The sequence below is a fragment of the Phoenix dactylifera genome, unplaced genomic scaffold, assembly GCF_009389715.1.
Source record: "Phoenix dactylifera cultivar Barhee BC4 unplaced genomic scaffold, palm_55x_up_171113_PBpolish2nd_filt_p 001830F, whole genome shotgun sequence".
Taxonomy (NCBI): domain Eukaryota; kingdom Viridiplantae; phylum Streptophyta; class Magnoliopsida; order Arecales; family Arecaceae; genus Phoenix; species Phoenix dactylifera.
In genome coordinates, this window is record NW_024069122.1 from 1 (window position 1) to 68111 (window position 68111).

At 42.2% G+C, this 68111-nt stretch overlaps 1 non-coding gene across 1 annotated transcript; it reads left to right on the forward strand.

The window, feature by feature from the left end:
• Positions 1 to 31439: 31439 nt before the first annotated feature.
• Positions 31440 to 31548, forward strand: LOC120109115. The gene has a single exon (XR_005510150.1). It is a non-coding gene; the product is annotated as a small nucleolar RNA R71 (small nucleolar RNA).
• The last annotated feature ends 36563 nt before the right edge of the window (positions 31549 to 68111 follow it).

Genomic DNA, 68111 nt, shown 5'->3' on the forward strand with positions numbered 1-68111 from the left:
GAAATCGGATCGCCAGTTGCTGCTGGTGAGGAGTGTTAGTTGAGCGGCCGCGATACGCGGGTTCTTCGAGGAGGATGCGGCCTGGGCGCGAGCGGAGACACGTGGACCTAGGGGTATACGTCACCCGGATCGTCCTGCACAAAGAATGCGATTTAAGGAGAATGACGCTTAGGAAATCGCGGGGAGATACGCCTCGGGAGCCGGAACGGCTCCGGATTCAGTGCGCCCGCATTTATTGGAGCCACCCGTATCGGAACTACCAGGGGGCCGCAGCTTGGCTATAAATACAGGTGCAGGTACGATGGAATTTGCCAAGCCGGAGCTGCAGGTTGCCATGGATCGCGGACCTCCTCCTTGGCATATGACTGAGAGACTCCTGTCGAAGGAAAGGGGAGGCGCTCCCCTTACAACTTCAGCCAACTAGCCGTTTCATCTGGGGATCAACAAGGAGGGTCTCCCCGGCGGAACTCCGCTCTAGGCGTTTCATCCGGGATCACACCTCCCCTCCTTGAAGTTCAGCCTCCCGGTTGAGCTCTGCGCCGGACGCTCAATCCGGGACCGCGCCTCCATATACTCTTCCCCCTTGAATCCCTTCTCTTCCCTACCACTGGGGAAGATGGGAATATCCTTTGGAGGCGGCGTTCCCCTGGGGGCAGCGGGAGCTTCTTCTGCGGCGGCTCCTCCTCTTTTGGTGAGGTGCTGGATGGCGCCTCCGGTTAGAAGCACCCACTTCTGGTGGGACTGCAGCCGCCCTGGGTTGAGGGTTTGGGTCCCCACCTCTTCTTTACTTTCTTTACTCCCTAATTCCCCTCTGGGAATTCCTTGTAATCACACGAGCACGCCATTGTAACCAGAAATTATTGAAATGAAAAGTATTGCACCTTTTTAAATTGTCTTTCTGGCCTTGTTGTTCTACTGGTAATACATCCGCAGGTTAGCGGAATTCCAGCCCCTTGGAATTTCTCGGCCATCTAGGGCTTCCAACTGGTAGGAGCCAGGTCGGTTTACCCAACGAACTTTATACGGGCCTTCCCAATTTGGCGCTAGCTTTCCACCTTCCGTAGGTTGAGATGCCTTAGCTCGCCTCAGCACCAAATCTCCAATTCTGAAAAGCTTCGGTCGGACTTTGGAGTTGTAATATCGGGCCACCCTCTGCTGATACATTGCCATCCGAACCTGAGCCATTTCCCTTGCCTCTTCCAAGAGATCCAAGTTCCCTCGGAGTTGCTCTGAATTGGCCTCGGGTCGGTGCGCGGCCACCCGAGGCGAGGGGAGTCCGAGCTCCACGGGGGCAACGGCTTCCGTGCCATAGGTTAGGCTGAAAGGCGTCTCTCCAGTAGGAGTCCGTTGTGTGGTCCGATACGCCCAAAGGACATTCTCGAGTTCCTCGACCCAAGCTTGCCCCGTCCGGCCGATCCGCGCTTTGATACCTTGGAGGATTGTCCGATTTGTGACCCCGGCCTCGCCGTTGGTTTGGGGATGCGACACGGATGTGAACCGATGCTCGATCCCGAATTCCTCGCAGAAGTCCCGGAAGTGCTTGTTATCAAACTGTCGACCGTTATCCGAGATGAGGACCCGAGGTACTCCAAATCGGACAATGATGTTCTTCTTTACGAACTTCCGGACTTGCGCCTCCGTGATGGTGGCCAGTGGCTCTGCCTCCACCCACTTGGTGAAGTAGTCGATGGCGACAATCAAAAATTTCCGCTGGGCCGAAGCGACGGGGAATGGTCCGAGGATATCCATTCCCCACTGTGCGAAGGGCCAGGGCGCGGTGATTGGCGCCAAGGGGACAGAGGGGACTCTCTGGACGTTGGCGTGGCGCTGGCAGGCGTCGCATTTCCGCACGTGGTCCTTCGAGTCCTCCAACAAGGTCGGCCAATAGTAGCCTTGCCTCATGATCTTATGCGCCAAGGACCTAGCCCCCAAGTGCGATCCGCAGATGCCTTCGTGGACTTCGCCGAGGGCGTAGGCCGCTTCCGCGGGGCGGAGGCACCTTAAGAGGGGGGCGGTAAACGAGGTCCGATACAGCCTCCCTTCATAAAGTACGTAGTGGGCGGACTTCTTTACAAGCCGCCGGGCCTGATCTTCGTCTTCAGGGAGGATTCCTTCGGCGAGGTAGGCGACGAGCGGGTCCATCCAAGACGGCTCCGGATCAATTGCCATCACCGCTCCAGCCCCGTCAATGCTCGGGGCATCCAGGGTCTCCAGGTAGATTGCCCTCGACAAGTTGTGCGCGTCTGCGTCCACTAGGCGGGACAACCTGTCGGCCCTGGCATTTTCGCTCCTCGGGACCTGCTGAATGTCAACACTGCCGAGGTCGGGAATGAGTGTTTGCACCTTCCGGACGTAGCTCTGCATGGTCGGGCTCCGCGCCTCGAACTCCCCTCGAACCTGCCCGACCACCAGCTGGGAGTCGGTGAAGACTTTCAGACGCCGGATGCCGAGCTCCTTGGCGAGTTTGAGTCCCGCGACTAGGGCCTCGTACTCCGCCTCATTGTTGGTCACTGGAAATCCGAACCTCAAGGCATACTCGGCTATCACTCCATCGGGATTGGTGAGGACCAGCCCAGCCCCTCCACCTTCAGGGTTCGACGACCCGTCAATGTGGAGCGTCCAGATCGGGAGATCGAGGCTGGGTGTCTCCGGCGGCTTAGGTTCCGCCTCCTGCACAGTGCACTCAGCGAGAAAGTCCGCGAGCACCTGGGCCTTGATGGCTGGTCGGGGCTGGTAGCGGATGTCGAACTCACCAAGTTCTACTGCCCCACTTCACCAGCCATCCCGCATTCTCTGGATTGCTGAGAATCTGCCGCAGTGGTTGATCGGTCAAAAGGGTGACAGAATGAGCCTGGAAATAGGGGCGAAGCCTCCTGGTCGCAGTCAGCAGCGCGAAGGCGATCTTCTCAGCCTTCGTGTACCGCGTCTCGGCATCCCGGAGGACTCGGCTGATGTAGTACACAGGCTTCTGAAGTCTTGCCTCTTCCCGAACCAGTACTGCGCTGACTGCGGTTGGGGAGACCGCCAGGTAAAGGTAGAGCATCTCCCCCTCTTGCGGCTTGGACAGCAGGGGAGGAGACGCCATGTACTCCTTGAGCTGGTCGAACGCCGCATGACATTCGGCCGTCCAGAGGAAGTCTTTTGGGCGCTTCAACACCTTGAAGAATGGTTGGCAGCGTTCGGCCGACTTTGCCACAAATCGTCCGAGCGCGGCAACCCTTCCAGCGAGCTCCTGAACCTCCTTCACTTTGGTCGGAGGGGACATATCTTGGATGGCTTTGATCTTGTCCGGGTTGGCCTCGATCCCCCGTTGGTTGACAATGAAACCGAGGAACCTCCCGGCCGAAGCACCAAAAGCGCACTTCGCTGGGTTTAGCTTCATGCGAAACTTTCGCAAGGTGGTGAAAGTCTCCTCCAGATCTGCAATGTGCTGGTCTGCATGGCGGCTTTTTACCAGCATATCGTCCACGTACACCTCCATATTCCGGCCGATCTGCTCCTTGAAGATTTTATTGACGAGGCGCTGGTAAGTGGCGCCAGCGTTCTTCAGACCGAAGGGCATTACCTTGTAACAGTACAGCCCCCGGTCTGTTATGAAGGCAGTTTTCTCCTCGTCCTGTGGAGCCATCATTATTTGGTTGTAGCCGGAGAAGGCGTCCATAAAAGACAGTAGCTGATATCCGGAAGTCGCGTCGACCAGTTGGTCTATCCGTGGAAGCGGAAAGCTATCCTTGGGGCACGCCTTGTTCAGGTCGGTGTAGTCGACGCACATCCTCCACTTCCCGCTCGCCTTCCGGACAAGTACGACGTTTGCCAGCCACTCGGGGTAGCTCACCTCTCTTATGAAACCTGCCTCCAAGAGTTTGTCTACCTTCTGGTCGACCACCCGGATCCGATCCGGGGCACAGTGTCTCTTCTTTTGCTTTACTGGTCGGTGGGTCGGGTCGACGTTGAGGGCGTGAGAAACGACCTCCGGGTCGATCCCAGGTACATCGGCCGCCGACCAGGCAAACACATCTGCATTGGCTCGGAGGAATTCCACTAACCGGAGCCGAGCTTCCAAGTCGAGGTTGGCACCGACCCGGACCGTGCGGTCCGGGCGGCCTTCTTCGAGGGGAACTTCGATTACGCCCTCGGCCGGCTCCCCGTGCCGCAAGGCCACTTCGTCTCTGGCGTCAAGTGACTCGACGCTTAGGGCCTCCATGGGCTTCTTCCCTTTGAGAGTTGCTAGGAAACACTGCCGTGCGGTCGGCTGGTCACCTCGGACCTCTCCAATCCCGGCCGCTGTGGGGAACCGCATGAGCAAATGGTAGGTAGAAACCACCGCGCGAAGGGCGTTCAGTCCGGGTCGTCCGAGGATAGCGTTGTAGGCCGAGGGGACACGGACGACCAAGAACCCGAGCCGCACCGTGGCTTCTGCGGGTGCAATGCCCGCAGTCACAGGCAGCTCGATGACACCTTCGGCCGAGATAGCGTCTCCAGTGAATCCTATGAGGGGGGTGGATGTTTTGTGCAACAATTGTCGGGAAAAGCCCATCTTTTGGAAGGCCTCGTAATACAAAATATCAGCTGAGCTTCCACTATCCACAAGAACACGCCTTACATCATAGTCCGCCATAGTGAGAGACATCACCATGGCGTCATCGTGGGGAGTCTGAACCCCCTTTACATCTTCATCACAAAAAGTGATTACATTTCCGACCCGCTGCCTCTTCGCGACGGCCACTCCTGATACTTCCGCCGAGCCCCCTGCGTTCCTCACGGGCCGAGAGCAGCCCCCAGTGATGGTGTGGATCACTCCCGCAACGGGTCGATTCTGCTCCCGAGGCTCCTGAGGGGCCGGGTCGGCTGGACGCGGGTCTGCGGGGGGACGTCGGTCGTTTACATATCGACCGAGACGCCCTCGGCGAATGAGAGCCTCGATCTCGTCCCGAAGCTGGAAGCAGTCTTCGGTATCGTGGCCGTGGTCTCGGTGGTACTCACAGTACGCCCGAGAAGGCTTCCTCCCAGGGATCTTCTTCATCTGCCTCGGGACCGGGAGGTCCTCCCGCCCCTTGACCTCCATGAGGATCTGGGCCCGGGGGGCCAGGAGTGGGGTGTACCGGTTGAAGCGTCGGTGCGGAGAACGAGGGCGTGTGGCGCCGTGGTTCCTTGCTGGTGACGGGCTTCTGCGCCGGCGTTGAGGCGTCGGGCTCCTCCTCTGGGGTGCCTCTTTTCGCCTTTTCTTCCCGGGCTTTAGAGGGGCCTCGGCGGCCTCCTTGTTCCGGTGGGAGGCTGCCTCCTCGGCGTCTGCATACTGGTTTGCCCGAGACAACAGCTCCGGGAAGCTCCGCGGCAGGCGTTTGTCCAGGGAGAAGGTGAGTCTGCCCTTCCGGAAGCCTCGCTTCAGGGCTGAGAGAGCCACCTCCTGGCTCAAATTCCGGACCTCCAGTGTTGCCTTGTTGAAGCGGGTGAGATAATCCCGCAGGCTCTCTCCCTCGTTCTGCCGGACATCGAAGAGGGAGTCGGAGACCAGTCTTCGCCGGCTACTGACGGCGAAATGGCTGATGAAGAGACGGGTGAACTGGTGGAAGGACTGGATGGAATTAGCCTCCAGGCCGGCGAACCACGCCCTTGCCGGGCCGCGGAGGGTCGCCGGGAAAGCCTTGCAGAGGAGAGGATCCGATGCTCCATGGAGGAGCATAAGAGTCCTGAAACTCTCCACGTGGTCCCGTGGGTCCGCCGCCCCGTCGTAGGGTTCGATCGCCGGCATTTTGAACCCCGGCGGGTTTAGGGTTCGCAGGATCCTTGAGGCAAGCGCCGGCTGGGAGGAGATTTCCAAGTCGGCGAAGGGATCTTTGGAGTGGCCCTTCAGGACCTGGAGCTGTCTGTGGAGATCGTCCACCCGCCGGTCCAGGGAGCGCGACCGGTGGGTGGGAGACAAGGAGCGGCGCGAGGGGGACCGACTGGAGTGCGGGCCCCTCGAGGACTGGGGTGTCTGAGAACGCGCCCGGGTCCGCCTCTCGTACCCCGCGCAGCTCCGATGAGAAGGTCCTGGCAGAATGGACCGCACTCGAGAATCCTCCCCGCGCCGGCGCTCCTCTCCATGGGAGAGGAAGGAGCGCGGGTTGTGAGGAAGAGGCGAGTGCTCGGGGAGCAGTGGCTCCTGAGCCCGCTGCGGCACCCGAGAGATCACACCCTGCAGATTCTGCACTGCCTCCGCGAGGGTGCGAACCTGCTGGGCTAGCTGGTCGAACTGAGCAGGTTCGACCGTCTGAATGGGAGGAGAAGCGGTGGAATGCTGCTGAGAGTGTGTTGGGGACGCAGCAGCCTCCCGGCCAGAGGCGCGAGAGGCTCCGCGACCGGAAGCATTGGAAGCTCCGCGACCACCTCGCCGTGCCATTACGATCGTTCTGAGATTCGGCCCTCCTTCTAGCGCCAACTGTTGCTGGTGGTCCAAACCGAGAACGATTGACACGACGGTGTGAACGGGGTTCCGCCTGAGTTGTCTTGGTTGGTGCTGGTTGCGCTCCACCTTCCGCCAAGGAACCTGCAAACAAGCCTTGCACCACCACCAGGGTGGTGATGGCCCTCCGACGGTCAAGTCAGAGGAGATTGGAGGAGGAGAGATGATAATCACAAGTGGGAGAGAGTGCTCTGGGAGGTATTGCTTACCCCCCCTTCTCCCCCAGCCGCATATATACCTGGCTGGGAGGTCTCTCAGGGGGGTTTGTCGTCGTGGGGCACGATAGAATGGCCACTGACATGGCCGTTACGGGGCGTCGTGGAGCAGCGCTGGGTACGGTCATGGCAGGGCGTAGTGGAGCTCCGCTTTGTACGGTTGATACAGGAGATCGTGGGCAGCATCGGGTACAGCCGTTGCAGGGGGTAGTGGAGCAGGAGGCCGCGGCGTGCCTCTGGAGAATAGCCTGTCGTTATCAAAAGATCTCCGACTCGGGGTCGGAATGCTGGATCATAGGGCAGCCGACCCGGGGTCGGGCTGCGAAGCCGAGGAGGTCCGACTCGGGGTCGGAGTGCTGGATCATAGGGCAGCCGACCCGGGGTCGGGCTGCGGAGCCGAGGAGGTCCGACTCGGGGTCGGAGTGCTGGATCATAGGGCAGCCGACCCGGGGTCGGGCTGCGGAGCCGAGGAGGTCCGACTCGGGGTCGGAGTGCTGGATCATAGGGCAGCTGTAGCTTTCCTGGATACGCGTGCCGATCACGTGGGGCATGGCGGCTCAATTCCCCCATAACAGTACTCATATCCAAAAGACGGTGGAAATGGGCCCATAAAATCGATGCCCCATATATCAAAAATTTCAATAGCAGTAATGGGCTGAAGAGGCATCATTTGCCTACGAGTTAGACTCCCAACACGTTGACATGGGTCACATGTCCTACAGAATTCGTGGGCATCTTTAAATAGTGTAGGCCAATAAAAACCACATTGCAACACCTTAACTGTTGTTTTCTTAGAAGCAAAGTGTCCACCACAAGCATCAGTGTGACAGAAAGAAAGTACACTTTGTATATCATGATCCGGTATGTATCATCTAAAAATTTGGTCATTGCAATATTTAAATAAATAGGGTTCGTCATAGTAATAATTCCTCACTTCGCGCAAAAAAAATTTTTTATCTATCGACCCCCAATGCTCCGGAATCCGGTTTGTAACAAGAAAATTTACAATATCTGCATACCATGGCATACTAGAAAGTGCAAACAACTGCTCTTCAGGGAATGAGTCCTTGATGGAAAACTGTGGCACTGAATCATGAAAAACTAGCCGTGATAAATGGTCAGCAACCACATTCTCTACTCCCTTTTTATCTTTAATAGTGATGTCAAATTCTTGGAGTAGAAGTATCCATCGTATTAAGCGTGGTTTGGCCTCTTTCTTATCCAGCAAATATTTTAACGCTGCATGGTCTGTGAAGATAACAATAGGAGCACCAAGGATATAAGAGCGAAATTTATCTAAGGCAAATACTACTGCAAGCAATTCCTTCTCGATGGTGGTGTAATTCATTTGAGCATCGTTTAAGGTTTTGCTTGCATAGTAAATGACATATGACTTATTATCCTTGCGTTGTCCTAGGACAGCTCCTATCGCGTAGTCGCTAGCGTCGCACATAATCTCAAAAGGTAATGACCAATCGGGTGGTCGCACGATGGGTGCAGTGCTAAGCATAGACTTCAACTTTTCGAATGCCTCCTGACAGATTTCAGTCCAATTGAACGGTGTATCAAAGGATAGAAGGTTACATAATGGTCGAGCTATGACACTAAAGTCCTTGATAAACCTCCTATAAAATCCAGCGTGACCCAAAAATGATCTAACATCTTTAACCGTCTTGGGTGCAGGTAGCTTAGCAATTAAATTAATCTTAGCTCTATCTACTTCCATGCCCTTCGATGAAACAATATGTCCTAAGACAATTCTTTTTGGCACCATGAAGTGGCATTTCTCCCAATTTAGAATTAAATTCTTCTCCATACATCGAGCTAAGACTGCTTGTAAATGTGAAAGACAATTATCAAATGAGTCGCCAAAAATGGAGAAGTCGTCCATGAACACTTCTAAAAATTTTTCGTTCATGTCTTCAAAAATGCTGAGCATGCATCTTTGGAATGTTGCAGGTGCGTTACACAACCCAAATGGCATTCGTCGGAAAGCAAATGTGCCAAAAGGACAAGTGAAGGTAGTCTTCTCTTGATCTTCTGGTGAAATTTCAATTTGATAATATCCCGAATAGCCATCAAGAAAATAATAGAAATCATGCCCTGCAACTCTCTCCAACACTTGGTCTAGGAAGGGTAGAGGAAAGTGATCCTTTCGTGTGACCAAATTCAGCTTTCGGTAGTCAACACACATGCGCCAACTCGTCGGGACACGAGTTGGAACTAGTTCACCTTGTTCATTTTCTACTACTGTCAAATCCGATTTCTTAGGAACGACTTGAGTAGGGCTTACCCACTTGCTGTCGGAAATTGGGTAAATAATACCTACGTCAAGCAACTTGAGAATCTCTGCCTTAACCACATCTCTCATCGTAGGATTCAACCTTCGTTGCATTTGCCTTGTGGTTTTGGCATTGTCCTCCAAATATATCCGGTGCATGCAAATTAAGGGGCTAATTCCCTTCAAGTCGGCAATAGACCACCCTAAGGCTCCTTTATGATTCTTTAGAATACCAACTAATTTTCTTTCTTGGGTATGATCTGAGGATGATAGTGTTATTTTGATGATTAACAAGCAATAATCAAGAGTATGTTACAAGTTAATTTGATACTTCATTTATAAGTCTGTTACTCTCAGTATATTCGTATAATAAGATAAAGATGCATTTCATTATTTATATGGATGAATCTAACCTTGAGTTGCAGCAAAGTGTGGATTGAGTCGACCCCAAGGTTGATTGGGTCGACCCCGGCACATCAAAAAAGCATCTGGCACACTTCTGCAAAAATGGCACGGATGAACAGTAGTTGGGTCGACCCAAGGAAAGCATGAGTCGACCCAAACCTCAAGCCTCTCAAGCCTCAAGAAAACAGTTCTCTGGAAACACTGAGAGGGTCGACCCAAGAGGAAGTTGAGTCGACCCAAGCTTGAGTCGACCGAAACACTGAGAGGGTCGACCCAAAGGCAGTGACAGAATACATTGACAGAATAGGTTCTCTGGAAACCCTGAGAGGGTCGACCCAAGTGAAAGTTGAGTCGACCCAACTGAACCTTGAGTCGACCCAAAGAAATGTTGAGTCGACCCAAGTGAAGGAAGGCTGAATTACAAGTTTCTGTGGTTCTGAGAGGGTCGACCCAAGGAAAGGTTGAGTCGACCCAAGTGAAAGTTGGGTCGACCCAAGGAAAGGTTGAGTCGACCCAAGCACGGGCAGAAGCATAACGGCTAGTTCTGCAGAAGTACTTTTTTGTCCTTCCAACAGTGAGTAACGGCTAGTTTTTGAATTCTAACCATTGGGGCTTGTCCAATGGATGAAGAAAACTATTTAAAGTGGCACTATTCATCAGAGAAAATATCCTTTTGCAAAATATCAAAGAGTACACAAGAAAGACAAAGTGCCGTAATCTTCTTCATCCAAGTGCTTCATTCAAGAGTCAAAAAGAAAGTGGTTGAGCAGATTTCAAGAGTCATTAAGAGCTCCATCCACCCTTGAAGAGTGAAGCATCCTTGACAAAGAAGAGAGAAGTCACATCAAGCGATAACTATTCTCTAAACTCTTCTTTGTAGATTATATTGTTATATTTGCTCATCTAGGAGCTTAAATCTTCTTACTTTGTTTATTAAACTCCTTGTAAAGGTTAGTTGGTTAGCCCGCAAAACCAACGGTATAGGTTGATTGGTGAACCCGTAAAACCAATTGTAAAGGTTCGTTGGTGAGCCCGGAAAATCAACATAGGTTCGTTGGTGAGCCCGTAAAACCAATATAGGTTTTTGGTGAACCCGGAAAACTAAAGTGTAAAGATTTTTGGATTGTGAGCCCGGAAAACAATCCAACTGTAATCCGCGGGATTATAGTGAATTTCCAAGGGGTCGCTTGGGGAGTGGACGTAGGTGCTTAGGAGAGCACCGAACCACTATACTTCTTGTTGTTTGTATTGTGATTTGTTTAATTCCACTAACTCATCAATTAACATAAGTAAGATAGTTAAAATCAAGAGAAACCAATTCACCCCCTCCTCTTGGCTTGTCACCTTGGGCAACAAGTGGTATCAGAGCCAGGTTCTCCAATAGTACTTATTGATCTCACAATCAAGAGTTAAAGATCATGACAACCCAAGTGGAATGTTCTATGAGTGAGGGGCAATCCACAAATAGACCTCCTCTATTTAATGGCACAAATTACACATACTGGAAAGCTAGGATGAGGATATTCATTCAAGCTTTAGACTATGAATTGTGGTATATCATTACTAGAGGACCTCACACACCCACAATTAGTATAGAGGGCACTATCATACCCAAACCAAAAATGGATTGGAATGAAAGTGATAGAAGATTAGCACAATTAAATGCAAAAGCAATTAATGTACTTTACTGTTCATTAGATGTAAGTGAATTCAATAGAATATCTACATGCATCTCTGCAAAAGAAATTTGGGACAAACTTGAGGTCACACATGAAGGGACTAATCAAGTTAAGGAGTCAAAAATAAACATATTAGTACATAAGTATGAATTGTTTAAAATGGAATCCACTGAGTCCATAACTGATATGTTTACTCGTTTTACTGAAATTATAAATGGGCTAAAGAGTTTAGGAAAGTCTTACACTAACTCTGAATTGGTGCGAAAAATTCTCAGGTCTCTACCAAGAGTTTGGGAGGCCAAGGTAACTGCAATTCAGGAAGCTGAGGACCTCAATACACTGCAATTAGAGGAACTTCTAGGATCACTCATGACCCATGAGTTGACCATGAGGCAAAATTCAGAAGATGAGGTCAAGAGAAGAAAGACCATTGCCCTAAAGTCTACCACTCCAAAACAACAAACTGAGTCGGAAGATTCAGATGATGATGATGAATTTGATGAAGAAGGAATGGCTATGCTTGGAAGAAAATTCAGAAAATTTATGAGAGGTAAGAATAGATTTCATAAAAAGAAACCCTTCTTCAAAGGTAGCTCAAGCAAAGAAAAGGGTAAGGACAAAGAAAAGGAAAAAGAAACACCTATTTGTTATGAATGTAACAAACCCGGGCATTATAAGATAGATTGCCCGGAATTAAAGTGGATGGCAAGAAAACTCAAAAAGAAGAACTTCATGGCTGAATGGAGTGAAAGTGAGGAATCAAGTTCGGAAGAAGAAGATCATCAAGAGACGGCTCAAATATGCCATATGGCCAATGACGATGAGGTAGATGTTGGAATCCCTTGCACGCCTCAAAATAAACAGAACGAACGCAGCGGAAGGGGCATGCACGAGATCCGCATCGCTCATCGCATGAACGTATTTTAAAACTGACGTTCGTAGATAGATTAGGATTAAAACTTTTATATAAGATTAGGAAGATCAGATCTTCACCTTGTGCGGGTAGATATTCACCGCAATCTGATGATCATGGTATTTGTTGAAAGGTTCGTTTGAAGCCGCACAAGCGTCCGGCCTCTACGGGTATCCACACGAGGCAGAGGACCAATCGAAGCCTTTGAATCTCCCCGGGGTGCTAGCTCCCTTGCAGAGATAACTTTTGATGGCTGAAATCCTTCCTTTGAATCAACTCTTGATTCCCTTAGGGAGGAGGAAGAAGAAGGGTGGATGAAAAAGAAGAAGGCCAAAAATCCTTTGCAGCCTTTTCTTTTCTTTGTTTTGGAACCAAAAACCAGCAACGGAGGAAGGGCTGCACCCTCTTTCTTCTTTCTTTTTTTTTTTGTTGGTTGCTGGCGGCTGAAAACCCTATGGGAGAGAGGGGCCTTACGGCTGACAAAACCCAAGAGCGAGGAAGCTATCACACGGCTCAAAAAAAAGGGTTTTTAAGAGGATCTCACGGCTGAATGGAAATAGCCTTTTATTCCCTTGTGGGGTCCGCCCCTTATTCTTTCTTTTAAGGCGTGTGGAGCTCCTAAACGGCTGAATGAAGTATGCCATTAATTCCCTTGCGGGGTCCGCCGTATCTTGTATGGGATGAGAGGAGGGGGCTACATGCTCCCCTTTTGGAACCCTAGGTGTGAGCTCCTACAAATTAGGAGCTCACGTCTATCTCCTTTTTTTCTTTTTTTTTTTTTCTTCTCACGTAAAAACCAAGAGGAGGGGCATGCCCCTCCCTTTTATCCTCTCATGCCCCACGCCCAAGCCTCATCTCATGAGGTGCGTGGGCTCCACTTTCAGCCCCTTTAGTCCCCTCATATTTATCCATAAGATTAAATCAATTATGACTCTTGGAGTCCTAATCTAATTAGGACTCAATTGAATCATGACTCAATTGAACTCTTCAATCCTAATCCAATTAGGAGTCATCTTAATTTATTAGATCAAAATTAATTAGGACTTTAGGAATCCCAATCTAATTAGGACTCATATAATTTTAGTCCTAATCCAATTAGGACTTTAGGAATCCTACTCCAAGTAGGACTCTAATTTAATTTGAAGTCCTAATCTAATTAGGACTCTAGAAGTCCTACTGCAAGTAGGACTCTTATTAAATAAGATCAAGCCATTTAATTAAGTCCAATTGATTTAATTAAATTGCAATCCAATTGCAATTATTCCTTCTTCTACTCACTAACTCTTAGTGAGTTAAAACAATTATCCATCAAATTGATAATTATAAATTATTTGTGATTCCAAAACATAATTCAACCATCGGATCGGTCAATACCTCTAATGTGTGTGACCCCATAGGTTCTATTCTGTCTGGTAGTGAGATATATTGTGATCCCTATCACAATATCATTGAAACTTCTTTCAATGGGTTGGAACAATTTCCACTCTTCTCATTCGGATTCACTGATCATCAAGTGAATGCCTCTGAGTCTCACAATCCACCAGTGACACCTAGCAGCATGTAGTGGCAACCCAGCAGAATGGAATAGATGAACCTCTAGGTGCAGTTAGTGTCTGATACAGTCCCTCTATCATGGATCCCGACAGGATGGAGGTCATGGATAACTCGTCAAACCTCATCATCTGTCATATGTAAAATTTATTTGACTTTAGTTCGAGATTGGAAAACTCTTTTTCCAAAAACTACCTTGGCCAAGGATTTACGAACTCAGTCTCATAAATCACATAGGATCTCTCCTAATCTATCAAGGTCGATAGATTCCATCTAGATGCATCCCTACTCCTACAATGAACCTACTGCAGCCAATCTGCACCACAAGGACCCAAATGGATAGGGCCCATGTTTATGTGCTCGTCAAACTACAGCAACCTCATTGTGAATAGCCGAGGCATCGCAGGTCAAAGGACCAGTCATACAACTGCAGCATCAAGTATGTCACTGACGAGTGGATAGACATCCAAGTGACTACTTGCTATGGTCACGCTCAGTACCCTTGTTCTCTAACAAGCACTTGCACAATTGCTCCAGTGTCGCCACACTGTAGACTCAAGACTCGTCCATCAAAGAAAGCAATCCGTGCACTAATCTCAGCGGATCGATCACCGTCCTCGTGATGATCCATCGATCAGGAGCAATTCAGAAATTAATCACCAATGACACATGCCTCAAATTCTCAACTCTTGAGAATATGCGTCATCATCTTATTAATTTCTTGGACGATTCATGGACACATAAGAACATGAATGAAAAGAATGCCCAACTTAATAAATTCATAATTAGGTCAAGTACAAATTTATGTCCCAGAATAAAATAATGCGTCAGCCAAATTGGCTTCTAGGGCATACTTCTAACAATCTCCCACTTGCACTAAAGCCAATCAGCCATAAACCTAAGCCCCATCTTCTCAAGATGTGCTTCAGTTTTCTGCTGACTTATCTGCTTAGTGAATGGGTCCACCACATTTTCTGTGGAGTCTACTCTCTGATCCTCTACTTATTTCTTTTCTGGGTAGTCGCTTATTTGGTTAAACCGCCGCTCTATGTGCTTTGGCTTCTGGTGAGACCTTGGCTCTTTAGTTAGTGCTATGGTGCCTTTGTTATCGTAGTAGAGTGTTATGGCATCTGATGACATTACACCTAACTCAGCAATGAACTTATTAAACCAGAAGGTTTCCACTGCACCCTTAGATACGGCTAAACATTCAGCTTCTAAGGTAGAATATACAATGATCGGTTGTTTGGAACTCTTCCAATTAACTAAACCACTATTGCACATATTCTGATGTAGACTTTCTATCATCAATATATGTGCATTCTTCTACCTTCAACTCTGATCTTCTCCTAAAGACCAAGAATATGTCCTTAGTTCTTCTCAAGTACTTAAGACTGCTCTTCACAGCTATCTAGCGCTTCTTGCCTAGATTTGACCGATATATGCTCGTGACACTCACAGCATGTGCTATATCAGATCGTGTACATAGCATGACATATATGAGGCTCCCTATAGCTAAAGCATAAGGGATCTTGCTCATCTGCTGAATCTCTTTAGATATGTTGGGGCACATCTTCTTGGAGAGATGTATCCCATGCCTAAGGGGTAATAATTCCCTTTTAGAGATTTTTCATGCCGAACCTCTTCAGCACTCCCTCTATGTATATATTCTGTAATAGGACAAGCATCCTCTTAGATCTATCTCTATAGACCTTAATTCTCAAAATATAGGATGCTTTCCCAAGGTCTATCATGGAGAATTCCTTACACAACCAAACCTTGACCTAAGTTAGTATGGGAATATCATTCCCAATTTGAAGGATATCATCCATGTACAATACGAAGAATGCAATGGCCCTCCCACTAACTTTCTTATAAACACATGGTTCCTCCTCGTTCTTGATGAAATCAAACAATTTGATTACATAGTTGAAACGAGTGTTCCAACTCCGAGATACTTACTTTTGTCCATGGATGGACCTTTGCAGCTTGCAAACCTTGTGATCACCATCACAGTATCTCATAATCATATTATGCTGCAATAACAAGCAATATTCGAATGGACTTCAGCATGGCTACAGGTGAAAAAGTATCCTGATAATCAGTGCCCTCGTACTGACTATAACCTTTCGCCACTAGCCTTGCCTTATAGGTCTCAACCTAGCCATCCAAACTTAATTTTCTCTTATAAATCCATTTACATCCAATAGGTACTATACCTTCTGGTGGATCTACTAAGGTTCAGACTTGGTTGGAATGCATGGAGTCCATCTCTGACTTCATTGCTTCCAGCCATTGCTCGGAATCGATGTCTAACATCGCCTCTTGTAGGTATTGGGATCCTTACCTTGATCCCTATCTTCCATGAGGAACACTTCCTCTACATCCTCTGTAAGTATACCTAAGTACCTTTCAGAAGGATGGAAGATCCTACTAAATCTACGAGGTGGAGGAGGTACAACATGTACTGGCTCAATATGAATAGGTTCTATAGGCACAATGGCTCATTGCTCTTCAGAGACTTTCTCTTAGAGCTCATTTTTTCTCCCACTGCCTCTATCAAGGATAAACTATTTTCCATGAAGATAGCATGTCGGCTTACAAACACTTTGTGATTCTTTGGGACGTAAAATTGTATCCTAATAACTCTTTAGGATATTCTATAAAACGAGCACTAATTGTCCTGTCCTCTAACTTGTCCACCTGTTGTCATTTGACTTGGGCTGGACATCTCCAAATCTTGAAATAACCAAGACTCAGCTTCTTACCATGTCATATCTCATATAGTGTGGTAGGAACAGACTTAGAGGGAACACTATTCAATATGTAAATAGCTGAAAATAGGGTATCTCCCTAAAGAAACAAGGGTTGATCAGTGAAGCTCATCATGGACCTGACCATATCTAATAGGGTCTGATTCCTCCTCTCTAACACCCCATTGAGCTGAGGTGTACCAGGAGGGGTCCATTATGAAACTATACCATTCTCCTTGAGATAATCACAGAACTCTCCATTAAGGTGTTCACCTCCTCGATCCAATCGAAGAACCTTAATGAGTTTTTCCTGTTTGTTTTTTTTTTTTTTTATAAATTTCATATCTGAACTCTTTGAACTTTTCAAAAGCTTCAGATTTGTGTCTCATACACATATCCATACCGTGAGTAATCATCGGTAAATAAAATAAAAATTATGACCCTTAGCCTGCACATCGAATGGGCCACACACGTCAGTGTGTACTAGGGTAAGTATTTCAGTGGACCTCTTCCGTGTCCTACAAAGGATAATTTGGCCATCTTTCCTTTAAGGCAGGATTCACAAATCGGATATGACTCAAAAGTCAATGAGCCTAAAAGCCCATATTTTCTCTAATTTGTTTATTCTGTCTTCTCCTATATGGCCAAGCCTGAGGTGCCACAAATACTTTAGATTTATCTCATCTCTAGATCTTTTAGATACTATGGTACTCACTATACGCTCAGATAATTTCACAGATACATCCAAATATAAGTGATAGAGACTGTCAATCATAAAACCACGTGGAACCAATTTATTTCTCAAATAAATGGAACAACAGTCTTATAAAAATCTTCCTGTGCTAAACAAGATACAGAAATCAAATTTCTGCTAGCAACAGGTAACAGTCCCTAAGTATCCTGAGCATATCTGTCATACCTTCTGGAGGTCTGTCACCCTTCATGTTCTTTATGCTTCCCATATATGTAGGACAGTTCCTCTTCCAATGGAAACACTTTTTCTTGCAATTGGCCTTTTTCTTGGAACTTCCTTGCTTGGCGTTTTCTCGATCTTTTGCTTCTTCGCAGGCTTCTTCTTCTTCTAGGTAGACTCTCTATTGGAAGTAGAAACCAACTCGATAGCAAGAACGATGCCCCTTGAACTCTTCAAGATCCCTAAGGTAGTTACCAATTTATTTAACAATTCTATTTTAGTGCATACAATCTTGTTCATATGGTAGTTTACTATAAACTATTCATATGAAGCTGGAAGGGATTGCGGGATCAAATCCGTTTGCAATTCCTTTTGCATGGTCATGCCGAGCTTCTCAAGCTCCTCTAAGTTCTTTATCATGGTCAAACCATGATCATGGACAGACTGCCCATCACGCATCTTGGCCTTGAAGAGCCTCTTGGACACTTCAAAACATGCTGCGTGACTCTGTTCACCATACAACTCTTGTAGGTGATATAATATGTCCCTGGCGGTCTTCATGTTCTCATGCTGGCATTGTAATTCATTGGACATGGATGCCATTATGCAGCACCTAACTTTATTGTTATTGTTCGTCCACTTAGCATGCGTCTTACGCTGACCAGTAATCGGACGGATTGGTAACACAGGGATTCCATGGTCTAGCATATACCCTAATTTCTCACAATTCAAAACTATTTTGAAATTTGCTGAGCCAGTTTTTATAATTGGGTTTGGTCAAACGGTTGTTCTATAGGATATGAGTTAAGAGTCTAGAAGCTGACTTTATAATCCTCAGAGAGTAAAGATTCTAGTTAGAATTTTGTACTTGAACTCTATTTGTTTTAGGGCCTTTTTTTTTTTAAAACAAATACACCTCCCACTATTTCCTCGAATCTCTCACACTCCTCTGGTAGAGAAGCGGAAACCTTGCGACTCTAGGTTTCAAGTGGGGTGCTACGGTCCCCCCAATTTACATGCCACCTCACCTAACAGTTATTGGTGACATATAAATGATGAGTGTACAACTCTTGTACAATGCTTCTCAAGCAAGTTGTAGCGCTATCAGGTCTCTAAGTAATGAAGACCTCACCTAACAGTTATTGGCCCCATTCCTTAGTTAAGTCGGACCCACCGTATAACCGCAGAAGCAAAGCCGTCATTGGGTCCCTCACCTAACAGTTATTGGGCCCAACCCTATCTTTACCCCTACAACATCTCATGCCTAATAGAGAGGTCCAATCCCCCGATGCAACTTGCCCACTGTATCCAGCCGAGACAAATCAACGCCGGAAAGATCTTAGCAGCTCTACTACGGTGGAAGACCTATGGACTTAATATTTTTCGAGGAGATTTAATTTAGGTCTCTTTCATTTAATTATCTACATCTCATGCAAATAATTATCTAACCACTATGCATAAACATAAACATAAACATCCAGGCATAATAACAAAAATTAAATTGGTGATGATCATGGATCTAGGATGGGGTCATAGTACAAGCACATGCACGTCAATTGGTTAGATCGTCTTCAACTCTTGACTCGATCTTGAGCACCCTTGGTCCAATTGCGATCAACTCCTTGATCCATCTCCAATCAACCCTTGATCTCGATCCGCGCAAATTGTGCTTGTAGAGGCATGCACCGATCAACCATTGACAAGCAAACACATCACAGATTACATCCCAGATAACTTTAAAAATAAATAAAATTAAATAATAGTTACAACCCTTTTTCATGAGACACGCAGGTCTCTAATACATCAATATAAGATGCACGCAGGCATCTGAAAATCTGATTTACATGCCATCACATAACATCACAGAACATCTCAGACATTGCAGAACATTTCAGCACAATTAAAGGGTCCATCCATGATCATCACCATACGCATCTCATGCATTAAATAAAATTTACAGATCTGAATATTTAACAGATTATGTCATCTTATGAGTTGCTGATCATGCAAGATATGATTCTAAATATTTTTAATCTCATTAACAAATCAATAGAATCATTAATCTAATCGCATAGAAAATCAGCATGTAGAAAAATCAGTAAGCTGAAAATTCTGCATGCAGAAAAATTCAGCAAGCATAATCTTTAAATTTTCAGATCTATTATGCCTTAATCATTTAATCCTAATCTTAATCTACGCAACCATGGCTCTGATACCACTGTTGGAATCCCTTGCACGCCTCAAAATAAACAGAACGAACGCAGCGGAAGGGGCATGCACGAGATCCGCATCGCTCATCGCATGAACGTATTTTAAAACTGACGTTCGTAGATAGATTAGGATTAAAACTTTTATATAAGATTAGGAAGATCAGATCTTCACCTTGTGCGGGTAGATATTCACCGCAATCTGATGATCATGGTATTTGTTGAAAGGTTCGTTTGAAGCCGCACAAGCGTCCGGCCTCTACGGGTATCCACACGAGGCAGAGGACCAATCGAAGCCTTTGAATCTCCCCGGGGTGCTAGCTCCCTTGCAGAGATAACTTTTGATGGCTGAAATCCTTCCTTTGAATCAACTCTTGATTCCCTTAGGGAGGAGGAAGAAGAAGGGTGGATGAAAAAGAAGAAGGCCAAAAATCCTTTGCAGCCTTTTCTTTTCTTTGTTTTGGAACCAAAAACCAGCAACGGAGGAAGGGCTGCACCCTCTTTCTTCTTTCTTTTTTTTTTTTTGTTGGTTGCTGGCGGCTGAAAACCCTATGGGAGAGAGGGGCCTTACGGCTGACAAAACCCAAGAGCGAGGAAGCTATCACACGGCTCAAAAAAAAGGGTTTTTAAGAGGATCTCACGGCTGAATGGAAATAGCCTTTTATTCCCTTGTGGGGTCCGCCCCTTATTCTTTCTTTTAAGGCGTGTGGAGCTCCTAAACGGCTGAATGAAGTATGCCATTAATTCCCTTGCGGGGTCCGCCGTATCTTGTATGGGATGAGAGGAGGGGGCTACATGCTCCCCTTTTGGAACCCTAGGTGTGAGCTCCTACAAATTAGGAGCTCACGTCTATCTCCTTTTTTTCTTTTTTTTTTTTTCTTCTCACGTAAAAACCAAGAGGAGGGGCATGCCCCTCCCTTTTATCCTCTCATGCCCCACGCCCAAGCCTCATCTCATGAGGTGCGTGGGCTCCACTTTCAGCCCCTTTAGTCCCCTCATATTTATCCATAAGATTAAATCAATTATGACTCTTGGAGTCCTAATCTAATTAGGACTCAATTGAATCATGACTCAATTGAACTCTTCAATCCTAATCCAATTAGGAGTCATCTTAATTTATTAGATCAAAATTAATTAGGACTTTAGGAATCCCAATCTAATTAGGACTCATATAATTTTAGTCCTAATCCAATTAGGACTTTAGGAATCCTACTCCAAGTAGGACTCTAATTTAATTTGAAGTCCTAATCTAATTAGGACTCTAGAAGTCCTACTGCAAGTAGGACTCTTATTAAATAAGATCAAGCCATTTAATTAAGTCCAATTGATTTAATTAAATTGCAATCCAATTGCAATTATTCCTTCTTCTACTCACTAACTCTTAGTGAGTTAAAACAATTATCCATCAAATTGATAATTATAAATTATTTGTGATTCCAAAACATAATTCAACCATCGGATCGGTCAATACCTCTAATGTGTGTGACCCCATAGGTTCTATTCTGTCTGGTAGTGAGATATATTGTGATCCCTATCACAATATCATTGAAACTTCTTTCAATGGGTTGGAACAATTTCCACTCTTCTCATTCGGATTCACTGATCATCAAGTGAATGCCTCTGAGTCTCACAATCCACCAGTGACACCTAGCAGCATGTAGTGGCAACCCAGCAGAATGGAATAGATGAACCTCTAGGTGCAGTTAGTGTCTGATACAGTCCCTCTATCATGGATCCCGACAGGATGGAGGTCATGGATAACTCGTCAAACCTCATCATCTGTCATATGTAAAATTTATTTGACTTTAGTTCGAGATTGGAAAACTCTTTTTCCAAAAACTACCTTGGCCAAGGATTTACGAACTCAGTCTCATAAATCACATAGGATCTCTCCTAATCTATCAAGGTCGATAGATTCCATCTAGATGCATCCCTACTCCTACAATGAACCTACTGCAGCCAATCTGCACCACAAGGACCCAAATGGATAGGGCCCATGTTTATGTGCTCGTCAAACTACAGCAACCTCATTGTGAATAGCCGAGGCATCGCAGGTCAAAGGACCAGTCATACAACTGCAGCATCAAGTATGTCACTGACGAGTGGATAGACATCCAAGTGACTACTTGCTATGGTCACGCTCAGTACCCTTGTTCTCTAACAAGCACTTGCACAATTGCTCCAGTGTCGCCACACTGTAGACTCAAGACTCGTCCATCAAAGAAAGCAATCCGTGCACTAATCTCAGCGGATCGATCACCGTCCTCGTGATGATCCATCGATCAGGAGCAATTCAGAAATTAATCACCAATGACACATGCCTCAAATTCTCAACTCTTGAGAATATGCGTCATCATCTTATTAATTTCTTGGACGATTCATGGACACATAAGAACATGAATGAAAAGAATGCCCAACTTAATAAATTCATAATTAGGTCAAGTACAAATTTATGTCCCAGAATAAAATAATGCGTCAGCCAAATTGGCTTCTAGGGCATACTTCTAACAGTAGATTCTGAACTTGAATGTGATTTTAATGTTGATGAATTACATGATGCATTTTTAGAACTCATGGAAGAACATAAAAAACTAATCAATAAAAATAAAGTTCTAAAAGAAGAAAATCAATCTCTTATCAAAGATAAGTTAAAACTATCTCATAACTATGAAACATTAAGTAGGAAACTCACAAATGAAACCAAGAATCTAATTGCTGAAAATGTCAAGTTAAAAGAAGATGCTGAAAAATATAAATCCTTAGTAGATAAGTTTACACTTAGTTCAACCAAATTAAATATGATTCTTGATAGTCAAAAAGCTGTATATGATAAGGCTGGATTAGGATATAAAACAAATAGGAAACAAAAATACTTAAAGAACATTTTTGTAAAAGCTAAAAATGAAAATATTACTTGTCATTGCTACAATAAATTAGGACATAAAGCATATGAGTGTAACTATAGAAAATCCAGTCAAAACAAATTGAGTAATAATCATAAGCTTAAATTCAAGAAAGTTTGGGTTCCAAAAGGAATATCAAGTACTAACCCTAAAGGACCCAACATAGTTTGGGTAGCTAAAGCTCTTTCTTGATCTTGATTGCAGGGGTGTCTTGCAGCTAATAAAGTGGAAAAACGATGGTATCTAGATAGCGGCTGTTCAAGACACATGACCGGTGACATAGACCAATTTGTCACCTTGGAATCTAAGAAGGGTGGAGTAGTAACCTATGGAGACAATGGAAAAGGGTATATCATTGGAAAGGATAAAATTTTCATTACTCCATCTACTTTCATAGAAAATGTCTTATTAGTTAATGGTTTGAAACATAACCTACTTAGCATAAGTCAATTTTGTGATAAAGGGTTTAAAGTCACATTTGAAGCATTAGTATGCATAATCACAAATCCTAAAGATAATAGCATTGTACTAGTAGGACAAAGGCAAAGAAATATTTACATGGTAGATCTTCATGATTTAGGCAAGAAAAATGGATTATGTTTAATTACTAATGAAGAAAAGAAAAATGAAACAAGTTGGCTTTGGCATCGTAGACTAGGACATGCTAGTATGGAATTAATATCAAAACTAGTCAAGAAGGAATTAATAAAAGATGTGCCAAAATTGATTTTTGAAAAGGACAAAATCTGTGGACCATGCTCATTAGGAAAACAAACTAAATCATCTTTCAAATCAAAGAATATAGTATCAACAACTAGGCCTTTTGAACTCATACACATGGATCTATTTGGACCTACTAGAACTGCGAGTCTAGGAGGGAAGAAGTATGGACTAGTTATTGTAGATGACTTTTCAAGATATACATGGGTTTCATTTTTGGCACATAAGAATGAAGCATTTTCAGAATTCTTGAAACACTATAATTATATCATAAATGAAAAGAAGCTCACCTTAGTAGCAATTCGAAGTGATCATGGAACTGAATTTGAAAATCAACACTTTGAAGAATTTTGTAATAAAAACGGTATCTCACATCAATTTTCAGCACCTAGAACGCCTCAACAAAATGGAGTTGTTGAAAGGAAAAACAGGACATTGGCAGAAATGGCACGCACGATGTTGTGCGAGTCAAATCTTCCAAAGTACTTTTGGGCTGAAGCTATAAGCACTGCTTGCCATATTCTAAATCGGGTTTTAATACGACCTATAACCAAGAAAACTCCTTATGAACTTTGGAAGAATAAGAAACCAACCGCTAAATATCTTAGAGTATTTGGATGTAGATGTTTCATTTTAAACAATGGCAAGGAGGATCTAAGTAAATTTGATGCCAAGTCAGATGAAGGTATCTTCTTAGGATACTCCACATCTAGCAGGGCATACAGAGTATTCAATAAAAGAACTCTTGTAGTCGAAGAGTCAGTTAATATCATATTTGATGAGTCTGATAGTGAGTCTGCTAGGAAAGAAAATATTCTTGATGATGATACAGGAATTATTAACTTTGAAAAGTTGAATATTGATGACGTGCCAATTCAAGATAAGGGAGATGATTGCGTGCCACCACAATCTCAAAACTTGCCAAAGGAATGGAGGTATGCATATGGACACCCTAAAGACTTAATCATTGGTGATCCATCTCAAGGGATAAGAACTCGATCCTCTCTTAGAAATTTAAATGATTATCTTGCTTTTGTTTCACAGTTAGAACCTAAGACTTATGAAGAAGCTGAAAAAGATACCAATTGGATAAATGCCATGCAAGAAGAATTAAATCAATTCAAAAAAAGTAATGTATGGACATTAACTGAAAGATCAAAGCATAATTCTGTAATTGGAACAAAATGGATCTTTAGAAATAAATTAGATGAAAATGGGTTAGTTATAAGAAATAAAGCTAGACTTGTAGCTAAGGGATACAATCAAGAAGAAGGGATAGAATTTGATGAAACATTTGCTCCTGTAGCTAGATTAGAGGCTATTAGATTACTTCTAGCTTTTGCATGTTTCATGGATTTCAAATTGTATCAAATGGATGTAAAAAGTGCATTCTTAAACGGTTTTATAGAGGAAGAAGTATATGTAGAGCAACCTCCTGGTTTTGAGAATCATGAATTGCCAAATCATGTGTTTAGACTACATAAGGCATTATATGGATTGAAGCAAGCACCTAGGGCTTGGTATGATCGATTAAGTAAATTTCTATTAAATAATGACTTTAGTAGAGGCAATGTAGATAAAACACTGTTTCTCAAAAGAAAGAATGAAAATCTACTAGTGGTACAAATATATGTAGATGACATAATCTTTGGTGCCACAAATGATACTCTTTGCAAAGAGTTTGCTGATTTAATGCACGGAGAATTCGAAATGAGTTTGATGGAAGAACTAAGTTTCTTTCTAGGATTACAAATCAAACAAACTAAAGAAAGTATCTTCATTCATCAAACTAAGTATACAAAAGAAATACTAAAGAAGTTTGGGAATGAAAATCATAAGGGAGTAGGCACTCCAATGAATCCTACTAGTAAGCTAGACAAAGATGAGAAAGGAAAGAGTATTGATATTAAGCTTTATAGAGGACTAATTGGATCCTTGCTCTACCTTACTGCTAGTAGACCAGACATCGTGTTTAGTGTAGGAATATGTGCTAGATACTAATCAGATCCTAAGGAGTCACATTTAAGTGCTGTTAAAAGAATCCTTAGATATTTAAGAGGAACTACGAACATAGGATTATGGTACTCAAGAGACTCCTGTCTAGATTTGCTTGCATACTCAGATGCTGATTTTGCTGGATGCAAATTAGATAGGAAGAGCACTAGTGGAACATGTCAATTTTTAGGAAACAACTTAGTATCATGGTTTAGCAAAAAGCAGAATTCAGTGGCACTGTCGACAGCTGAAGCTGAATATATAGCTGCTGGCGGTTGTTGTGCTCAAGTACTATGGCTTAAGCAACAACTAGAGGACTATGGAGTTAAGCTAGATAACATTCCTATTCAGTGTGATAATACTAGTGCCATCAACCTCACTAGAAATCCGGTTCAGCATTCTAAAGCCAAACACATAGAAATAAGATATCATTTTATTAGGGATCATGTGCAAAATGGAAACATATGTATTGAGCATATATGTACTGAAAAATAATTAGCTGACATATTCACAAAACCCTTGAGTGAAGATAGATTCTGCACGCTAAGGAGGAAATTAGGCATATGTGATCCTTTTTATTGAAGAAATATAAAAGGGAGCAAGCAGTCTCATGATACATTCCTTCCATTTCTAAAAACCCATGAAACATGAGTCAAACTTGTCATCTATAGATTCCTTACTCATGTATCATTGTCCCAGAAAGAATTTGTAAGGATTGGAAGCAAGGAAAATTTTTAGAAGCGAAAAGGAAGAGAAAGGAAAATTTTCTGAACTTGGGTCGACCCAACCCAGAATAGGGTTGACCCAACGTTGAGTCGACCCAAGAAAATTCTTGAGTCGACCCAACGTCGGGACCCCACTGTTAAAAGGGGGACCCGTGAGCTATCTAGGGCACTGTTTACACTTTGTCCTCTTCCGAAAATCCTATTCCCCACTCTCAAATCTCCTCCAATCATCTCCAAACAGTAGATTACTTCAAGATCTTGGAGAAATGGGACCCAAAAGAGCCGTAGCCAAGCGATCCGGGAGAGTCTCACGGATCCAACGTGCGGAAAGAGAAGCTATGGAGCCATCTACAGTGTCTCCACAAGGTGAGACACGTGTAGAGCCACCTCCTCCTCCCTCCCCTTCAGTACAACTTGCAAAGTTTGCGGAGAGACCGGTTACAACGGGGAGAAGGATCCATTCCGAGTTCTTGGATCATGAAGGGTTCCGTTTGGGGGAATGGATCCAAAGGCAAGGAATGGAGTATCTCTGCTCCCTAGATGTGGTGATATACCCGGGACTAGTCCGGGAGTTCTATGCCTTCCTCAAAACTGGGATGGGAGGGCTCATATCGGAAGTTCGAGGAGTTAGGGTTCGAGTTTCCGAAGAGAGTTTGAGTGAGTTGCTTCATCTCCCCTGCGAAGGAGCAACTCCAGAAAAGCCAGAAAACAAGTTGAGAGCCCTGCAATTAATTCTTGAGAATGAAGACTTCGACTACTCGGAGCAGGTTATAGCGAGCTCTCTTTCTGCAGAGATGAGGTTGTTGCACAACTTCATTGGTCGGATTCTTTTTCCGAAGAGCGGGAGATTTGATCTCATTTCAGAGCGAGATCTAGTAGTGATGGAGCATATTATTCAGGGTATTCCCCTGAATCTCCCGGCCATGATACTGAGGCAGATGATGAAGGTGATCTGCAACTCCAGAGTATCCCTGCCTTATGGTATGATACTCACCTTGATCTTTCGACAGCACGACATATCTGTCGAGGGGGAGATCTCCACGCATCTGCTTTTTACTGATACATACACTGCACGATCACTTATTCGCATGGGCTATGAGAAAGTGAACGGGCAGTGGGTTCGTGCTGGAGCAGGGATTCAGGGTGATGCACTAGAGGGTGATGCACCAGATATTGGAGACCCTATCCCTGAGGATGAGGAGCATATGAATCATCCTACAGCACCTTCAGAGGCTGGACCATCGTCATCTGTTCCTGCGGGAGACACAGATGAGTTCTGGAGTAGGATGACTGAGCTTATGTCAGCTCAGGCGAGGACTATCACTGATGGGCTGACGAGCAGACTAGATATCATGTCTGCTGAGATCAGTGATCTGAGAGAGCAGATAGGAGCTCTACGGCGAGAGAGAGAGACTCATGGACCATCTGTGCCACAGGCAGCTGAGTCAGAGATTTCGGCACAGAGTCATCCAGCTCACCGTGCTCCACGCCAGACTCAGTCTCATCAGGATCGACCTCCCCTCGCCACTTATACTAGGAGGATGAGGACTAGATCACAGCCATTAGATACTCCCTAGGCTGATATTAGTATTTCTGTTTAGAGCCTAGGATATGTATCTAGTTCTCATATGTATTTTGTGTTGATCATGTATTTTAAACTTTGATTGAGGAACATTGTATTTGTTTTTGTTTTTGGCATTAATTGTACTAAAATGTTCCTATTTTGATCAATGAAGTTTAAATGTTTGTTAATTATTGTGTATATTCCCATGCACCTATTTGATGATAACAAAAAGGGGGAGAAGTAAGGAAAGACAAATAAGTTGTGTAAGAAAGAGAAATAAATTGTCAAACAAGTTGAAAATTATAATAGGAAAGCATATACATTTAAGGGGGAGCAATTTGTAACAATGAAAATGATCAAATCTAAAATTTCTATTGAATTTCAGAATTTGGCACATAGAATTTCAGAATTTGGCACATACCTTTCACACCTCGATACATAATCTGAAACTCATGCTTTATCTCAAATTTTTGAAGTTTCATCTTTAATGAAATATAAATGAAAGGGGGAGCAATTCAAAAAGTCAAATTGGAAACATTTGGATGAAATAGGGGGAGACTTCACTCTCATATTTGAAAAGCTGAAATTCAGCAACTTGAGCCCTTTTAAAACTGATTTTAAGATAAGTATCAATAGGCTCATACTCTATATTTTGTAATCATCAAAAAGGGGGAGATTGAGGATGATAGTGTTATTTTGATGATTAACAAGCAATAATCAAGAGTATGTTACAAGTTAATTCGATACTTCATTTATAAGTCTGTTACTCTCAGTATATTCGTATAATAAGATAAAGATGCATTTCATTGTTTATATGGATGAATCTAATCTTGAGTTGCAGCAAAGTGTGGATTGAGTCGACCCCAAGGTTGATTGGGTCGACCCCGGCACATCAAGAAAGCATCTGGCACACTTCTGCAAAAATGGGCATGGATGAACAGTAGTTGGGTCGACCCAAGGAAAGCATGAGTCGACCCAAACCTCAAGCCTCTCAAGGCTCAAGAAAACAGTTCTCTGGAAACACTGAGAGGGTCGACCCAAGAGGAAGTTGAGTCGACCCAAGCTTGAGTCGACCCAAACACTGAGAGGGTCGACCCAAAGGCAGTGACAGAATACATTGACAGAATAGGTTCTCTGGAAACCCTGAGAGGGTCGACCCAAGTGAAAGTTGAGTCGACCCAACTGAACCTTGAGTCGACCCAAAGAAATGTTGAGTCGACCCAAGTGAAGGAAGGCTGAATTACAAGTTTCTGTGGTTCTGAGAGGGTCGACCCAAGGAAAGGTTGAGTCGACCCAAGTGAAAGTTGGGTCGACCCAAGGAAAGGTTGAGTCGACCCAAGCACGGGCAGAAGCATAACAGCTAGTTCTGCAGAAGTACTTTTTGTCCTTCCAACAGTGAGTAACGGCTACTTTTTGAATTCTAACCATTGGGGCTTGTCCAATGGATGAAGGAAACTATTTAAAGTGGCACTATTCATCAGAGAAAACATCCTTTTGCAAAATATCAAAGAGTACACAAGAAAGACAAAGTGCCCTAATCTTCTTCATCCAAGTGCTTCATTCAAGAGTCAAAAAGAAAGTGGTTGAGCAGATTCCAAGAGTCATTAAGAGCTCCATCCACCCTTGAAGAGTGAAGCATCCTTGACAAAGAAGAGAGAAGTCACATCAAGCGATAACTATTCTCTAAACTCTTCTTTGTAGATTATATTGTTATATTTGCTCATCTAGGAGCTTAAATCTTCTTACTTTGTTTATTAAACTCCTTGTAAAGGTTAGTTGGTTAGCCCGCAAAACCAACGGTATAGGTTGATTGGTGAACCCGTAAAACCAATTGTAAAGGTTCGTTGGTGAGCCCGAAAAACCAACATAGGTTCGTTGGTGAGCCCGTAAAACCAACATAGGTTTTTGGTGAACCCGGAAAACCAAAGTGTAAAGGTTTTTGGATTGTGAGCCCGGAAAACAATCCAACTGTAATCCGCAGGATTATAGTGAATTCCCAAGGGGTCGCTTGGGGAGTGGACGTAGGTGCTTAGGAGAGCACCGAACCACTATACTTCTTGTTGTTTGTATTGTGATTTGTTTAATTCCACTAACTCATCAATTAACATAAGTAAGATAGTTAAAATCAAGAGAAACCAATTCACCCCCCCTCTTGGCTTGTCACCTTGGGCAACATGATCAAGTCCAGATGAGATGATTACAGGAAAAGTGTCTTCGGGTCCAAGAAAAGCATACTTAAGTTCCTTTGGTAAGGGTTTCAATTCGAGTTTGAGTGCTTGCTCATGGGATGGTACTATTTTCGCCTCTCGAGGCGACAACCTCTCAAATTCTTCTACTTTTGGTCTCCACCCATTGATCATCATAGCGTTCGAAAAATTCATACTAGGTTTGACCAACAAATCCTCTTCATTGGTGCCATTAGAGCACCAATCAATTAAACTATCACCGGATGGATCGTTAAATGCTTCAGCTAACAAATATTCCTCCGCGATGGTTTTAACCCAATCAACCTCCTTATTCTCTTCATGATCATTGGGTTGCTTGCAAACATTAAAAATGTTAAGTTCCAGGGTCATGTTACCAAAAGAAAGCTTCATGACGCCATTCCTACAATTAATCAATGCATTAGAAGTTGCAAGGAATGGACGTCCTAAAATGACCGGAATCTGAGACTGTGAGTTCGAAGCTGGATGTGTGTCCAATACGATAAAATCGACAGAAAAATAGAACTTGTCTACTTGGACCAATACATCCTCGATAATCCTCCTCGGAATTTTAACTGATCTGTCAGCTAATTGCAAAGTGACGGAAGTTGGCTTCAATTCACCTAGACCAAGTTGCTCATATATAGAATATGGCAACAAATTCACACTTGCCCCTAAATCTAACAATGCTCGCTCTATCCTAAAGTTGCCTATGATGCATGAGATGGTTGGGCAACCTGGATCCTTATATTTAGGGAGAATGTTGTGCTGCAAAATAGCACTCACATTTTCAGTTAAAAATGCTTTCTTCTTAACATTTAATCGGCATTTGACAGTACACAAGTCCTTCAAAAATTTGGCATATGAGGGTACTTGTTTGATTGCATCAAGAAGAGGTATGTTGATCTTTACTTGCTTAAAAAGCTCAAGAATTTCAGAATTAGGTTCGAGCTTTTACAACGGCTTTAACCGTTGTGGAAAAGGTGGAGGAAAAGGACATTTAACTTTCTCGGTAGAAGTTGGGACCTCAACTTCTTCTTTGTCCCTTTCATCGGCTTTGGGAGCATCAGAATTAGAAGTGACCTGCGGTCTCAATGGGACGGTCTGATTAATGACTTTTCCGTTACGCAAAGTCATGATGCTCTTTGCATGTTCTGTATGCGAACTAGAAGGAGCCGTATTATTACTACCGTGCACTTGTGGATTAGGTTGGGGTTGAGCTGGAAGCTTACCCTTCTCTTGGGTACTTAGGACGGTAGTCAACATTGACAATTGGTTCCTTATATCTTCAAAATTTTGAGTATTTTGAGCATTGATATTAGCTTGACCTTGTAGAAAAGTTTGTATAGATTGCAAGGTATCCTCAATATTCGGCTTCTGAGAGGGTGGTGATGCAAAAGTAGGATGTGCAGGTGGAGGAGCTGAATGGTGTGACTGTTGAGGATGATCATTTCTCCACCTAAAATTTGGATGATTCTTCCAACCAGGGTTATAGGTATTCGAGTATGGATCGTTATAAGGCTTTTGGTAGGAGTTCATAGCATTTGCTTGATCGTGCAAGACTTCCTTGAATGCCGGTATGGTGGGGCAATCTGTAGTAGTATGACCCGACATATCGCAGATATCACAACACTCGTTTCTAAGCTCTATAGTCTTGACAGGCTCAACCTTCCTAAGCTCAATTTCTTCTACCTTCCTAGTGAGGGCTGCCATTTTAGCGTGAAGATCATCCTCAGTTCTGAGGTTGTAAAGGCCTCCCTGTACAGAGCTAGTAGGCTTAGACAAAGACTTGTTGTTTCTATCCCCGTTATCCCAAAGTTGGGCAGTCTCAGCAAGGGAATCCAAATACTCCCATGCCTCATCAGGTTGTTTTTCTAAAAATCTACCATTACACATGGTCTCTACGAACTGTTTCAACTGTGGAGATAAACCTTCATAAAAGAAACTAATGGTTCTCCAAGTTTCGAACCCGTGATGAGGGCATGAGAGAAGAAGGTCTTTAAATCTTTCCCAACATTCATAAAATGTTTCATTATCTTTTTGTTGGAAATTGCTGATATGTCTTTTCAAAAAGTTGGTCCTTTGTGTGGGGAAGAACTTCTTTAAAAATTCTCTCTGCATATCTTGCCAAGTTCTTATTGATCTAGGTCGCAAAGAGTTTAGCCATGTTTTGGCCTTATCCTTTAGAGAGAAAGGAAACAATGTCAACTTGAGGACATCCTCGGTGACGTTCGGCACTCTAAATGTAATGCTCAATTCTTCAAAATCTTTTAAATGAAGATACGGACTCTCTGACTCTAACCCGTGAAACTTGGGTAGCAATTGGATTACCCCTGGTTTGATTTCAAAATGTCCTACATTATCAGGAAAAATTATGCATGAAGGCTGACTAGTCCTAATCGGTTGTAGGTATTGTCTTAGAGTCATAACATGGGGTTCACGTTCTCGATCGTGGTGACTTCCCGCATCTTCATTTAAATCAGCCATCTCACAAGGTGTGAGATATTGAGAAGGAGTTTCAGGGGTATGTCCTAAGGGATGATCTAAAGTTGTACGACTTAATCGACCAGTGTCGTCCCTATTCCACTTTAGCATGCAAAATATTTTCCTCTCTTTTTTTTTTTTTAAATATAAGTACCAACTAAAGATAACCTAAAACAACATCCTAAAACAAAAATCTATTCACAATCAAACATGCAACAAAACATTACACCTCAATTTCTAATATTTTTCTTAAATTTCTAGATAGCTCCTAACTGGTTTGAAGAGGGCACCTAAGCCTCCAATCCGGTCTAACGAACCGAGTTGACCAGGTAAGCTCCCAGGTAAGTGGAGGGGTCACGATGCGTTCGCAAAGGTCCCACTTAAAACCCACTTGCCTCGAACAGATGAACTGTCTCCCTTATAGGGACAAAGCTTGCCTAGACATCAACTAAGCCACAGAGCGAAATTGGTGCAACTTTCGGTGGTCTTCGTCCTATTGAGCTCGAATATCCTTAGGGGCCAACGTCTAGTTGATTTTAGTTAAGCTTAGGATATTTATGCACTGGGGTGATTTTTGGGCTAAGGACGAGTGATGAAATCCCGACCTTATCTTTTTAAATGGGTTCAGCCCTTAGAATATTTTATGCTGATGCCTTATACTATATGCAATAATCAAGAAATTTTTTTTTTAATGTTTTATGACATGACATTAAATTTCATTGAATAGGTGATCAAGCAAATTATTTATTTATTTTTTAAAATTTTATGAGTTGAAGTTTGAAATTTGAATTCTGAAATTTGAAATTTAAAATTTGAAATTTTAGTTTTTTTTTTTCAATTTTCAATTAGCAACAAGGGTTAATGAGATATAATAAAATTCTGATTCTAAAAAAATTAAATGCAGAAAATTCAAAACAGAAATCAGCAAGGTTTTATATTAATCTAATGGTCGTAAAAGTCTCCGAATGTCAATCAGACCGTTCAGATTGTTGAACAATGTGTCTTGCACTAGCTGACCAAATTTGAGGCAAATCAGACGGCTAATTTCTATGATATCAGAGTTTGATGCAAACTATGCAGGGAATTAAAAATAGTAGTAAAGATTTATTTATTTATTTATTTTTTTAAAAGAAAAATACTAACTACAAAGGTAAAAATTAAATCTCAAATTATACTAATCACTCAGCCGTTCCCCGGCAACGGCGCCAAAAACTTGATGCTCTCGAAAAATTGTTCTCCCAAGTGCAGGAGAATCGCACAAGTAATATAACTCGGAAGTCCGAGGTCGATTCCTCAGGAAACGGTCTATGAAGTATCAGTTTAATTTCAGATTTAATTTCAGTAGTTTAGAGAAACTAATTAATAAATTAAGTTCGATAATATAGAGATGGCTAAGGATCCGGAATCCCCCCTTGACTATATTACTTTCAACAAATAAACTCGACGATTCTCGATTAAGGATCGAATAGATAAAATAGTTTTAATCATGGAATATATCGATTGAATACATGAGCCCAATGTCTAAGCATTCATCGTGCTAGTTATGTCTACGACAAATCAAATATCAGAGCGATCCATGCATCGATAAACATAAAACATGATTAATTTATCTAATAAATAAATATGCGAGAATCATAACATACCAATGGATATTAAACAATTAGAATACAAGTTTAGAATGTACTTGATGAAAGCAACATGACAAGGGTTCATCCTTCACCCTTTGCCAAAGGAGTTAGCCTCCCATTACAAGCATCACTTCTTCCCTTTTTTTTTTTCTTTTTCTTTTCGGAAACAGGGCATACCCTGTTTCCTTCTTCTCTTTTCCTTCAACCGCAGCAGCCGACTCCTCTATTCTTCCTCTTCTTCCCACGAATCCGCCCCCCTGAGCCTCCTCCCTTCCCTCATATATATCCTCCCACCTTCCAGCTAGCGATGGAAAGAGGATGGGTGCGGACTCCGGATGCATCGCCGAGGATCGTGTGCGGATGGCTGCGACCACATATGACTAGAGACCATGTATACGTGTAGTCAAACTACAATAACCTCACTGTGAGTAGCTGAAGCACCGCAGGTTAAAGGACCAGTCATACTACTGCAACATCAAGCAAGTCACTGACAAGTGGATAGACGTCCAAGTAACTTCTTGTCTTGGTCACGCTCAGTACCCTTGTTCTCTAACAAGCACCTGCACTATCACTTCAGTATCCCTATACTGTGGACTCAAGTCACGTCCATCTAGAAGGAAAGTGATCTGTGCACTGATCAGATCGATCACCGTCCTCGTGATGATCCATTGATCAGGAGCATTTAGAAATTAATCACCAATGATACATGGCTCAAATTCTCAACTCTTGAGAATATGCATCATCATCTTATTAATTTCTTGGACGATTCATAGACACATAATTAATATGAATGAAAAGATGCCTTTTATTTATTCAATAATAAATAGTCAAGTACAAAATTATGTTCCTAGAATTAACAATGTGTCAGCCAGATTGGCTTCTAGGGCATACATCTAACAATCTCCCACTTGCACTAAAGCCAATCAGTCATATATCTAAGCCCCATCTTCTCAAGGTGGGCTTCAGTCTTTTGCTGACTTAGCTGCTTAGTGAACGGGTCTGCCATGTTATCTGCGGAGTCTACTCTCTGCACCTCTACATATTTCTTCTCAATATAGTCGCGTATGAGGTGGAAGCGCAGCTCTATGTGCTTGGACTTCTGATGAGACCTTGGCTCCATAGCTAGTGCTACGGTGCCAATGTTATCGCAGTAAAGTGTTATGACATCTAATGACATTACACCTAACTCTGCAATGAACTTTTAACTAGAAGGTTTCCACTGCACCCTAAGATACGGCTTAACATTCAGCTTCTAAGGTAGAATCTATAATGATTGGTTGTTTGGAACTCTTCCAACTTACTGAACTACCATTGCACATATCTTGATGTAGACTTTCTATCATCAATATGTGTGCATCCTTCTACCTTCAACTCTGATCTTCTCCCAAAGACCAAGAACATGTCCTTAGTTCTTCTCAAGTACTTAAGACTGTTCTTCACAGCTATCCAGTGCTTTTTGCCTGGATCTGATTGATATATGCTCGTGACACTCACAGCATGTACTATATCAAGTCATGTACATAGCATGGCATACATGAGGCTCCCTATTGCTGATGCATAGGGGATCTTGCTCATGCCTTGAATCTCTTCAGATGTGTTGGGGCACATCTTCTTGGAGAGATTAATTCCATGCCTTAGGGGTAAGAGACCCCTTTTAGAGTTTTCCATGCTGAACCTTTTCAGCACTTCCTCTATGTACATCTTCTGTGATAAGCCAAGCATCCTTTTAGATCTATCTCTATAGACCTTTATTCCCAAAATATAGGATGCTTCCCCAAGGTCTTTCATGGAGAACCTTTTTGACAACCTGACCTTGACCGAGGTTAGCATGGGAATATCATTCCCTATCAGGAGGATGTCGTCCACGTACAATACGAGAAATACAATAGCACTCCCACTAATCCTTTTGTAAACACATGGTTCCTCTTCGTTTTTGATGAAATCAAACATTTTGATTGCGTCATCGAAATGAGTGTTCCAACTCCGAGATGCTTGCTTTAGTCCATAGATGGACTTTTGCAGCTTGCAGACCTTGTGATCTCCATCACTGAAAGTGAAACCCAAAGGCTGTTCCATATAGATGTCTTCATCAAGATATCCATTTAGGAAAGCTGTTTTCACATCCATCTGCCAGATTTCATAATCATGAAATGCTGCAATGGCAAGCAATGTTCGGATGGATTTCAGCATGGCTACAGGTGAAAAGGTCTCCTGATAGTCAATGCCCTCGCGCTGACTATACCCTTTCGCCACAAGCTTTGCCTTATAGGTCTCTACCTCTCCATCCGAACCTATCTTCCTTTTGTAGATCCATTTGCATCCAATAGGTACAATACCTTCTGGTGGATCTACTAAGGTCCAGACTTGGTTGGAATGCATGGAGTCTAACTCTGACTTCATAGCTTCCATCCATTTCTCGGAATCGATATCAGATATTGCCTCGTCGTAGGTTTTGGGATCCTGCGTGTGATCCCTATCTTCCACTAGGAACATTTTCTCGGTATCCTCTTCTAGTATACCTAAGTATCTATCGGGAGGATGGGAGACCCTACTTGATCTACGAGGTGGTCGAGGGACATCGTGTACTGGCTCTGTATGAATGGGTTCGATAGGATCCATGACTCGTTGCTTTTCAGAGACTTTCTCTTCAAGCTCAATTTTCCTCCCACTGCCTCTATCAAGGATAAACTGGTTTTTCCAAGAAGATGGCGTGACGGCTCACAAACACATTGTGATCCTCTGAGATGAAAAAATTGTATCCTAATGACTCTTTAGGATATCCTATAAAACGAGCACTTATGGTCCTAGCCTCTAGTTTGTCTGCTTGTAGTCTCTTGACGTGGGCCGGACATCCCCAAATCTTGGTTTCTTACCATGTCATATCTCATATGGTGCGGTAGGAATGGACTTTAGAGGGAACTCTATTCAACAAGTAAATAGCTGAAAATAGGGCATCTATCTAAAGAAACAAGGGTAAATCAGTGAAGTTCATCATGGACTGGACCATATCAATAGAGTCCGATTCCTCCTCTCTGACACTCCATTGAGCTGAGGTGTACCAGGAGGAGTCCATTATGAAACTATACCATTCTCCTTGAGATAATCATGGAACTCTCCATTAAGGTATTCACTTCCTCGATCTGATCGAAGAACCTTAATGAGTTTTTGTGCTTATTTTTCTGCTTCATATCTAAGCTTTTTGAACCTTTCAAAAGTTTCATATTTGTGTCTCATACACATATTCATACCGTGAGTAATCATCGGTAAAATGAAGTAAAAAATTACAACCCCTAGCCTGCACATCGAATGGGCCACACACATCAGTGTGTACTAGGGTAAGTATTTCAGTGGACCTCCCTGTGTCCTATAAAGGATAATTTGGCCATCTTTCCTTGAAGGCAGAATTCACAAATCAAATATGACTCGAAAGTCAATGAGCCCAAAAGCTCATGTTTCTCCAATTTGTTTATTCTGTCTTCTCCTATATGGCCAAGCCTGAGGTGCTATAAATACTTTAGATTTATCTCATTTTTGGATCTATTAGATCCTATGGTATTCACTGTTTGCTCAGATATATTCACAGATACATCCATATGTATATGATAGAGACTGTCAATCATAAAACCATTTTGAATCAATTTAATTTTCAAATAAATAAAAATCTTTCTGTGCTAAATAAAATACAGAAATCAAATTTCTGCTAGCACTAGGTAACAGTCCCTAAGTATCCTGAGCATATCTGACATACCTTCTGAAGGTCTGTCACCCTTCATGTTCTTTATGCTTCCCATGTATGTAGGACAGTTCCTCTTCCAATGGCCATCCATGATGCAATGGAAACACTTTTCCTTGCAATTGGCCTTTTTCTTGGAACTTCCTTACTTGGTGTTTTCTTAGTCTTCTGCTTCTTCGCAGGCTTCTTCTTCTTCCAAATAGACTCTCTCTTGAAAGTAGAAACCAACTTGACAGCGAAAACGATGCCCCTTGAACTTCTTCAAGGTCCCTAAGTTAGTTACCAATTTATTTAACAATTCTATTTTGGTGCATACAATCTTGTTTATATGGTAGTTTACTATAAACTATTCATATGAAGCTGGAAGGGATTGCGGGATCAAATCCGTTTGCAATTCCTTGTGCATGGTCATGCCAAGCTTCTCAAGCTTCTCTAAGTCCTTTATCATGGTCAAACCATGATCATGGACAGACTGCCCATCGTGCATCTTGGCTTTGAAGAGCCTCTTGGACACTTCAAACCGAGCTGCGTGACTCTGATCACCATACAACTTTTGCAGGTGATTTAATATGTCCTGACAGTCTTCATGTTCTCATGCTGGCATTGTAATGCATTGGACATGGATGCCATTGTGCAGCACCTAACTTTATTGTCATTGTTCGTCCTCTTAACAAGCGTCTTACGCTGATCAGTGATCGGACGGATTGGTAACATGGGGATTCCATGGTCTAGCATATACCCGAATTTCTCACAATTCAAAACTATTTTTGAAATTTGCTGAGCCAATCTTTATAATTGGGTTTGGTCAAACGGTTGTTCTATAGGATATGAGTTAAGAGTCTAGAAGCTGACTTTATAATCCTCAGAGAGTAAAGATTCTAGTTAGACTTTTGTACTTGATTCTAATTTGTTCTAGGGTCTTTTAGAACAAATGTAACTCCCACTATTTTCTCGAATTCCTCACACTCCCCTGGTAGGAAAACGGAAATCCCACACGACTAGGGTTTCTAGTGGGTACTGCGGTCCCACCGATTTACATGCCACCTCACCTAACAGTTATTGGTGACACATAGATTGATGAATGTACAACTCTTGTACAATGCTTCTTAAGCATGTTGCAGTGTAACTTGGTCTCTAAGCCATGAAAACCTCACCTAACAGTTATTGGTCCTATTTCTTAGTTAAGTCAGACCCACCGTATAACCGTAGGAATAAAGTCGTCATTGGGTCCTCACCTAACAGTTTGGTGCCCAACCCCACCTTTATCCTACAACATCTCATGTCCATAGAGAGGTCCAGCCCCCCGATGCAACTTGACCACTGTATCCAGCCGAGACAAATCAACATCAGAAAGGCCTTAGCAGCTCTACTACAGTGGAAGACCTATTGACTTAATATTGGTTAATCAGGTCTTAGTGTTTGCAACTTGAGCTCTTCATAAGAGGTAATCGAACAATTGGCCAGGTAAGCAGGTGGGAGGCTCCCCTTACTCAGAGAGTAAGGTCCTAATTAAGTAACCACCTTTCATGCTTTCCTAGACACCAATTAGATCAATTAATCTAATATGACTTGTTCATGTTGGTTCACTCTCGACTTGATTGAGGAGGTTTTAATTTAGGTCTTAATTGGGTTTGCTACATCACATGTAAACCTATCTACCCCGCTCTCATTCACATCACATGCAAACGGCACATCACAGGCAGTTATAATCGCAGCATCAAAATAAAGCTAAATTTTAAATAGGTGATGATCATGGATTCTAATTTGGTCGTATTACAAGCACATGCACGTCAATCGATCAATTGGTCTTCAACTCTTGAATTGGTTCCAAGCCTCCTTGATTCGATCCTTGACCAACTCTTGATCCAATCGCCATCAACCGCTTAGACCCCTGTTCATCTCATGCCTTGTCTTCAACTTGATCGTTGACGTACATCACATCACAGAAATACAACCAGATGTAAAATAAAAATAATAATAAATTACATCTTCTTTTAGGAGGCACGCAGGCCTCTCAAAACATCAAATAAGATGCATGCAAGCATCTGAAAAATTACATGACATTGCATATCACATCGCAGGTCTTTACATTTAATACCAAAAGGGTTTGAATCCTATGATCATCACCACATGCAGCAATTATAATTTTCAGATCTGAAAACTAACTGATTATCTCATGACATAGGTTGCTGATCATGCTAATCATGATTCTAAACTTTGTAATCTCATTAACAATGCAATTAGAATCATCATCTTATCATATAAAAATCAGCATGCAAAAATCAGCACCCTAGAAAAAATCTGCATGCAGAAAATTTTCAGCATGCATAATCTTTCAATTTTCAGATCTAATAAGCCTATTAATAATTAATCCTTACCTTAATCTACGAAGCCTAGGCTCTGATACCACTGTTGGGAACCCGCCCATGCCACAGAAAATTCAAAAAATTCAGATGCAGCGGAAGAGGCATGTGCGGGATCAACCGTTCATCGCATGAACGTTGTTTAAAAACCGTTTGTAGATAGATAAGGATTAAAAACTTTTAAATAACATTAGAAGATCATATCTTCACCTTTGTGCGGGTAGATGATCACCGCAAACTGATGATCGTGGTTTAGGATGAAGATTCGCTTGAAGCCGTTCAAGTGCCCGGCCTCTACGGGTATCCACACGAAGCAGAAAACCGATCCAAGCTTTCTATCTCCCCGGGGTGCTAGCTCCCTTGTAGAGATAACTTTGATGGCTGATATCCTCCCTTTCAATCAATCCTTGATTGTGCTTGGGAGGAGGAAGAAGAAGGATGAAGAGAAGAAGAGGAACGAAGCCCTGCAGCCTTCTTTTTCTTCCTTGCGTTGGAACCAAACGGTGGAGGAAGAAGGAGGCCACCAAGATCCTTTTTTTTCCTTTGTTGTTGGTAGCTGAAAAGAGAGGAGAGGAGGGTGGCCACGTGATGGAGAGGAGGAGGGCTTCACTTATCATTAGGGCACCTCCTTTCAAAGCCTTATAAAGGCATCTAGGGCTCCTATTTGGTTTAGTCCAAATCATGAATCAATTGGGTTCAATCTATGCCAGTCCTAATCCAATTAGAACTTGAATGAACCATGACTCAATTGAACTCTTCAATCCTAATCCAATTAGGAGTCATGTTGATTCATTAGATTAATAATTAATTAGGACTTAAGAAATCCTAATCCAATTAGGACTTGTTTAATTCTAGTCCTAATGCAATTAGGACTCTAATTTGAATTCGAAGTCCTAATCCGATTAGGACTCTAGGAATTCTACTCCAAGTAGGAATCCAAATTTAATTCAAAACTCCTAATCTAATTAGGATTGTAGGAATCCTACTCCAAGTAGGAATCCCAGTCCTACTCCAAATAGGATTTTCAGTCCAAGTAGGAATCCCAGTCCAAGTAGGAATCTCAGTCCAAGTAGGATTCCTAGTCCTAATCCAATTAGGACTCTAGAAATCCTACTCCAAGTAGGACTCTTGTTTTAAGTCCAATTAATTAATTCTCTTTGTTCCTTCTTCAGCTTATTATCAATCGAATTGATTACTTGTGATTCCTAATCACGATTCAACCATCGGATCGGTCAATGCCTCTAGTGTGTGTGACCCCATAGGTTCTACTCTGACTGGTAGTGAGATATATTGTGATCTCTATCACAATATCATTGAAAGCTCCTTTCAATGGGTCGGAACGATTCCAACTCTACTCATTAGGGCTTATCGATCATCGAGATAATCCCTATAAGTCCCACCATCCACCAGTGACACCTAGCAGCATGTAGTGGCTACCCAGCAGAATAGAATGATGAACCTCTAGGTGCAGTTATCATGTGATACAGTCCTTCTATCGTGGATCCCTACAGGACGGAGGTCATGGATAACTCGTCAAACCCCTTCGTCTGTCATATGTCAAGATTTATTTGACTCAAGTTCGATAGTGGAAAACTCTTTCTCCACTTTATATTACTGCCCTGGCCAAGGTCTTAGAACTCAGTCTAACAAATCACATAGGATCACTCCTCTTCTATCAAGGTCGATAGATTCCATGTAAGTGCATACCCTACTCCTACAGTGAACTTACTGCAGCCAATCTACACTACAAGGACCCATATGACTAGAGACCATGTATACGTGTAGTCAAACTACAATAACCTCACTGTGAGTAGCCGAAGCACCGCAGGTCAAAGGACCAGTCATACTACTGCAACATCAAGCAAGTCACTGACGAGTGGATAGACGTCCAAGTAACTTCTTGTCTTGGTCACGCTCAGTACCCTTGTTCTCTAACAAGCACCTGCACTATCACTTCAGTATCCCTATACTGTGGACTCAAGTCACGTCCATCTAGAAGGAAAGTGATCTGTGCACTGATCAGATCGATCACCGTCCTCGTGATGATCCATTGATCAGGAGCATTTAGAAATTAATCACCAATGATACATGGCTCAAATTCTCAACTCTTGAGAATATGCATCATCATCTTATTAATTTTTGGACGATTCATAGACACATAATTAATATGAATGAAAAGATGCCTTTTATTTATTCAATAATAAATAGTCAAGTACAAAATTATGTCTCTAGAATTAACAATGTGTCAGCCAGATTGGCTTCTAGGGCATACATCTAACAGTACCAACCTAGGATAAACATGAGTCGACCCCTGAGTTACATGAGTCGACCCCCGTATAGCTGGGACTACAACGGAAATCTTGTAACAATTTTTGTCTTTTTCTGTAATAGAAAAGATTCCCATCAGAACGGCAAGAAAAAAATTTGAATCCCTCTGAAGAACTTATCTATAAATTCAAGGGAACCTTAGAAAGAAAACAACAAGGAAGAGAGAAACATTCAATCAAGAAAACGATGTTTCCACAAAGAAAGGAGAAGAAAAAAGCAAAAAGTTCATCATCCTCACCGGTATTCCTCTGAAACTTGCTCCTGTGAGGAAATCAGTCAAAGCTTCTCATTCATTACAACAAGAAGAGTTGGTCTCGGCATTAGAATTCACATCATCAACCAACCTCTTCATTGGCTTCAACATTGCTTCTATTGATTCATTTTATATATTATGAAGCTTTAGTTTTCTAGTTGCAGCAATCATTTATTTGGATTATTTGTTGCTGTAACAATTTCATAATCTGAAACTTGTAAAGGCACTTCCAAGCCTTAATTGGAAGTTGCTGAATCAGAAGAATTCAGCAAGGGTGAAGTTTTTGGTTGGTTTATCTGAAAACCAACTGGGTTGTTTGTGAGCCTGGAAAAACAAACAGTATAAAGTTTTTGGTTGGTTTATCTGAAAACCAACTGGGTTGTTTGTGAGCTCGAAAAAACAAACGGTGATATATTTTCTGTTGGTTGCCTGGAAAAACCGACTGGGTTTCTGATTTTGCATCCGGAAAACAATCAGGCTATAATTTGCTGGATTATAGTGAAATCTCGAGCTTGGCTTGGGGAGTGGATGTAGGTGCTGGGAGTGTACCGAACTACTATAAATTCTTGTGTTTGTGTGTAGCTTGTCTCTCTTTTTCTACCGTATTTTTCTAACTATTTTTCTCACCTTATTTACTGTTTTATTTGTGCTACTTTAATTCCACTGCTAGATCTCTGAGTTATCAAAATTTTTCAGTGAGTCATTCACTTCATTATTATTTTTAATAGACCCAATTCACCCCCCCTTGGGCTGCACCTTTGGGCAACAGAAAACACAATATACAGAGAATTTAATCTAAATGCAAATTAAACAAGAGCAAGTAGACAAGTAAAAGATAAAGAGAACTCTGCAAAATAAGTACACAACAAACACAAGTATTTTGTAAAGGTTCGGAATCAAACCCAACTCCTACATCCTCTCTTCAAGCAAACACTCTTGAGAATTTTAATTCACTATCAATAATCCATTGATTACATGAGTTGCCATCAATCTACCACTGACACACTCATCCCAAGCTTCTCACCAAGCTCGTACAACTTCTTTAAAGTACGACCAGGCCTTTTCCCCAAGTTTCAAATCCCTTTTGAAACTTGTCAAAAACTACTTACAAATCACAAAGTAGTGTAACAACACATATAGGCCCTTGCAAAGAGTTTAATCAAAACAATTCGACTCTCTCAAAGTGGAGATAAATAAGAAATAAGCCAGTTGAATGCCTTTTTTGCTTGGAAGCTCTATTGAATGCTCTTGAGAATGGTAGTTCAAATGTATTAAATGTTCTCCTCAAAAACTTTTCTTTGTTTACTCTTGAAAGCCTTTTTTAAATGCAAAGGAAGACACCTTAGATCCATTGAACATGCTAGAAAACTACATGTTAGAAGCTGTCAGCTGCAAAGAAGTTGGCTCCAGGTTGCCTGGAGTTGACACTTGAACATCTGGGTTCAATTCTTATTCGACTGGAGTCGATTCTTGGACTATCGTAGAAAAACAATCTTCTATTTGCACCCTATGGCCATTTTGTCATTAGCTCCTGGTTGCATCGTAGAAATCACTTGTTTTGTCTCTACTCTATGACCACTTTGAAATTGGCTCTTTCGAGACTAGAGTCGGCTCCTAGCTTGTACTAGTTAGCGTAGTTGGCTCCTAGGATGCTAGGATTGGCTCTTGTAGGCCTGGGGTCGACTTTTGACCACTGTTTAGAATTCAATCTATCGGTTTCACCCTATGGTTATCCTGGAGACGGCTCCTCCAAGACTCGAGTTGGCTTCACTTGTATGCTTTAAGAATCTATCCAATCATTAGAATTTTAAGGGTTCTTCACCAATTCAAGCATCACGAGCTTCCTATAAATTGACATATTCCTTTTTTCAAAACATATAAAACCTATAGTATCATATTCAGATATTTTATATCATCAAAATCAATTCTTAGGGTCAACATAAGATATCCCGCTTCCTGCCCCTCGATGGCCGTCCCGGTCAAGCATCCCGATATTTGCTTGGGATACCATTTTTTATATTTCATTTTGATTTTTTATTAACATATCTATGAAGTTTTTGTTTGTTTTAAAGATCTTTGAACTTCAAAAATAATATATTTATGATAAATTGGGCATACATAGTATACTTTAAGTCCAAGGTGAGAAGATTCGTAAATAGAAATATAATTTTCTAAATAATTTCAATTAGTTTTTTTCATTGATCAAACAATACAAGCTAATATTACAATACCACATTAGATTAATGCTAACTAGGTTGTATTAGTACCATGAGGGCAAATATTTATATAACCTTGGAAGATCTATTTATGTTGGTCCATTATGCGCTGAAACCTTTTGGTTGAATGTCCTAATACTTTCTAGATTATATATCTACTTGTTGGGGGAAAAACCAAGTCGTGCCAACCAGGGAGCGCTGACCAGAAAGGCGCTCGACCAGGGAGCGCCGACCAGAAAAGCGCCCGACCAGGGAGCGCCAACCAGAAAGGCGCCCGACCAGGAAGGCGCCGACCAGAAAGGCGCCCGACCCCACAACGCTCAAACTGGAGGCACTCCGCTGAGCAACTGGCTCGGCTCGGCACCCGACCAGGTGCCGAGCCCATGCCTTGTCCAAATATTCGACCCCAGCCTAATCCCTTAGAGAATCTGACAACTAGATACCCGACTCCACCGTACTCTGTTACCGTCGTCAAGCCATTAAGGCACGTGACCTCCGCAGGCCTTCGGCGCGCCCTATCATTAATGCGTGTGACCCCTGTGGGCCTCCAATGCACTCAACCATTAAATGAACACGGCTCAAGATGATCTCCGGATCACTAGACAATCAAAGCGTATGGCTCTTCCTGATCACCGGTTCACTCAGCAATTAATGCACTTGCTATCTACGAACCCCAGGCCCACCACGGCCGGCGGTTCAACCACTCCAACAGGTCCGATCAACCATGACAATTCGCTGACTCCGGTCTGATCCGGTCTTATTCTCCACAACGCCATTAATGAGCATGATCGTGCCCAATTATCACGAAAAAGACAATTTACCCTGTCACCTCTCAGGTAACATAATATCCTTCTATAAAAGGGAACCTGGGGGAAAGAAAGGGGACAGACACAAGAACCAACATTCTCCTCTTTTACTCCACTCATATACTAGCCCCCCTCTGACTTAAGCATCGGAGGGCCGGCGCCGGAGATCTCGGCCACCGGCTTCTTGCAGGACTCTCCAGGAGGACGCCACCAGCTGACGCACCGCCACCCACCGTTCCAACAGCGGAGCTCCTCCCCTCTCAGCTGACGGTCGCCTCCGGGTCCAATTTCCAGCAACACTACTTAAAGCTGATACTATGATTTCTTGTGGCCTTCTAGGCAATTAACATGATGACCCATTCTTCTAAGTTTGAAAATACTCCTATTAGAGAGGAGTAGGATGAGAAAGAAACATTATCTAATTTTTGATATTTATAAAAAATAAAGGATAAACTTACTTGGAATATATCTTATTGATTTTTATATAATATTATTTTTTAAGATATCTAATATTATATATGGATACATGCAATATATTCTCTTTTTATTTTTATTTTATATAATATTATAATAAAATATAATATAATATTATTTTAATTTTTTATATAATATTTTTGAGAGGTTATATAATGCATGCTCTTAAGTTATTGCTCAGACAGTTAATATGATGACCCATTCTTTTGAGTTAAAAAGTGTTGTTGTTAGAGAGGAGCATGATGAACAAGAATTATTGTCTAAATTTTTATTGTTGCCCAATGTGACAACCCAAGAGGAGGGGGAGTGAATTGGATTTTCTAAATTCTTTCGATCTTAACTCTTCTTAATGGATGTGTGTGTGTGATTTAGTTAGTGTCAAGTGTATATGTGAAATTGAAAACACAAACAAGACAATACAAATTCACAAGAAGTATAGTGGTTCGGTGCACCCCACGGCACCAACGTCCACTCTTCAAGCATCCCCTTGAGAATTCACTATAATTCTTCAGACTACAACTAGATTGTTTTCCAGGTTCACAATCCAAAAACCTTTGCAACTGGTTTTTCGGGGCTCACCAAAAACCGATGTTAGTTTTCTGGACTCACCAACAACTTATTTCGTTGGTTTTACGGGCTCACCAACAAACCTTACAACAATATTAAGATACAAAAAATAATGCTCCTAAATGAGCATATAAATCAAATTTGCACTAAGGAGAAGAAAAGAAACATGTTATCTCTTTGAAGGCGCTTTTCTTTTCTTCCCTGAGATTGCTTCACTTTTCAAGGTTTGGTGGAGCTCTTGATTTCTCTTTGAATATGCTCAACCACCTTCTTTTGACTTTGGAATGAAGCAAATTGATGAAACACTTGAAGACTAGGATTTTCACTAGGATGCTCTTCTTAATTGTAAAAGATTCTTTCCACTGATGAATAGTACCCCTTAAATACTTCTCCAACCTCTAATAGTACCTCTTTAACTGTTTGAATGGAGAAACTAGCCGTTTCTATCTGTTGGAGACTCAAAAAGTACTTATGTAGAACTAACCGTTATGTTGTCAGTCGTGCTGGAGTCGACCCAAGCAAATCTGGGGTCGACTCAAGTACGATTCCTCAGACTGGGGTCAACTAAAGTTTTTTTGGGGTCGGCTCCGGCTGCAGTGGGGTCGACTCAAACTTTTCTGGGGTCGACCCTCTCAGGGTTTCCAAAGAGTTGTCTTTCCGTCATTCTGGGTTGGGGCCGACTCAGCTCTCTTGGGATCGACTCAAGCTTCAGTGAGGTCGACTCAATCTTTTCAGGGGTCGACCCTCTCAGAGATTTCAAAGATCCGATTTTCTGATTTCTCAGGCTGGGGTCGACTCATGCCTTCCTGGGGTTGACTCATGACCTTGAGTCGACCCTCTCAGAGTTTCCAGAGAGTTGCTTTTCTGGCTCTTTTCACTGGGGTCGGCTTATCATATCTTGGGGTCGGCTCAAGGTTTCCTGAGATCGACCCAAGGTCTGTGCCAACTTATATCATCTTGTGCCAGTGTGCCAAGGAGTGCTAGGGTGACTCTATTACTTCTGGGGTCGACTCCAATTCTATGCCAAGTGTTCCAAGGTTGTGCCATATCGTGCCAGGATGTGCCAAATGTATCAGGGTCGACTCCAAACTACTTGGGTCGACTCTAACCCTGTTTTTTGCACTTGAAGATTAGTTTAGCACAATGAAGTAATAAAAAGATATTCCAATGAAATTGATGAAGTATGGCGTATTCAAGTTTCATTTCTTTAATTAACAAAATTACAGAAATGCCCTTATCAAGAGAAGCTTCACTTTTAGTTTATCAAACTGAAAATTAGATTTTCTCTCAAGTTCTTTTAGTAGAATTATCCTTGAATAAGTTCTTGAGGATCTTATTAAGCATTGTAGATGAGTGTACTATGAGTGTATCAAGTTTGTTAGATGTATTGAAAGTGTATCACTTCTCTCTTACTTGATTAACTTTGTTAATTGCATTGGTACTTCCCTACGACCTTCATGATTTTGTAAACATCAAAATAACATTATTATTCTTAATCTTCTCCTTTTTGATGATTACAAAACATTACATATTGTTGATTTGCCATACATAACAAAAGTTTAATTTAACATCATAAGATGCTTTTGGTTCAAGATTTTCAAAATAGTCTTCTTTTTGGAGTATGTATCAAGGAACCAATAGCTCTCCCTATCATCATCAGATTGATGTCAAATCTGTTTAAACTTTACTCCCCCCCCCCTTTTTTTTTTATGTCTCATTGAGTTAAAAGTTTCAAGGATTTGTGCCAAATTGAGAGTTTCAAGTTATGTATCGAGGCTATAAAACTTTTTTTAGTTATGTGCCATATGCTTATATTAATGAGAATTCAGATTTGCATGTATTCAATATTTTCCCCCTTAAATATTGATTTCTCTTCTTATATTTTTCTCTTATATGTTTTCCCTTTTTCTTATATCTTTCTTCCCTTTTTCTTATATATTTCTCCCCCTTTTTGTCATCATCAAAAAAATATGTAATATCAAGGAGAATTGCATGCCAATGACAAGGATTATAAATCAAAGGAAGACATTGTATTTCATAGATATCAAAATTACAATGTTCCATACATTCAAATGTTGTAAAAGATACAATCAACAAAAGACAAAAAACTCGTAGAGATCTAGAATGACTCTAGGCACTAGTGTTGCCCAGATAGACAACCCAAGAGGGGGGTGAATTGGGTTTTAAAATAATTTTGCAATTAAAACGTTTGTGGATGACTAATTAATACTTTTGCAAGATGATTAATTAGTTGCTATGTGCTGTGAGTGAAATGAGAGTGAGAGAGAGAGACACAAGCAATCACAAACACAATGTTTATAGTGGTTCGGAGCTAACCCTTGCTCCTACGTCCACTCCCCAAGTCTCACTTGGGAATTCACTATAAACCCCTCGGATTACAGCCGGTTGTTTTCCAAGCTCACAACCAAACTTGTTGTTTTGCGAGGTCACAACGAACTCGGTCGGTTTTCCCAGGCTCACCGACTAGAACCACCCCGATTGTTTTTCCGGGATCACAATCGAACCCTTACACGTTGGTTTTACCCTCGGCTCACCAACCAACCTCTACACACTCTTGATTCAATCCCCTGATTGAATCAAGCAAAGATAAGATGGAAAGAACAAACACAAACAGAAAAACAGAGCTTCTAAAAAGCAGATATACAGCAATATAAACTAGAGAGAAGTAAAGAGCCCTCAAACACGTTTGAGTTGGAGTAGAGTAGGGCTTCTTGAACTTTGAGTCTCCTCTTGAATGTCTGGTCGACTTGAAGGCAGGAGGAGACTTCTTTAAATGCTGGGAAGAGGTAGCTGGATGGAGTTAATGGCGCTCTTCCTTCTTTTCTGTTGAAAACCAGTTTGCAGAGATAGGATGCTTGATTTCTTTGAGTGGAATGGTGCTTCTCTACCTTGCTACAGTCCTCTGTGGCTATTTAAGCCATCCCCCACGGAAACTAGCCGTTAGACACCTTTTTTCTGCCCGTTCTGCACACTCTGCACATCCTGACAATGTGTCCGTTGGGGTCGGAGTCGACTCGCACGATCTGGAGTCGACTCGGCTGTAGCGGGAGTCGACTTATGCTTTTCTGGAGTCGGCTCGGCAACTGTTCCGGATTTGAATTAAAGTGACCTCCTCGACTGGGAGTCGACTCGACTTAACCCGGAGTCGACTCGCCAACATCTGGAGCTGACTTGGCATTTTCGGAGTCGGCTCATCCCATAAAATCCATGGAGCTAATTTTCAACTAGGCCCACTCGAGTCGACTCGACAATCCTGGGAGTCGACTCGGCGCTCAGAGCTCGAACTCCCTATCTTCTGTCTTTTGGCTCGTCCAGTCTTGGAGTCGACTCGAACTGTTCCGGAGTCGACTCGGCTCTCAGTTTCCGAAACACAGCCTTCTGCCTTTTTGGTGTAGCGCTGCCTTGGAGTCGACTCGAGCTGTCTTGGAGTCGACTCGGCTCTCAGATACAATAATTCGGTCTTCTGTCTTTTTTGGGGTCTCGCTGTCTCGGAGTCGACTCGCGCATTGCGGGGAGTCGACTCGGATTCTCAGAGTCCGAAAACTGCTCTCTGACTTTTGCCTTGTGTACCACTGAGAGTCGACTCTCGCTTTCTTTGGAGTCGACCTGCCAACCATCGGAGTCGACTCGCGTTCCACAGGAGTCGACTCGAATCTCAGGGTCGAAAATCGCTCTCTGACTTTTCTGTCTGTAACTCCTTGGAGTCGACTCATACTACTCCAGAGTCGACTCTGTAAGCATCGGAGTCGACTCGCGCACTTCAGGAGTCGACTCGCTGACAGGTTTTGAGTTGAGTCTTTCTGTTCGTCTGTCTGTTCTCAGTCGGAGTCGACTCGTAATGATCCGGAGTCGACTCGAGCCCGTGCCAGTGATTCTGATACGCTTGGAGTCGACTCGTACTATTCTGGAGTCGACTCGAGTCTCAGACTTTGGTTCAAACTGACTTCTTAACTTATCAAAATATCTTGAACCAAATCTAGAAACACTTAGACAAGATTTTCACTGAAACACTCAATCGAATTCATTAGTAAACAAAAGATATACTCAAATGCTTTGAGCTCATCAAAATCAAATAGGGTTTTAATCAATCACTCCACAACTAGTCTAAGTGAGCTCCTGTAGTGCTATCTGTAGGCCTAGTAGCATCTAAAAGCTGTGATCTAGCTCTAGATCTTCTAGTGTAAGTGGCGAGTGGAGGTCTGGTCTAATGTGACTGTGATGGTCTATGAGCCCTATGGGCTGGCTGGCTCTGTGCCGAGCCCCCTGACTCAGCTGCTCGAGCTCCAGGGTGACCATGATAATCTCTCTCTAAGGTGGTCAAACGGTCTTTGTGACTCGTCACCTGGGCAGATACTCCTCTGACTTCAGCCGTAAAACTATCCAATCGACTCATCATCCTGTTGGAAAGGCCCATCACCTGAGCTGCTACAATCTCTGTCATCCTACTCCAGTACTCCTCAGTGTATCCAGTAGGTGTAGAGGATGACGGTCCTGCCTCTGCATGTGATGCAGGATGCTCTGCAGGGATCTTAGGCTTAGGAATGGAATCTTCGAGCTCTGGTACATCACACTCTGGTGCTTGTGCTCCTGCACTTGTGCGCACTTAGTGGCCATTCAGCTTGTCGTAGCCCATACGAATAAGTGTTCGTGCAGTGTAGGTGTCGGTGTGGCCGTAGGTCTCTGGAGATCTCACCAACTAAAGGAATCTTGTACTGTCTGAAGATCAGAGTGAGTACCATACCATAGGGTAGAGAGGCCCTCGCTCTAGTCACGGCCTCACGCATCTGTCTGATCATCATAGCTGGGAGATTCAGAAGAATGCCCTGAATAATATGGTCCATAATGGCCAAATCTCTCTCGGATACATGGTCGAAACTCTCACTCTTCGAAAACAGTATCCGACCAATGAAATTGTGAAGCAGTCTCATCTTAGCTGAGAAGGCAGTAGCCACCAAATCATCATGTTGACCCCCTAATGGATTTCGATGAATACAAAACACTAGAGTATAATTCCATTTATCTTAACAATTTAATTGAGGAATTCATGTGTTTATTAAGAATATTGTTAAGAAATGTCTAGGCAAGTTCCCATAATTTTTATGAATTTATTGAAGAATATTTTGAGTTAAAGAAAACAGATCAGGGACCGCCGAGACGTCTCCGGATAGTCTCAGAGACGTCTCTGGCACAAACAGGAAGAACTGGCACACTTGGAGACGTCCCCGGCACCTACCGAGTCATCCCCGCGTTAGCGGAGTCGACTCTCTCAGTGGCGGCAGAAAGGCAGTTTTCAAGATATATGCGCGAGACGTCCCCACTGTACGCGGAGTCGTCCCCGCAAGTAAAAAGGAGACTTCCCGAGTCGTCCCCAAGATAGCGGAGACGGCTCTCTCAGGGTTTTCCAGAGAATGGTTTTTTCGGTGATAAGGAAGCGGAGTCGACCCTGAGACAGCGGAGTCTCCCCATGCATAAAGTGCAAACAAGCCGAGACGTCCCCTGAAGGAGCGGAGTCGACTCTCTCAGGGATTCCAGAGGACATGTTTTTCGGAGATAAAGAAGCGGAGTTGTCCCCAAATCAGCGGAGTCGTCCCCATTCAAAAAGTGCAAACAAGCCGAGACGTCCCCTGAAAGTGCCGAGTCGACCCCAGACAACGGAAAAAGTAAAATCTTGTAGCAGAGACGTCTCTCGTTGAAGCGGAGACGTCCCCGGAGCGCCTGGGACGCGACTGACAGCTTTTCAGGTTTGGTTTGAATTTCAAATCCTTTTTACTTTGTCTCTAACGGCTATATTTGCTTTTTGGGCTATAAAAGGGACCTCTTAAGTGCTTCTCAACAACTCTTCACCAATCCAAAGCTAGATCATTCAAGAGAGAAGTAAGAAAGAAAAGTTCAAGGGAGTGAGTGCATTCAAGTGAAGAAATCAAGTGTTTTCAAGCTTCCCAAGTGATTTCAAGCTCAACCACTCTCGTGCGCTCGGGATTCAAAGCTCACACTCAACCCTACGCGCTCCACATCGGAAGAATCAACATCTCCCACGCTTCCAACGGCAAAAGGATTCTTCCGGGTTCTATTGTTCATAATTGCAATATTTGCTTTTTAGAGCTTTTCCCTTCTTTTGTAAACTCTTTCATTGTGGTGCTTGTTCCAGTCAAGGGACTTGGAACAAGGAAAAGGCGTCCCAAGCCTAAGTGAAATTGGGGGTTTTAGGGTTTGTTGTGAGCCCGGTGTAAAACAACGAGTTGGGTAGTGAACTCGCAAAACTACCGTACTGTAATCTTGGATTATAGTGGAAATTCCCAAAGGTGATTTGGGGAGTGGATGTAGGAGCAGTGGAAGCTCCGAACCACTATAAAACCTTGTGTTTGCGATTGACCTTTCTCATTCCCCCTTCTTTACTATAGTGCTTATATTCGTGTGTTTTATCTTTTAATTAGTCAAAAGTTTTCAAAACACCCAATTCACCCCCCTCTTGGGTGACCATCTCTGGGCAACAAGTGGTATCAGAGCGGGTGCTCTGTGTATTTCTTGAAAGACCTAACCGTCTTAGCCAAAGATCTAGATGGCAACACCCTTTAACAATATTCCTGCCGAGGGGCAAGCAACCAATAGACCTCCACTCTTCAATGGGACAAATTATACCTATTGGAAGACTAGAATGAGAATCTTCATTCAAGCACAAGACTATGCCTTGTGGAGGGTTATAGTCAAGGGACCACAAGAACCATCACACGTGGTCAATGGCATTCGAGTTCCCAAACCTGAGGAGGATTGGGATGAGAATGATGATAGGATGGCTCAACTCAATTCTAGAGCCATGAACTCATTATTTTGTTCTTTAGATGTAAATGAGTTCAATAGAGTCTCCACATGTACTTCTGCTAAGTAAATATGGGATAGGCTTGAAGTTACCCACGAGGGTACAAATCAAGTTAAAGAGTCCAAAGTGAACATTCTAGTTCACAAATATGAATTGTTTAAGATGGAACCTAATGAAACCATCACATGCATGTTTACACGTTTTACCGATATTATTAATGGTCTAAAGAGTTTGGGTAAATCTTATACTAACCCGGAACTTGTGAGTAAAATTCTCAGGTCTTTGCCAAAAGCATGGGAAGCAAAGGTCACGGCGATCGTAGAAGCCAAAGACCTCAACACCTTGGGGCTAGAACAACTTTTGGGCTCATTGATGACGCATGAGCTCACGATGAAGCAACATGAAGATGATGTGCCAAAGAAGAAAACAATTGCACTCAAGGCTACTTCGAGTGTATGTGAAGAAGAAAGTAGTGAGAGTGAGGAAGAAAGTGAGGACGAGGACTTGGGTTTGATAGTTAGGAAGTTTAAAAAATTCATGAGGAAAAAGAAACCCTTTCCAAGGAAAAAGTTTGGAGGGAGAAATGATTGGGAAAAAGAAAAAGAAAAAGAAAGAGACCCAATCATATGCTATGATTGCAAGAGACCGGGACACGTTCGTTCCAAATGCCCTCAACAAAAGAAGTATTTTGGAAAGGAGAAGAAGAAGGCATTGAAGGCAACATGGGATGATAGTGACACATCATCCTCCGAGGAAGAGAAGGAAGAGACCGCCAATTTGTGCTTCATGGCGTTCGAAGACGACGAGGTATGTCAAAACCCAACTATAAATTTTACTTTAGAAGAATTATATGAAGCTTTTCAAGAACTTATGGGTGATTGTAGTATGTTAGGAGCAAAGAATAAAGAGTTAAAAGCCTCCAATCAAAAACTAAAGGAAGATTTTGAAAACCTATTAATTGAAAAGGAGAACGTTAAAAATATTAACACTACTAACCTAGAAATCAAAAATTCAAAACTTAGCATTGAAAATGAAAAGGCAAAAACACTAATTAAGGAATTAAATCTAAAAGTAAAATCCCTACTCGATAATAATACCTCACTTGCACAAATGTTGAATCCCTTAAAAAAGATAAGGAAGAACTAGTTAAAGAAAATTTGAATCTTAAGAATGAGGTACATAAGTACAAACCAATTGTTGAAAAATTCACACAAAGCTCTGAAAAATTAAATCTTATTCTTTCAAATCAAAGAGCTGTTTTCAATAAAGCCGGATTAGGATATAAAACTAACACACAACAAAAATACCTAAAGAATTTCTTTGTAAAAGCAAAAAATATAAAAACTGAAAAACCTACATGCTTTCATTGTGGAAAGAATGGACATAAAGCCTACTCTTGTATTCAAAGAAAGATCCAAACTAACAAGAGTACATTTGTGAAAGCTAAAAACATAACTAAAGTATGGGTGCCTAAGGGAACCAACCACACTAACCACGAAGGACCCAAGAAAACTTGGGTACCTAAGAGCTTCACATGATCATTTTGCAGGTATGCCTTGCAGCCGGAAACAAAAAGAGAATGTGGTATCTTGATAGTGGTTGCTCAAGGCATATGACCGGTGACAAGAGTCTCTTCGTCACCTTGGAATCAAAAGAAGGAGGAGTAGTCACATTCGGAGACAATGCTAAAGGTCAAATCATTGGTGTTGGTAAAATCTCCATATCACCCTCCTCATTTATTGATAATGTATTGTTAGTTAATGGACTAAAACATAATTTATTAAGTATAAGTCAATTTTGTGACAAGGGATTTAAAGTATCATTTGAATCATCACTATGCATAATTAGTAGTCCAATTGATAATGAGATCATACTCACAGGACATAGGCATGGAAATGTTTACATGGTAGATCTTGATGATCTCACCATGAAGGATGGCCAATGTCTTGTAGCCATGAATCCCAAAGTTAATGAGACTAGTTGGTTATGGCATCGTAGGTTAGGGCATGCTAGCATGGATTTAATCTCAAAATTAATTACAAAGGATCTAGTCAAAGGACTACCAAAAATAGACTTTGAAAAGAATAAAATTTGTGCTGCATGTCAATTAGGGAAACAAACAAGAAGTTCTTTCAAGTCTAAGAACATAGTCTCAACATCAAAACCCTTAGAACTAATTCACATGGATTTGTTTGGACCCACTAGAACTGCTAGTCTAGGGGGTAAGAAATTTGGTCTTGTAATTGTTGATGATTTTTCACGTTTTACATGGGTTTCGTTTCTTGCACACAAAGATGAGTCCTTTCCCGCTTTTATCAAGTTTTATAATAGGGTTTCAAATGAACTCAATCTTAAACTAAAAGCAATTAGGAGTGATCATGGTACCGAGTTTGAAAATCAGTATTTTGAAAAATTTTGTGAAGAAAATGGTATCAATCACAACTTCTCGGCACCTAGGACACCCCAACAAAATGGGGTGGTAGAAAGGAAGAATCGCACACTAGCAGATATGGCTCGTACCATGTTGTGCGAATCGGATCTACCAAAGTATTTTTGGGCTGAAGCATGTCATATTTTGAATCGTGCTTTAGTTAGATCCATCTTGAAGAAAACACCTTATGAGCTAATAAAAGGTAAGAAACCAAATATAAGCTATTTTCATGTTTTCGGTTGTCGATGCTTTATTTTAAATAATGGAAAGGACAATCTAAGCAAATTTAGTGCTAAATCAGATGAGGGGATCTTCTTAGGTTATTCCTCATCTAGTAGAGCATACAGGGTCTTCAACAAGAGAACTCTCGTTGTTGAAGAATCCATTCATGTTGTTTTTGATGAAGCTAATGGAGATTCTTCTAGAAAAGAAGAAGATGGTGATGCAGGTATACTTGAAGACCGAATGAAGAAATTCTCCATTCAAGACAAACAACATGAGGATGAGATCAAAGAAGATACAAATCAGCAAGGTGAAGAAGATCAACCTCCATCAAGAAATCAAGATCTTCCTAAGGAATGGAGGTATGCACATGGTCATCCAAAGGATCTAATCCTTGGTGATCCTTCACAAGGTATAAGAACTAGATCCTCTCTAAGAAATACTAGCAATTATCTTGCTTTCGTTTCACAAATAGAGCCTAAATCACTAGAAGAAGCTGAAAAAGATGATAATTGGATGAATGCTATGCAAGAGGAATTAAATCAATTTGAAAGAAATGAAGTTTGGACTCTAATGAAAAGACCCCCTAATGTTTCAATTATAGGCACCAAATGGGTATATAGAAATAAACTAGATGAAGATGGGATAGTAATAAGAAACAAAGCTAGGCTAGTGGCCAAAGGATATATCAGGAGGAAGGAATAGATTTTGATGAAACTTTTGCTCCTGTTGCTAGATTAGAAGCTATTAGATTACTTTTGGCATATGCATGCTTCATGGATTTTAAACTCTATCAAATGGATGTAAAAAGTGCATTTTTAAATGGTTATATAATGGAGGAAGTTTATGTAGGACAACCTCCGGGTTTTGAAAATCACTTACATCCAGATTATGTGTATAAATTGCATAAAGCATTGTATGGACTTAAGCAAGCCCCTAGGGCATGGTATGAAAGATTAAGTAATTTCCTAATTGAAAACAAATTTAAGGGAGGAAATGTAGACAAAACCCTCTTTATTAAAAGAAAAGGAAATGACTTATTGCTTGTACAAATTTATGTGGATGATATAATTTTTGGTGCTACTAATGACAGTCTTTGTCAAGAGTTTGCCAAGCTTATGCAGGGAGAATTTGAAATGAGCATGATGGGTGAGCTCAACTTCTTCCTTGGACTACAAATAAAACAATCAGAGGAAGGCATCTTCATCAGTCAGTCCAAATACATCAAGGAAATGTTGGAAAAATTCAAGATGAAGGATGCAAAGGAAATCAGCACACCCATGGGCTCAAGTTGCAAGCTTGACAAAGATGAAAAAGGTAAAAGTATAGACTGCAAATTGTATAGAGGTATGATAGGCTCTTTACTTTACCTTACTGCTAGTAGACCAGATATATTATTCAGTGTTTGTATGTGTGCTAGATACCAAGCATGTCCTAAGGAATCACACTTGCAAGCTGTTAAGAGAATTTTTAGATATCTAGTAGGGACATCTAATGTAGGCTTATGGTATTCTAAACAATCTGACATAAATTTAATTGCTTATTCCGATACTGATTTTGCCGGGTGCAAACTCGACAGAAAAAGCACAAGTGGCACATGTCAATTCTTGGGTGCTAATTTGGTTTCTTGGTTTAGCAAGAAACAAAATTCAGTTGCCTTGTCCACAGCTGAGGCTGAGTACATTGCAGCTGGAAGCTGTTGTGTCCAAGTTCTTTGGATTAAGCAACAACTTGAAGACTTCGGTATCAAAATGGATAATATACCAATTAAGTGTGATAATACAAGTGCAATTAATTTAACAAAAAATCCTGTTCAACACTCTAAGTCAAAGCATATAGAGATTAGGCATCATTTTATTAGGGATCATGTGCTGAAAAATGATGTGATGATTGAATATGTATGTACTGAAAATCAATTGGCCGATATCTTTACAAAGCCCCTTTGTAAAGATAGATTCAACTTCTTAAGGAATGCTTTGAGCTTGTATGATCCTAGCAAATGAATTGAACTTGTATTGCATTGTTTTGCTGCGAAAACTAGTAATCAACCTCAAGGTAAACATAAGTGAAAACATGAATTCATCTAAGCTAAATGACGAACTGTTTGACTTTCCGGAGGATGGTTACCCTCCCTTGGACTCTTCATGGAGATATTTTTAGAGCCTATTTCATAGGTATTCGAAATTTGGTCAAACATTCCTCATTTCAATATTAATAATTCAAAAATCATTATCAAATTATTATAGGATGTATCATTAAGGGGGAGGATCACAAACAAATTCACTCTAAGTTTATCAAAAGAGATCATGTTGATTAGGGTGATTAAACAAAAATTGGGAGAAGATAGAATTTAGTCTGAAATTTTTCAGTGCCGGAGACGTCTCTGGCAAATCGCAGAGACGTCCCCCCAGGGGAGACGTCTCGCCTTAGTCGCGGAGACATCTCGGGGACCGAATGAGGGCTTTTTAAATAGGTCGAAATCGCTCGAGCCGACCCGAGCTTTCTCCTTCATCCCCGACCAAAACGAAAAACCCTAGCCTCCATTTGCTCTCCACCTCAAACCCTAGCCTCCGTTTGCTCTACATCACAAACCCTAGCATCCATGGCACCAAAGAAGGCTAGGACGACCCGTGGAAGGCGACCTAGGGTAGCGGCCGACGGTGAGGATCGGCGGGAAGAACCCTCCGCGCCGTCTCCTCCGGTTGCTCCGCCAACCACGACTATTTCCTGTGCAAATCGCACAGTCACGACTGGAAGGTACATAGATTTTTCATTTTTAGATCATGAGGGGTTCTCTATTGGAGAGAGACTCCGAGCCCAAGGGTGGGAGCACTTTTGTACCCTCAATACCTTGACCTACCCCGGCCTAGTTAGAGAACTGTTTAGCAATATGGCCTTAGGGGATCTAGGGTACACTGCATATGTCCGGGGGACATTAGTAGAAGTCAATGAAGATGTCCTATCCACTGTCTTGCAAATCCCTAAGGACGGTGAGGCTCCAACCTCACATCCCCAAAGGGAGTTAGCCCTAAATTTACTTTTAGGAAGAGAGGACTGCGGCCCTCTTGATGTTGTCAATTTCCAGGACCTAAATGCAGAAATGAGACTTCTCTTAAGTATTGTCAACCGGGTCCTATTTCCTAAAACCGGTCGCTTCGATTTTGTTTCGGAGCGAGACTTAGCTATTATGCATCATATCCTACTAGGGATCCCTCTAAACCTCCCTAGACTCATGCTAAACTACATTGCGCTATGTCATAGGTATTCTAGGTTTAGTATACCCTATGGCATGATCTTTACCTTAGTTTTCAAACACTACAAAGTTCCTATTCCAACAAATGAACCTGCAAAGCCCTTGAGAAACACCGACTATTACAATGAGGGCACAATGAGAAGAATGGAATTTCATAAGATAGATGGGTCGTGGGTCAAGGTACCAAAGAGAAAAATCCAAATTCTAGAGCCCGAGAACCCACATCATGAGCCTGATCATCACTCTCCTCCACCTAGCCACTTGGATATCCCTGATATACCCTCCAGCTCAGCTGGACCTTCCACATCCATGCCACCACCTCCTCCAGTCAGTGGGCCCTCCTTCCTATCAGAGGATCAGATGCGCACCTTAGCATCTGTCATTTGCCAGCAGATGAGGGAGGAGATGAGATCCATGATCTCTACAGAGTTGGCCCCCATCAGAGCTTCACATGAAGGGCTTCTACAAGAGATGAAGGATATTAGAAGTCAAATTGAAGCTACAACACAAGAAATAATTGGTGTGGGTGCCACCCAAACCATCAGATCAATAGAGCTCAAGGACAGCTTGAGGAGCATTTCCAAGAGTCTTAAAGAGCTGACAAAACCAGATGGCAACGTGGGCACCTTGGTTGCCCAACTCAGAGGAAGAATTGAAATGGCAACCATAGAGTTTGAAGCACTTGTGGCAGGTTTCCACAAGTCACAGGGAGATCAATTTAAGACCCTCATGGATTCCATCAATGCATTCATAGATGCAGCTTGTAAGGTTTATGAACAAAATACAGCTGGTAGGGCCCATGAGCAACGTCGCCGATGAGGGACATTTTGCAGGCTCTTCTTTTTGTAAATCCTAGGCTGTTTTGAAACACTTTTTGTATTAGAAATCAATACTTGTAATGATTTCTTCTCTTGACTATGTACTGACTTCGAAGATTTACAATGACATATGAATGACATACAATTTCTTTTGCAACCCTGTGTACATTTCCAACTCTGTATATGTAAATGTGAATGTGCCTCTTGATGTGTCATAAGAATCTCATAACATACATTAAGTATTCAAATTTGGCACAACTTATCAAAGCATATGAAACAGGGGGAGCACAACCTGAATATCAAAGGGGGAGTAAAATGAATGCTGAACTCTTTAATAAAGATAACTTGAATATCCTTGAGTGGTTAATTATAATATGCTGAATTCTACTATGAATTGAGTTTTAAGCACCTAAGGATAGTTTGTCCCCTTCATTGTTGATGACAAAAAGGGGGAGTAGATATTGAATATGGAGATATTGAAAGGGGGAGTAGATATATAGAAAGAACCAAAAGAACCAATATGGATATTGAATATGGAATGCAAAATTTATAATCATACTCCAAAATTAATTTAGAAAAGATAAAATTGAAGAATATTGACTTTAAGATAATTGCCCTTCTGAAAAAGAAAGGGGGAGTCAAAAAGAATCTAGCTTTCAATGATTTTCAGCATCAATATTTCATTTTAACTTGATTCAAATTCAGTTGATATGCTAAAATTGCTTAAGAGCTATAAAGTTCAATCCCATGCAATTATGCACACTGTATCTAGCTCTAATCAAAATATTATACTTGTACATCTGATCAAATACTGTGTACATGTTTAAACTTCGAATTTTGCATATACTCAGTGTTTTGTCATCATCAAAAAGGGGGAGATTGTTGACCCCCTAATGGATTTCGATGAATACAAAACACTAGAGTATAATTCCATTTATATCTTAACAATTTATTTGAGGAATTCATGTGTTTTATTAAGAATATTGTTAAGAAATGTCTAGGCAAGTTCCCATAATTTTTATGAATTTATTGAAGAATATTTTGAGTTAAAGAAAACAGATCAGGGACAGCCGAGACGTCTCCGGATAGTCTCAGAGACGTCTCTGGCACAAACAGGAAGAACTGGCACACTTGGAGACGTCCCCGGCACCTACCGAGTCATCCCCGCGTTAGCGGAGTCGACTCTCTCAGTAGCGGAGTCGACTCTCTCAGTGGCGGCAGAAAGGCAGTTTTCAAGATATATGCGCGAGACGTCCCCACTGTACGCGGAGTCGTCCCCGCAAGTAAAAAGGAGACTTCCCGAGTCGTCCCCAAGATAGCGGAGACGGCTCTCTCAGGGTTTTCCAGAGAATGGTTTTTTCGGTGATAAGGAAGCGGAGTCGACCCTGAGACAGCGGAGTCGTCCCCATGCATAAAGTGCAAACAAGCCGAGACGTCCCCTGAAGGAGCGGAGTCGACTCTCTCAGGGAATTCCAGAGGACATGTTTTTCGGAGATAAAGAAGCGGAGTCGTCCCCAGATCAGCGGAGTCGTCCCCATTCAAAAAGTGCAAACAAGCCAAGACGTCCCCTGAAAGTGCCGAGTCGACCCCAGACAACGGAAAAAGTAAAATCTTGTAGCAGAGACGTCTCTCGTTGAAGCGGAGACGTCCCCGGAGCGCCTGGGACGCGACTGACAGCTTTTCAGGTTTGGTTTGAATTTCAAATCCTTTTTACTTTGTCTCTAACGGCTATATTTGCTTTTTGGGCTATAAAAGGGACCTCTTAAGTGCTTCTCAACAACTCTTCACCAACCCAAAGCTAGATCATTCAAGAGAGAAGTAAGAAAGAAAAGTTCAAAGGAGTGAGTGCATTCAAGTGAAGAAATCAAGTGTTTTCAAGCTTCCCAAGTGATTTCAAGCTCAACCACTCTCGTGCGCTCGGGATTCAAAGCTCACACTCAACCCTACGCGCTCCACATCGGAAGAATCAACATCTCCCACGCTTCCAACGGCAAAAGGATTCTTCCGAGTTCTATTGTTCATAATTGCAATATTTGCTTTTTAGAGCTTTTCCTTTCTTTTGTAAACTCTTTCATTGTGGTGCTTGTTCCAGTCAAGGGACTTGGAACAAGGGAAAGGCGTCCCAAGCCTAAGTGAAATTGGGGGTTTTAGGGTTTGTTGTGAGCCCGGTGTAAAACAACGAGTTGGGTAGTGAACTCGCAAAACTACCGTACTGTAATCTTGGATTATAGTGGAAATTCCCAAAGGTGATTTGGGGAGTGGATGTAGGAGCAGTGGAAGCTCCGAACCACTATAAAACCTTGTGTTTGCGATTGACCTTTCTCATTCCCCCTTCTTTACTATAGTGCATATATTCGTGTGTTTTATCTTTTAATTAGTCAAAAGTTTTTAAAACACCCAATTCACCCCCCTCTTGGGTGGCCATCTCTGGGCAACATAGTGCAGGCTTGTTAGAGAACAAGGGTACTGAGCGTGACCAAGACAAAGAAGTCACTTGAATGTCTATCCATTCGTCAGTGACTTGCTGATGTTGCAGTAGTATGACTGGTCCTTTGACCTGCGATGCTTCAGCTACTCACAGTGAGGTTATTGTAGTTTGACTACACGTATACATGGTCTCTAGTTATATGGGTCCTTGTAGTGTAGATTGGCTGCATTAAGTTCACTGTAGGAGTAGGGTATGCACTCACATGGAATCTATCGATCTTGATAGAAGAGGAGTGATCCTATGTGATTTGTTAGGACTGAGTTCTAAGACCTTGGCCGAGGCAGTAAATATAAAGTTGGAGAAAGAGTTTTCCACTAACGAACTCGAGTCGAATAAATTCTTGACATATGACAGACGAAGGGGTTTGACGAGTTATCCATGACCTCCGTCCTGTAGGGATCCACGATATTAGGATTGTATCACATGATAACTGCACCTAGAGGTTCATCATTCTATTCTACTGGGTAGCCCACTACATGCTGCTAGGTGTCACTGATGGATGGTGGGACTCACAGGAATTATCTCGATGATCGATAAACCCTAATGAGTAGAGTTGGAATCGTTCCAATCCATTGAAAGGAGTTTTCAATGATATTGTGATAGAGATCATAATATATCTCACTACCCAGTCAGAGTAGAACCTATGGGGTTCAACAACACACTAGAAGTATTGAAACCGATCCGATGGTTGTTTGAATCGTGATTAGGAATTCACAAGTAATCAATTAGATTGATATTCAGTTGAAGAAGGAACAAAGGGAATAATTAATTGGACTTAAAACACAAATCCTACTTCGAGTAGGATTCCTAGAGTCCTAATTGGATTAGGACTGGAAATTCCTAGTTGGAGTAGGGAACTGGGAATTCCTACTTGGAATAGGAATTCCCTTACAATCCTAATTAGATTAGGAGTTTTGAATTAAAATTGGATTCCTACTTGGAGTAGGATTCCTAGAGTCCTAATCGGATTAGGACTTCGAATTCAAATTAGAGTCCTAATTGGATTAGGACTAAAATTAAATAAGTCCTAATTCGATTAGGGTTTCTTAAGTCCTAATTAATTATTAATCTAATGAATCAACATGACTCCTAATTGGGTTAGGATTGAAGAGTTCAATTGAGTCATGGTTCATTCAAGTTCTAATTGGATTAGGGCTAGCAAAGATTGAACCCGATTGATTCATGATTTGGTTAAACCCTAATTGGATTAGGGCTAAACCAAATTAGGGCCACCCAATCCTCATTAGATGAGGATTAGGGCAACACAAAAGGGAGGGGCTCACGTCCCTCCCCTTTCTCCTCCTTGGTGCGGCAACACAAGAGGGGCCGGCGCCCCTCTTGGAAAGCAATCAAGGGCTCCTAACTTGTAGGAGCCCTTCATGCTTTAAAAAGTGGTGAGGGCGGCAGCTAGGGCATCCTAAGGTGAAGTCCTCTTCTTTGTGCCGTGGCCACCCTCTCCCCTCTCTTGGTTTCAGTCGCAAGCAAGGAGAAGAACAAAGGTGGTGTTGGCGGCTCCCTTCCTCCACCTTTCCTTCTTCCAACGCAGGGAAAAGATAAAGGCTGCAAAGCTTGGTGATCTTCTTCCTTGGTTGTTCCATCTTCTTCCTCCTTCCTCTAGCATTCAAGAGTTGAAAGAAAGGGAGGTGATCAGCCATCAAAACCAATCTCTGCAAGGGAGCTAGCACCCCGGGGAGATTAGAGCGATTGGATCGGTCCTCTGCTTTGTGTGGATACCCGTAGAGGCCGGGCATTTGAACGGCTTCAAGCGAACCTTCATCCTAAACCACGAACATCAGTTTGCGGTGATCATCTACCCGCACAAGGTGAAGATCTGATCTTCTAAAGATTTTAAAAGTTTTTAATCCTTATCTATCTACGAACGGTTTTTGAACAACGTTCATGCGATGAACGGTTGATCCCGCGCATGCCTCTTCCGCTGCATCTGAATTTTTTTAAAATTTCAGCGGCATGATCGGGGTTTTCTAACAAACCTACCTAAGTATTTTTGGGGAGAAGCCATTAATACATCATGTCATATACTAAATAGAGTTTTATTGAGACCCATTATAAAGAAAACACCTTATGAACTTTGGAAAAATAGAAAGCCCAAAGTAAACTATTTTCATGTTTTTGGATGTAGGTGTTTCATTCATAATAATGGCAAGAATAACTTAGGTAAATTTGATTCAAAATCTGATGAAGGTATCTTTTTGGGATATTCTACATCAAGTAAAGCTTATAGAGTGTTTAACAAAAGAAACCTTGTTATTGAAGAGTCTATACATGTTGTTTTTGATGATACTAATGATATCTCTTCTAGCAAGAGAGTTGTTCCTGATGATGATGCAGAAATTCTTGAAGAAAAGATTGATGAGATGACATTACAAAAAGATGAACAAAAACTAATTGGAAATGCATCAACAAGCCAAGAGGCAATTGTGGATCATGGGTTGACTAAGGCTTGGAGGTATGCTCATGGGCATCCTAAGAAATTAATTTTAGATGATCCATCTCAACCTGTTAGAACTAGAGCATCTCTTAGGAACTTAAATAATCATCTAGCATTTGTCTCACACCTTGAACCTAAAAACATAGAAAAAGCTGAAAATGATGTAAATTGGATAAATGCAATGCAAGAAGAACTAAACTAATTCACTAGAAACAAGGTATGGAACCTAGTTGAGCGACCCTCTGAATACTCAATAATAGGAACCAAATGGATATATAAAAATAAACTTGATGAAAATGGAATCGTGATTAGGAACAAGGCTAGACTAGTAGCAAAAGGCTATAATCAAGAAGAAGGTATAGACTTTGATGAAACGTTTGCTCCTGTAGCTAGACTTGAAGCAATTAGATTGTTACTAGCATTTGCATGCTCTAAAGATTTCAAATTATTTCAAATGGATGTAAAAAGTGCCTTTTTGAATGGGTATATTAATGAGGAGGTGTATGTAGAACAACCTCCTGGTTTTGAAAATCATCAATACCCCAATCATGTGTATAAATTAAACAAAGCACTTTATGGTTTGAAACAACCACCTAGAGCATGGTATGAAAGACTTAGCAAATTTCTGTTAGACCATGAATTCTCTAGAGGGAACGTTGATACAACATTGTTTTTAAAAAGGAAAAACAAAGATATGTTAGTAGTTCAGATTTATGTAGATGATATTATTTTCGGTGCTACTAACAATCGCCTCTGTGAAGAATTTGCTGACCTAATGCAGAGTGAATTTGAAATGAGCATGATGGGAGAGCTGAACTACTTCCTCGGACTCCATATCAAACAATCTGAAGAAGGGATCTTCATCAATCAAGCTAAATACATCAAGGAGATGCTTAAGAAGTTTGATATGGAAGGAAACAAGTCAATCAGCACACCCATGAGTTCATCATGCAAACTAGACCAAGATGAATCAGGTAAATCAGTAGATCAAAAGATGTATAGAGGTATGATAGGATCTTTATTATATCTCACTGCAAGTAGACCTGATATCATGTTTAGTGTATGCATGTGTGCTAGATATCAATCTAATCCTAAGGAATCACATTTAATTGCAGTTAAGAGAATCTTTAAATACCTAATAGGAACAAAAAATATAGGTTTATGGTACTCTAAAAAATCTAGCATAAACTTAATAGGGTATACAGATTCAGACTTTGCTGGTTGTAAACTTGATAGAAAAAGCACCAGCGGGTCATGTCAATTCTTAGGAGAAAATTTAATCTCTTGGTTTAGCAAGAAACAAAACTCGGTTGCACTATCTACGGCGGAAGCCGAATATGTTGCTGCCGGGAGTTGTTGTGCTCAAATCTTGTGGATTAAATAACAACTTGAAGATTATGGCATTAAACAAGATAAAATTCCCATTAACTGTGATAATACAAGTGCCATTAATCTAACTAAAAATCCAATTCAGCACTCAAAAACTAAACACATTGAGATAAGATATCACTTCATAAGAGATCATGTACTGAATTGTGATGTGACACTTCAATTTGTGTGTACTGATGATCAACTTGCTGATATCTTCACAAAACCTCTGAGTGAGGATCGATTTGCATACTTAGAAGAGGGTTAGGAGTGATTGATCCATTCTCGTGATACTCTCCTCTAGTTCATAGATTTTGAGGATTAGTCTATGGTGGACATAGAACTTGTTATCTATGATCATCAAATCAGTTCCTAAATCATGGGTAAGTCCATAACTCTCTCTTGTGGCACGAAAATAACATTTTTTGGGTGTGTGCCAGAGTTCGAGTCGACTCGGATACATTTTAGAGTCGGCTCATGGGGGAGTCGACTCGCGCATATTTTGGAGTCGACTCGCGGTCGAGTCGACTCGCGACTTACTGGAGTCGACTCGAGGTCGGGAATCCGATGTTTTAACCCTAATCGAAACGTTCAATCCCCACTTCTATTCACAGCCGACACTGTTCCAAAACCCTAGAGCCGACTCCGACCTCGTCTCCGACCCATTCTAGGTCTTCTCCATCGAGTTTTCCTCCATTTTTCCTAGTTCTCTCCCGTGTCTAGGTCAAAAATGCCTAGAAAAGCAGTTGTCCCAAGCCGAAAGAGACCCATCTCCGCGAGCGGGGCCGAGCGACGGTCCAAGGCTCGGAACGAACCGGCGAGGCCACCACCTCCGGTTCCTTCCCCGCCTAGGCCGGTTCCCTCGCGCTCATGCGCCGGGAAGGTTGTCTCTACCGGGAGGCATGTCAACTTTGACTTCCTCTCCCGGGAAGGGTTCAACCTAGGGCATCACCTTAGAGCCCAAGGTTTAGAGTTTTTCTGCACTCTTGACCTCCCTACCTATCCAGGGCTTGTTAGGGAGTTTTATGGTTCAGTGGCACGGGTGTTAGATGTATGCCCTAGAAGCCAATCTGGCAGACACATTATTTTCTCTGAGACATAAATTTGTACTTGACTTTATTATTATTGAATAATAAATGGGCATCTTTTCATTCATATTGTTTATGTGTCTATGAATCGTCAAGAAATTAATAAGATGATGATACATATTCTCAAGAGTTGAGAATTTGAGCCATGTATCATTGGTGATTAATTTCTAAATGCTCATGATCAATGGATCATCACGAGGACGGTGATCGATCCGATCAGTGCACAGATCGCTTTCCTTATAGATGGACAAACTCGAGTCCACAGTGTAGGGACACTGAAGTGAGAGTGCAGGTGCTTGTTAGAGAACAAGGGTACTGAGCGTGACCAAGACAAGAAGTCACTTGGATGTCTATCCACTCGTCAGTGACTTACTTGATGTTGCAGTAGTGTGACTGGTCCTTTGACCTGCGGTGCTTCGGCTACTCACAGTGAGGTTATTGTAGTTTGACTGCACATATACATGGTCTTTAGTCATATGGGTCCTTGTTGTGTAGATTGGCTGCAGTAGGTTCACTGTAGGAGTAGGGTATGCACTTACATGGAATCTATCGACCTTGATAGAAGAGGAGTGATCCTATGTGATTTATTAGACAGAGTTCTAAGACCTTGGCCAGGGCAATAATATACAGTGGAGAAAGAGTTTTCCACTATCGAACTCAAGTCGAATAAATCTAGACATATGACAGACGACGGGGTTTGACGAGTTATCCATTACCTCCGGTCTGTAGGGATCCACGATAGAAGGACTATATCATACGATAACTGCACCTAGAGGTTCATCATTCTATTCTGCTGGTGGCCACTACATACTGCTAGGTGTCACTGGTGGA